Source organism: Salmo salar, chromosome 01 (genome assembly GCF_965601325.2).
Source record: "Salmo salar chromosome 01, fSalSal1, whole genome shotgun sequence".
NCBI lineage: Eukaryota > Metazoa > Chordata > Actinopteri > Salmoniformes > Salmonidae > Salmo > Salmo salar.
The window spans coordinates 70497674-70555207 of record NC_138291.1 but is presented as its reverse complement, the minus strand read 5'-3'; the positions used below and the strand labels follow the sequence as shown (position 1 = coordinate 70555207).

The 57534-nt window shown below is 42.1% G+C and overlaps 3 protein-coding genes across 3 annotated transcripts; 1 reads left to right on the top strand and 2 right to left on the bottom strand.

Moving 5' to 3' along the window:
• Window positions 1–10282: 10282 nt before the first annotated feature.
• Window positions 10283–29218, bottom strand: LOC106607864 (kinesin-like protein KIF11). Its single transcript, XM_014205315.3, has 23 exons — window positions 29027–29218; window positions 28680–28790; window positions 26736–26868; window positions 26524–26621; window positions 23092–23170; window positions 22822–23007; window positions 22543–22667; window positions 22356–22446; window positions 21968–22210; window positions 21768–21863; window positions 21569–21657; window positions 21356–21443; window positions 21056–21244; window positions 20690–20897; window positions 20425–20597; window positions 20160–20285; window positions 19904–20062; window positions 19498–19637; window positions 17951–18224; window positions 12482–12704; window positions 12220–12377; window positions 10695–10805; window positions 10283–10595 (listed from the first exon to the last, which is right to left on the bottom strand). The coding sequence occupies exons 2-23, from the start codon at window positions 28754–28756 to the stop codon at window positions 10482–10484; spliced, it is 3180 nt and encodes a 1059-aa protein (XP_014060790.2). The 5' UTR covers window positions 28757–28790; window positions 29027–29218; the 3' UTR covers window positions 10283–10481.
• Window positions 28127–44227, top strand: LOC106607870 (early growth response protein 2b). Its single transcript, XM_014205328.3, has 2 exons — window positions 28127–28443; window positions 41876–44227. The coding sequence occupies exon 2, from the start codon at window positions 42100–42102 to the stop codon at window positions 42823–42825; it is 726 nt and encodes a 241-aa protein (XP_014060803.1). The 5' UTR covers window positions 28127–28443; window positions 41876–42099; the 3' UTR covers window positions 42826–44227.
• On the bottom strand, window positions 43898–47787 carry LOC106607859 (2-aminoethanethiol dioxygenase). The gene has a single exon (XM_014205301.3). It carries the CDS (start codon window positions 47491–47493, stop codon window positions 46735–46737), a length of 759 nt encoding a protein of 252 aa, XP_014060776.3. The 5' UTR covers window positions 47494–47787; the 3' UTR covers window positions 43898–46734.
• Window positions 47788–57534: the final 9747 nt, after the last annotated feature.

Below are 57534 nucleotides of genomic sequence, written 5' to 3'. Positions count from 1 at the left end.
TAATGCTCCCTGGTGAAGTATTTTGAATGATTTTATTTATACAGGAGTAATTATAGCCTATACTTTTGGCGAAATATCAATTCACTTTAGGGGACTCCAGCTACTAACAGTGCACTGTGCACCTGCCAATTTTCCTTTTCAATTCGCAAGAGGCTGAAACCAGAGATCTGTATATAATGACGAAATGCTCATATATCCACAATGAGAGTCTTTGTTCCAAAGGCGGGAAGGCAGGCGACAAGCTTAGGTTTGCATATTATGCACATGGAAATGCATTGGGCTTATTCTGGACACATTTTGGCGAGTGAGCTCTCTCGTTTCGCTTCTTCCTCTCTGCTGAAATGACACTACATTACCAAAAAATATGTGGACACCTGCTCGTCGAACAACTCATTCCAAAATCAACGGCATTAATATGGAGTTGGTCCCTCCTTTGCTGCTATAACAGCCTCCATTCTTCTGGGAAGGCTTTCCACTAGATGTTGTAACATTGCTGCGGGGACTTGCTTCCATTCAGCCACAAGATAATTAGTGAGGTCGGGCACTGATGTTGGGCGATTAGGCCTGGCTTGCTGTCAGCGTTCCAATTCATCCCAAAGGTGTTTGATGGGGTTGAGGTCAGGGCTCGTGCAGGTCAGTCAAATTCTTCCACACCGATCTCTACAAACCATTTCTGTATGGACCTCGCTTTGTGCACGGGGGCATAACATTTCCAAGATGGCATAGCAGTCAGACGTCCTTTGTCCTCGTCTTGTCGTGTCCCATGTATATATATATATGTATATATATTTATTTTCTTCACATATCTTTTTATATATTTTTTTTGTAAAAACTCAACCTCAAAACACTCTCCTGCAACCCGCCACACCAATTTAAAAAAAGTATTATTTACCTCAAATCTGAAATCCACAACAGAAGCTAGCCAGAGGTTAGCCAGTTCACTGGTTAACGTTGGAGTTCAGCTAGCCACGGTTGGCGGTCATCAGCTATCCCTTAGCTTGAAAAGCTATCGCCAGTTTTGTACAGCGCGACTCAGACCAGAGCACACCGGACCTATTTTCTCTCCATATCCCCGGATTTCTACCGCAGGCTCTGGACATTTACACCTGGATCTTGCAGCTAGCTGATACCCGAGTGACTATTGGCTAACGTCGGTCCCGGAGCTAACAACAATTATTCCGGAGCTAGCCAGCTGAAGAGTTCCATCAGCCACTCCTGGGCTACAATCACCTATCCGGACTCGTTTTACTGCCGATGCGGAGCCCCGTCGGGCCTTCACAACTGGACTACCGACGTTATCTGCCCGAGGGAGTTATCCAACTGGCCCCTACGTCGCGATGTAACCTGAACGCCCATCTGCGGCCCGCTAATTGTTAGCTGTCTTATCGGCTGCTATCTGAATAGGTCTATCGGACAATTTTCTTGGGCCACTATAACTATAACTATTTTGCCAATTGGACTGGTCCCCCTACCACACGGAACCCCACTAATCTACAGACGGAAACGCACGAGGTGGCTAAAAACAGACCTCCCTCCATCTTCTGCCAGCTTGCTACCTATGGCCCGGCTAGCTGTCTGAATCTCACTGGACCCTTATGATCACTCGGCTAAGCATGCCTCTCATTAATGTCAATATGCCTTGTCCATTGCTGTTCTGGTTAGTGTTTATTGGCTTATTTCACTGTAGAGCCTCTAGCCCTGCTCATTATACCTTATCCAACCTTTCAGGTCCACCACCCACACATGCTATAACATCTTCTGGTTTCAATGATGTTTCTAGAGACAATATCTCTCATCATCATCACTCAATCCCTAGGTTTACCTCCACTGTATTCACATCCTACCATACCTTTGTCTGTACATTATACCTTGAAGCTATTTTATCGCCCCCAGAAACCTGCACCTTTTACTCTCTATTCCGGACAAAATAGACGACCAATTCTCATAGCTTTTAGCCGTACCCTTATCCTACTCCTCCTCTGCTCCTCTGGTGATGTAGAGGTGAAAGCAGGCCCTGCAGTGCCTAGCTCCACTCCTATTCCCCAGGCGCTCTCTTTTGATGACTTCTGTAACCTTAATAGCCTTGGTTTCATGCATGTTAACATTAGAAGCCTCCTCCCTAAGTTTTTTTTATTCACTGCTTTAGCACACTCTGCCAACCCGGATGTCCTAGCTGTGTCTGAATCCTGGCTTAGGAAGGCCACCAAAAACTCTGAAATCTTCATCCCTAACTACAACATTTTCAGACAAGATAGAACGGCCAAAGGGGGCGGTGTTGCAATCTACTGCAGAGATAGCCTGCAGAGTTCTGTCCTACTATCCAGGTCTGTACCCAAACAATTTGAACTTCTACTTTTAAAAATCCATCTCTCTAAAAACAAGTCTCTCACCATTGCCGCCTGCTATAGAGCACCCTCTGCCCCCAGTTGTGCTCTGGATACCATATGTGAACTGATTGCCCCCCATCTATCTTCAGAGCTTGTGCTGCTAGGTGACCTAAACTGGGACATGCTTAACACCCCAGCCATCCTACAATCTAAGCTTGATGCCCTCAATCTCACACAAATTATCAATGAACCTACCAGGTACCACCCCAAAGCCGTAAACACGGGCACCCTCATAGATATCATCCTAACCAACTTGCCCTCTAAATACACCTCTACTGTTTTCAACCAAGATCTCAGCGATCACTGCCTGCATCCGTAATGGGTCAGCGGTCAAACGACCTCCACAGAAATTTGCTTCCTGCAACACAAACCTCAAAAAGTTCTGGGACACTGTAAAGTCTATGGAGAATAAGAACACCTCCTCCCAGCTGCCCACTGCACTGAGGATAGGAAACTCTGTCACCTTCGATAAATCCACTACAATTGAGAATTTCAAGAAGCATTTTTCTACGGCTGGCCATGCTTTCCACCTGGCTACCCCTACCGCGGTCAACAGCACTGCACCCCTCACAGCTACTCGCCCAAGCCATCCCCATTTCTCATTCTCCCAAATCCAGTCAGCTGATGTTCTGAAAGAGCTGCAAAATCTGGACCCCTACAAATCAGCCGGGCTAGACAATCTGGACTCTTTCTTTCTAAAATTATCTGCCGAAATTGTTGCAACCCCTATTACTAGCCTGTTCAACCTCTCTTTCGTGTCGTCTGAGATTCCAAAAGATTGGAAAGCAGCTGCTGTCATCCCCCTCTTCAAAGGAGGGGACACTCTTGACCCAAACTGCTACAGACCTATATCTATCCTACCCTGCCTTTCTAAGGTCTTCGAAAGCCAAGTCAACAAACTGATTACCGACCATTTCGAATCCCACCGCACCTTCTCCGCTATGCAATCTGGTTTCAGTGCTGGTCATGGGTGCACCTTAGCCATGCTCAAGGTGCTAAACGATATCGTAACAGCCATCGATAACAAAAAATACTGTGCTGCCGTATTCATTGACAGAGTCGAAAGCCTTGGCCAGGTCAATCACCACATCCTCATCGGCAGACTCAATAGCCTTGGTTTCTTAAATGATTGCCTCGCCTGGTTCACCAACTACTTCTCTGATAGAGTTCAATGTGTCAAATCGGATGGCCTGTTGTCCGGGCCTCTGGTAGTCTCTATGGGGGTGCCACAGGGTTCAATTCTTGGGCCAACTCTTTTCTCTGTATACATCAATGATGTCGCACATGCTGCTGTGAGTCTCTGATCCACCTCTACGCAGACGACCCCATTCTGTATACTGTATACTTCTGGCCCTTCTTTGGACACTGTGTTAACAACCTTCCAGACGAGCTTCAATGCCATACAACTCTCCTTCCGTGGTCTCCAACTGCTCTTAAATACAAGTAAAACTAAATGCATGCTCTTCAACAGATCACTGCCTGCACCTGCCCGACCGTCCAGCATCACTACTCTGGACGGTTCTGACTTAGAATATGTGGACAACTACAAATACCTAGGTGTCTGGTTAGACTGTAAGCTCTCCTTCCAGACTCACATCAAACATCTCCAATCCAAAGTTAAATCTAGAATTGGTTTCCTATTTTGCAACAAAGCATCCTTCACTCGTGCTGCCAAACATACCCTCGTAAAACTGACCATCCTACCGATCCTCGACTTCGGCGATGTAATTTACAAAATAGCCTCCAATACCCTACTCAATAAACTGGATGCAGTCTATCACAGTGCCATCCGTTTTGTCACCAAAGCCCCATATACAACCCACCACTGTGACCTGTACGCTCTCGTTGGCTGGCCCTCGCTTCCTACTCGTCGCCAAACCTACTGGCTCCAGGTCATCTACAAGACCCTGCTAGGTAAAGTTCCCCCTTATCTCCGCTCACTGGTCACGATAGCAGCACCCACCTGTAGCATGCGCTCCAGCAGGTATATCTCTCTGGTCACCCTCAAAGCCAATTCCTCCTTTGGCCATCTCTCCTTCCAGTTATCTGCTGCCAATGACTGGAACGAACTACAAAAATCTCTGAAACTGGAAACACTAATCTCCCTCACTAGCTTTAAGCACCAGCTGTCAGAGCAGCTCACAGATCACTGCACCTGTACATAGCCCATCTATAATTTAGCCCATACAACTACCTCTTCCCCTACTGTATTTAATTTATTTATTTTGCTCCTTTGCACCCCATTATTTATATTTCTACTTTGCACTTTCTTCCACTACAAATCTACCATTCCAGTGTTTTACTTGCTATATTGTATTTACTTTGCCACCATGGCCTTTTTTGCCTTTACCTCCCATATCTCACCTCATTTGCTCACATTGTATATAGACTTATTTTTCTACTGTATTATTGACTGTATGTTTGTTTTACTCCATGTGTAACACTGTGTTGTTGTATGTGTCGAACTGCTTTGCTTTATCTTGGCCAGGTCGCAATTGTAAATGAGAACTTGTTCTCAACTTGCCTACCTGGTTAAATAAAGGTGAAATAAATAATAAATAAAAAAATTGTCATGCTGAAACAGGAAAGGACCCACACCATTATACAGTTGAAGTCGGAAGTTACATACACCTTAGCCAAATACATTTAAACTCAGTTTTTCCACAATTCCTGACATTTAATACTAGTAAAAATTCCTTGTCTTAGGTAAGTTAGGATCACCACTATTTTAAGAATGTGAAATGTCACAATAATAGCAGAGAGAATTATTTATTTCAGCTTTTATTCATCACATTCCCAGTGGGTCAGAAGTTTACATACACTCAATTAGTATTTGGTAGCATTGCCTTTAAATTGTTTAACTTAAATTGTCAAACGTGTCGGGTAGCCTTCCAGAAGCTTCCCACAATAAGTTGGGTGATTTTGGCCCATTTCTCCTGACAGAGCTGGTGTAACTGAGTCAGGCTTGTAGGCTTCCTTCCGCACACACACTTTTTCAGTTCTGCCCACAAATGTTCTATGGGATTGAGGTCTGGGCTTTGTGATGGCCACTCCAATACCTTGACTTTGTTGTCCTTAAGCCATTTTGCCACAAGTTTGGAAGTATGCTTGGGGTCATCGTCCATTTTGAAGACCCATTTGCGACCAAGCTTTAACTTCGTGACTGATGTCTTGAGATATTGCTTCAATATAGCCACATTATTTTCGTCCCTCATGATGCCATCTATTTTGTGACGTGCACCAGTCCCTCTTGCAGCAAAGCACCCACACAACATGATGCTGCCTCCCCCGTCCTTCACGGTTGGGATGGTATTCTTTGGCTTGCAAGCCTCCCCCTTTTTCCTCCAAACATAACGATGGTCATTATGGCCAAACAGTTCTATTTTTGTTTCATCAGACCAGAGGACATTTCTCCAAAAAGTACGATCTTTGTCCCCATGTTCAGTTGCAAACTGTAGTCTGGCGGTTTTATGGCAGTTTTGGAGCAGTGGCTTCTTCCTTTCTGAGCGGCCTTTCAGGTTATGTCGATATAGGACTCGTTTTACTGTGGATATAGATACTTTTGTACCCATTTCCTCCAGCATCTTCACAATGTCCTTTGCTGTTCTTCTGGGACTGATTTGCACTTTTCGCACCAAAGAACATTCATCTCTAGGAGACAGAACGCGTCTCCTTCCTGAGCGGTATGACGGCTGTGTGGTCCCATGGTGTTTCTTCTTGCGTACTATTGTTTGTACAGATGAACGTGGTACCTACCTGAGCCAGACTTGTGGAGGTCTACCATTTTTTTTTTCTTCCCCCCATGATGTCAAGCAAAGAGGCACTGAGTTTGAAGGTAGGCCTTGAAATACATCCACAGGTCCACCTTCAATTGACTCAAATGATGTCAATTAGCCTATCAGAAGCTTCTAAAGCCATGACATAATTTTCTGGAATTTTCCAAGCTGTTTAAAGGCACAATCAACTTATTGTATGTCAACTTAATAATTATAAGTGAAATAATCTGTTTGTAAACATTTACATTTACATTTAACAGACGCTCTTATCCAGAATAAACAATTGTTGGAAAAAAATACTTGTGCCATGCACACAGTAGATGTCCTAATCAACTTGCCCAAAATATAGTTTGTTAACATGAAATTTGTGGAGTGGTTGAAAAATGAGTTTTAATGACTCCAACCTAAGTGTATATAAACTTCCGACTTCAACTGTACCTTCTCCACCAAACTTTACAGTTGGCCCTATGCATTCGGGCAGGTAGCGTTCTCCTGGCATCCGCCAAACACAGATTCGTCCATCAGACAGCCAGATGGTGAAGCGTGACTCATCACTCCAAAGAGCGCTCCTGAGTCCAATGGTGGCGAGCTTTACACCACTTCAGCACACGCTTGGCATTGCGCATGGTGATCTTAGGCTTGTGTGAGGCTGTTCAGCCATGGAAACCATTTCATGAAGCTCCTGATAATCCCAATTCCAGCGGTAGTTTGGAACTCGGTATTGTCACATCCGAGGACAGGCAATATTTATGCACTACGTGCTTCAGCACTTGGCGGTCTCGCTCTGTGAGCTTGTGTGGCCTACCACTTCACGGCTGAGCCATTGCTGCTCCTAGACGTTTCCACTTCACAATAACAGTACTTACAGTTGGGGCAGCTCTAGCAGGGCAGGAAACTGACTTGTTGGAAAGGTGCCATCCTATGACAGTGCCACATTGTAAGTCACTTAGCTCTTCAGTAAGGCCATTCTACTGCCAATGTTTGTCTATGGAGATCACATGGCTGTGTGCTCGATTTAATACACCTGTCACTAACGGGTGTGGCTGAAATAGTCTAATCCACTAATTGGAAGGGGTGTCCAAATTATTTTGTATATGCAGTGCATTCGGAAATTATTCAGACTGATTGCCTTTTCCACATTTTGTTACATTACAGCCTTACTCTAAAATTGATGAAATTGTTTTCCTCAGCAATCTATACACAATAGCCCATAATGACGAAAGTTAAAAACTGTTGGCGAATTTATTAAAAATGAAAAACATAAATACTTTTTTTACACAAATTTAGCTAAGGTGCATCCTGTTTCCATTGATTTTCCTTGATATGTTTCTATAACGTGATAAGAATCCACCTGTGGTAAATTCAATTGATTGAGCATGATTTGGAAAGGCACATACCTGTCTGTCGATGTAAGGTCCCACAGTTGACAGTGCATGTCAGAGTAAAAACCAAGCTATGAGGTTGAAGGAATAATCCGTAGAGCTCCGAGACAGGATTGTGTCGAGGCACAGATCTGGGGAAGGGTACCAAAATATTTCTGCAGCGTTGAAGGTCCCTAAGAACACAGTGGCCTCCATCATTCTTAAATGGAAGAATTTTGGAACCACCAAGACTCCTCCTAGAACTGGCCAACCGGCCAAACATAGCAATCAGGGGAGAACGGCCTTGGTCAGGGAGGTGACCAAGAACCCGATGGTCACTCTGACAGAGCTCCAGAGTTCCTCTGTGGAGATGGTTGAATCTTCCAGAAGGACAACCATCTCTGCAGCACTCCACCAATCAGCCCTTTATAGTAGATTGGCCAGATAGAAGCCACTTCTCAGTAAAAGGCACATGACAGACAGCCCGCTTGGAGTTTGCCAAAAGGCACCTGAAAGATTCTCAGACCATGAGAAACAAGATTAAACTGTCTGGAGGAAACCTGGCACCATCCCTACGGTGAAAAATGGTGGTGGCAACATAATCATGCTGTGGGGATGTTTTTAGTGGCAGGGACTGGGAGACTAGTCAGGATCGAGGGAAAGATGAATGGAGCAAAGTACAGAGATCCTTGATGAAAACCTGCTCCAGAGCGTTCAGGACCTCAGACTGAGGCAAAGGTTCACCTTCCAACAGGACAACGACCCTAAGCACACAGCCAAGACAAGGCAGGAGTGGCTTTGGGACAAGTCTCTGAATGTCCTTGAGTGGCACAGCCAGAGACCGGACTTGAACCCGATCGTACATCTCTGGAGAGACCTGAAAAACAGGAAACAGCAGAGAGAACACGCCTATCTACATCGACGGGACCGCATTTGAGAAGGTGAAAAGCTTTTAAGTTCCTTGGCGTACACGTCACCGACAATCTGAAATGGTCCACCCACAGACAGTGTGGTGAAAAAGGGGCAACAGCGTCTCTTCAACCTCAGGAGGCTCACAAACTTTTACAGACGCACAATTGAGAGCATCCTGTCGGGCTGTATCACCGCCTGGTACGGCAACTGCACCGCCCGCAACCGCAGAGCTCTCCAGAGGGTGGTGCGGTCTACCCAACACATCACCGTAGGCACACTGCCTGCACTCCAGGACACCTACAGCACCAGATGTCACAGGCAGGCAAAAAAGATCAAGGACATCGACCACCCAAGCCACGGCCTGTTCACCCCGCTTCCATCCAGAAGGCATGGTCAGTACAGGTACATTCAAAGCTGGGGCTGAGAGACTAAAAAAACTGCTTTTCTCTCAAAGCCTGTTAAATACTAGCCGACTATCACCCGGTTACTCAACCCTGCACCTTTGAGGCTGCTGCCCTATATACATTGATATGGAATTACTGGTCACTTTAATAATGGAACACTAGTCACTTTAATGTTTACATACTGCTTTACTCATTTCATATGCATCTACTGTATTTTGGTCAATGCCTCTGACATTGCTTGTCCTAATACTCATTTCTTAACTCCATTCTTTTACTTTAGATTTGTGTATTGTTAGATATTACTGCACTGTTGGAGCTAGGAACACAGGCATTTCACTACATCTGCTAAATATGTAATATTTTGCAAAAATGTCTAGAAAACATTTTTTTGCTTTGTCATTATGGGGTCTTGTGTGTAGACTATTGGGGGGGGGAGAGAACGATTTAACCAACGTAACAAAATGTGGACAAAGTGGTCAGAATACTTTCCCAACGCACTGTAGTGTGTCACCCAAGAAAGCATCCGAGTGAATGAAACAGAGCCCCACTATAGCCCATCTGATGCTGTCTGGCCAGAAATATACTGAACAAAAATATAAAACACAAGTAAAGTTCTGGTCCCATGTTTCTTGAGCGGAATTTTTTTTTTAAATCCCAGAAATGTTAAATACGCACAATTGTATTTAGTAGTCAATAATATACTGTAGATATTGCCTCCTAATATTGTACAATCAGTGTGTCACTTCATTGGCCTGGGATATTATTTGAATTCAAGACCAGATTGATCTCAATTTGTCAGTGTCAAAGTAGCCAGTCAGATTTGTGTGTTTGAAAAAGATTCAGCTAATGTCTATCATGTCAATGATGTAGAAACAAAATATGCCTACAAAGAAATGCTAGTTTGTTAACACCACCTGCTTTAAGTCGCAAGCGTAACAGTTACTCAATAAGATTTAATTGCATATTCCTATTCAAATTATTGGCATGCAGTTTGACATTTCAACGGTAAAACGTGAAGAATTATCGAGACAAGGTGTGGGCATACAGGTAGATGTTGCAGTTGGACGTTGCATTTTAAGCACTTAGTCTAGAATTAAGCAAGGCACAAGGGGTTGTGGTATATGGCTAATAGACCACAGCTAAGGGCTGTTCTAAAGGCACAACCCAACGCGGTGTGCCAGTTTATAATAGCAATAAGGCACCTCCGATGTTTGTGGTATAATGCCAATATACCAAGGCTAAGGGGTGTGTCAAGGCACTCCACGCTGCGTCGTACATATGAACAGTCCTTAGCCGTGGTATATTAGCCATATACCACACCTCCTCGGGCCTTATTGCTTAAATATAGAAATGTTACATTTATTCTTCCAATTATGGGCTTGTGGTGCAGTCCACTAAGTGAAAGTAAGAAAGTGTTGTATATTTCAATCAGAGGACGCTGACATCTTTAAAAATATGTTTAATACAGACAAAAGAAGATTACAGTTTTTAAAAAAAATTCTAGCTCATTCATGTCAGTCAATCCTTTTAAGACCGCATAATAGGAAGAAAAAAAGCATTACCAACATAGAACAGTAAAAACAGACTCAAACAGGTAAAATATTAAATAGTTAAGAATTGTAAAAGGAAAGTCACATTCTACTAGTTCTGAGACCTGAGTGGTAATTTGGACCCGAGTGGTATATCGTGAGTTTCATTTTCTGCCATCTTGGAACGATTGAGGGGTTTGTTTTCCTTCTTGCCTGCCTTCTTTTGCTGAAAGGAGAAAACGTTACAATCAAACAAAGCTATAGCTGGGGCTAGGAGCGAGAGATGAAACAGTACATTAACAAAGAAACACTGGGGTAATCTTACCTTGAAGAACGGCACTCTTCCATTCTCGTAGCACATGAGGTTTTCGTCGATGTAAGATGGCTCAGTGACATAGCTGTCGTTGTAGCCGCTCAACTCGTCCTCCAGAGAGTCCTATGGCAACAGATGTCATAACATCTATTCTGTACACTGAACTTCACCCTTTCCAATGTCATTATTGCCTGTTACATGCTGAATAGTCAAGATCAGTCAGCATTCATAGTCAGTGTATACAGTAGAGGTTGACCGATTAATTAGGGCCGATTTCAAGTTTTCATAGCAATCGGTAATCGGCATTTTTGGACAGCGATTATATTGCAATCCACGAGGAGACTGCGTGGCAGGCTGACCACCTGTTACGTGAGTGCAGGCAGCAAGGAGCCATGGTAAGTTGCTAGCTAGCAAACTTTTTTTTTTTTTTAAAGAGGCTTAACATAATCACTAGTTAACTACACATGGTTGATGATATTACCAGTTTAAATAACTTGTCCTGCGTTGCATATAATCAATGTGGTGCCTGAAATTGTGTCACTTCTCTTGCGTTCAGTGAAAGCAAAGTCAGGGTATATGCATCAGTTTGGGGTCGCCTGGCTCGTTGCGAACTGTGTGAAGAACATTTCTTCCTAACAAAGACCATAATTAATTTGCCAGACTTTTACATAACTATGACATAACATTGAAGGTTGTGCAATGTCACAGCAATATTTAGACTTAGGGTTGCCACCCGTTCGATAAAATACGGAACGGTTCCGTATTTCACTGAAAGAATAAACGTTTTGTTTTTGAAATGATAGTTTCGGGATTTTACCATATTAATGACATAAGGCTCGTATTTGTGTGTTTATTATAATTAAGTCTATGATTTGATATAGCAGTCTGACTGAGTGGTGGTAGGCAGCAGCAAGCTTGTAAAGCATTCATTCAAACAGCACTTTCCTGCATTTGCCAGCAGCTCTTCGCCATACTTGAAGCACAGCACTGTTTATGACTTCAAGCCCATCAACTCCCGAGATTAGGCTAGCAATACTATAGTGCCTATAAGAACATCCAATAGTCAAAGGTGTATGAAATACAAATGGTAGAGAGAAATAGTCCTATAATAACTACAACCTAAAACTTCTTAACTGGGAATATTGACGACTCATGTTAAGGAACCACCAGCTTTCATATGTTCTGAGCAAGGAACTTAAAGGTTACCTGTTTTACATGGCACATAGTTTCTTTACATATTGCAATTTAAGTTTATTTATTTGAGACTAAATAGATGTTATTTATGTATTATATTAAGTTAAAATAAAAAAAGTGTTCCTTGTTTATTCAGTATGGTTGCAATTGTCATTATTACAAATATATCTAAAAATAGGCATCGACTTTTTTTGGTACTCTAATAAAAATTGGTATTGGTGTTGAAAATAAAAAAAATAAAAGAATCAGTCAACCTCTAGTACACAGTTCCCTTAATGTAATCATGACACTAATCTGCCCCAAATACTGCCCCAAACAGGTAAAATTGGGATCTAATGTGTACCTGATCGACCTGCTTCTCCTCCTCTACTGTGTCACACTGGAACAGGGCTGCCTGCAGCTCCTCCTGCTGGTGGCGGAAGCTGTCCAGCAGTTCAGCTCTGCTCTTCGACTTGGCCAGGAGACATGGGTACACAAACTCTCTCCTCTGAGGAGTTGTACCTGCCAGAACAAAACAAAAAAGGTCAGTGACTCAGACTATACATGTAGAAGAAAAATAAGCCAATTTAACATTTTAGATGGCATTACATCCCTGTCAGGCTCACCAGTTGGGACATCCTGTTTGAGCTGCTCGCTGAGGAAGCTGTGGACACTGACCACGCCATCGTCCATGTGGGCCTTGAGTTCTATGTGGTGGTTTTCCAGAGTGTTCTGGTCCAGTGACGTCTGCTCCTTCAAGGCCCCCAGACCCTCCTCCACCAGCCCTTGCTGCTGCTTCAGTTGACCACTCACCTCCTGGACCCGCTCCTCACAGCTCTGCTCCACCCTCTGATTCACACCACAGAAACACCGGTCAGTTATGATGAATACCGACATATGAGCTGCTCAGGGATTTCAAAGCTAACCATTTTTGTAAAACTGAACAGACTACTAATATTTTCCAGCACTGAGCAAATTTCAGTTCTGCTGAGCGCAAACTTGAACCTTGTGAAATTTCTGTGCAACTTCCGGCACGTGTTTACTGTGAACAGAGGCTGACCCCACTAATTTACTGTTTCAGTGGCCAAATAGCCTACTGTGACTATTTGATCATAAATGTACAACTACCAGAGTGGCTTTTCCCCCCCCCCTCTTTTTTAAAAAGAAAAATGCATAATGTCAAATTTTAACATGGAAATTGGTTATATCATTCAGCCTACAGTAGCAGCCAATGTCTGGTGTTTAATGTAGGCCTACATTCCATGAGACTTTTCCTTCAGGCAAGGTGGTGACTGAACATTGTTGTGTTTGATACAAGAAACCAAAAAGGCATAATTATTCCCATATCATTATTAAAGAGAATCAGACAAGTTATGCTACTCTGTGCCTATTGGCTACTAAGCTTATTCAGACTCGTCTCAAAATACAACACTGCCCCTTAAGACAAAGAAAAGCTCTTTACCTGGCACGCTTTTCAAAGATGGTCAGAGAGGTGACCAAGAACCCAATGGTCACTGACAGAGCTCTATAGGTCCTCTGTGGAAATGGGAGACACTTCCAGAAGGACAACCACCTCTGCAGCACTCTACCAATCAGGCCTTTATGGTAGAGTGACCAGACAGAAGCCACTCCTCAGTAAAAGGCACACGACAGCCCGCTTGGAATTTGCCAAAAGTCAAACATTCAGACCATAAAAACAAGATTCTCTGGTCTGATGAGCCCAAGATCGAATGCCAAGCTTCATATCTGGAGGAAACCTGGCACTATCTACACAGTGAAGCATGGTGGCAGCATCATCCTGTGGGGATGCGTTTCAGCGGCAGGGTCTGAGACATTAGTCAGAACCGAGGCAAAGATGAACGGAGCAAAGTACAGAGAGATCGTTGATGAAAACCTGCTCCAGAGTTCTCAGGACCTCAGACTGGGGCAAAGGTTCACCTTCCAACAGGACAACGACCCTAGGCACATAGCCAAGAAGGCAGGAGTGGCTTCGGGACAAGTCTCTGAATGTCCTTGAGTGGCCCAGCTTGAGACATTTCAGTTTTTTTTTTTTTTGGCTTTGTCATTATGGAGTATTGTGTGTAGATTGATTTAAATTGTTTTAGTACTCAATTTTAGAATAAGGCTGTTACGTAACAAAATATGGAAAAAGTCAAGGGGTCTGAATACTTTCCGAATGCACTGTATGCATGTATACACACACAGTACAGGTCAAAAGTAGACACCTACTTATTCCAGGGTTTCTTTTTTCCTATATTGTAGAATAGTGAAGACATTAAATCTAAGAAACATACGGAATCATGTAGTAACCAAAAGTATTAAATCAAATAACAGTTACACGAGGTAGTCACCTGGAATGCATTTCAATTAACAGGTGTGCCTTGTTAAGAAATTCCACAAATTAACTTTTAACATCTTAATGTGTTTGAGCCAATCAGTTGTGTTGTGACAAGGTAGAGGTGTTATACAGAAGATAGCCATATTTGGTAAAAGACCAAGTCCATATTATGGGAAGAACAGCTCAAATAAGCAAAGAGAAACGACAGTCCATCATTACTTTAAGACATGATGGTTTTTGCGACTGCATTGACTGCCCTTCAAGCGCTATGATGAAACTGGCTCCCATGAGGACCGCCACAGGAAAGGAAGACCCAGAGTTACCTCTGCTGCAGAGGATCAGTTCATTAGAGTTAACTGCACCTCAGATTGCAGCCCAAATAAATGCTTCAGAGTTGAAGTAACAGACAACATTTCAGAGGAGACGGCATGAATGAGGCCTTCATGGTCAAATTGCTGCAAAGAAACCACTATTAAAAAAGGACACAAATAATAAAGAGACTTGCTTGGGCCAAGAAACACGAACAATGGACATTAGACCGTTGGAAATTTGTCCTTTTGTCTGACGAGTCAATTTTTGGTTCCTACTCTGCGTTTTTGTGAGACGCAGAGTAGGTGAGCAGATGATCTCTGCATGTATGGTTCCCACCGTGAAGCATGGAGGAAGAGGTGTAATGGTGCTTTGCTGGTGACACGGTCAGTGATTTATTTAGAATTCAAGGCACACTTGAGCAGGATAGCTAACAGCATTCTGCAGCGATACGCCATCCCATCTGGTTTGCGCTTAGTGGCACTATCATTTGTTTTTCAACAGGACAATGACCCAACACACCTCCAGGCTGTGTAAGGGCTATTTGACCAAGAAAGAGTGATGAGTGCTGCTTCAGATGACCTGGCCTCCACAAATCAAGCTCAACCCAATTGAGATGATTTTGGATGAGTTGGACTGCAGAGTGAAAGAAAAGCAGCCAACAAGCTCTCAGCATATGTGGGAACTCCTTAAAGACTGTTGGAAAAACATTCCAGGTGGAGCTGGTTGAGAGAATGCCAAGAGTGCGCAAAGCTGTCAAGGCAAAGGGTGGCTACTTTGAAGAATCTAAAATATATTTAGATTTGTTTAACACTTATTACATGATTCCATTAGTTATTTCATAGTTGATGTCTTCACTATTATTCTACAATGTAGAAAATAGTAAAAATAAAGAAAAGCCCTTTTAATGAGTAGGTGTCAACTTTTGAATGGTACTAATAAATAAACATTGGGCTCCAAAATTACTGGCACCCCTGACTGGCAATGCACAAACAATACTTAAAAAAATATAAACAATATAATTATAGAGATAAACTCAAAATACCAACACGTGAGAAATACTGTACTTTATTAATGTTTCAATGGAACCCACCAAAATCATACAATTATTTAATACAAAATACATTTCACCAAAATCAAGGTTTCATAATTATTGGCACTCCTCATTTAGTACTTAGTGCAACCATCTCTGGCAAGGATAACAGCATGGAGTCTTTTCCTGTAATGTTTGACAAGGTTAAGGAACACATTTGGAGGGTTTTGGACCATTCCTCTATGCAGATCCTTTCAAGATTCCTCACATTCTTGGGTTTGCACTTATCAACTGTCCTCTTCAACTCAGCCCACAGGTTTTCGATTGGATTGAGGTCCGGCGACTGAGATGGCCATGGCAGAACATTGATTGTGTTGTAACAGAACCATTTCTGTGTGGATCTTGAGGTATGTTTTGGGTCATTGTCTTGTTGGAAAGTCCACATACGGCCAAGTCCCAGCCTTCTGGCAGAGGCAACCAGATTGTCAGCCAAAATTGGCTGGTACTTGGTGGAATTCATTATGCCAATCAATCTTAACCAGTGCCTCTGGACCTCTGGAATTAAAACAGCCCCAAAACATCACTGACCAACCACCATATTTCACCGTGAGTATGAGGTGCCTCTCCTTGTATGCATCTCTGTTTTGACGCCAAACATGCCGATGCTGTATCTGACCAAAACGTAAAATTTTGGTCTCATCTGACCAGAGCACCTTCTTCCAGTCATAATCGAAATGACGTTTGGCAAACTCCAAGCGCTTGTGTCTGTGTCTTGGGGTCATTAAGGGCTTTCTTCTGGAAACCCTTCCAAAGAGCCTGTGGTTGTGGCGTCTGATGGTGCTTTTTTAAACCTGGTGACCAAGACGCCATCAAGGCCTGCAATTCTTTCACAGTGATTCTGGGGGTTTTGTTGCTTCTCTCACGATCCTCCTCCCTATCCTGGGGGGCAAAATGCATTTGCGTCCACTACCCGTGAGGTTTTCAACTGTTCCATATCTTTTGAATTTTTTTTATAATTGCCCTGACAGTGCTCAGTGGTATATTCAATTGTTTGTGGATCTTCTTGAAGCCATTACCAGATTTATGAAGGTCTACGACCATCTGTCTCTTTTGAACTGCTAGTTCTTTTGTTTTCTTCATGGTGTTGGATGACAAAAGGATATTGCATGTGTGTTACTTCATTTTTATACCCTAGTGAAAAAGGAAGTGATATAATGGCTCAAAATAGTTCCTTAACACTTAGATAAACTTAAGTGGAATTGAATTCCTTGTTTAATTTTGGTAGATGTTATTTACAATAATATTTAAGGGTGCCATTAATTGTGAAACCTTGATTTGGAAGACACTGATTTTTAATTAAATCAATAAATTATTGTTGGGTTCCATTGAAACATTAATAAAGTACAGTATTTTTCAAATGTTGGTATTTTGAGTTTGTCTCTATAATTATATTGTTTATATTTGTTTAAGTATTGTTTGTGCATTGCCAGTCAGGGGTGCCAGTAATTTTGGAGCCCACTGTATGTATAAAATTCAATCTCCTACATTTTCTTAGACAATTAAAAGGCAAGAACTGTTTCCTCACTCCGCTGCTGCCTCCGCCACATTGTTCTCAACACCAATACGCTGGTTAACTTTGCTATTATGTATATAGCAACATAGGGTAAGGCGCCAATTCAACAGCACACTGAAGATTGTCCGCAGTTCTGAAACAGCGACCGCTATCCAACACGGGAGAATGCACGTTACATTTTTTTATTTATTAGTGGTACATAATTATCGTCACATAATATAACCATATACAATTTCAGGTATCACATGTTTTTGAGTGACGACTGTGCCATCCGTGGCCTACGCAATGGTTTTGTCTACCGAAACGGGTGAATCAGACAGCTCGTGCACCATGAAAAAACATTTGCGATTGCTCAACGAAAGAAAACTTGATCGACCAGTCAACTAAATGGGGTCAGCCCTAATGAGGTCTGATAAAACGGTCTGATCATGTTGGTATACAACATGCCATCAGACTGCTGAACACTTGAACTGGACTGCAGACTCTACAAACCTTAGAGCACACATACAGTACATTCATGACACACACATATTACTAATGAATGCTAAATACTGTACAATATAAAACACTCCCACCCCCCCAATACCTGCCTTCCCCAAAACACATGAAAATATTGGACTATAAATTGTGCCTTCCTGTATTATACTAAAACGTTTATTATATTCTAGTAAGCTATTTACTTTGTATTCTTATCTTTTATAATTTCTAACAACTGAAACTTCCAGGCCAAGAAAAATTGTAAAAATGGCAAAAATACATTTTAGTACTCCATTTCATAAAGTACCACCAAGTACCTGTTTGAAGTAAAACTGCACAATATTCTGTCTGAGTGTATAGTTTACCTGTAGCAGGGTCTGAGCAGAGGCAGCGTTCTCTCTCATCAGGGTGAGCTGAGCCTGGGAGTCAGTGCTGTCCTTGGTGGAGACACACCATTGCAGACTCTTCTCACACAGTTGGGTCAGAGAGCTGTGCAGGTGGCTGCAGTAGACGGAGCACTCCTCCACCGTATGCTGGGCCTTCTGGGCAGTCTGCTGGACCTCAGAGATAAGGCTGGCGGTGGTGGACTCTAGACACTCCTTTTGGGTTGCGGTCTGGTTCTCAGCTGCACTGCATCTCCTGGAAGACGGAATCAAATGAATTAGAAGCTATGCACTGGCAAACATCAAGTGAAAAGAGTAATATGCAGATTCAATGGACAAAGTCAACGACATGGTAGGGCTGACTCCAATTAGTCAACCGGTCGATTGTTTGGTCGTTAGGCTGTTGGTCGACCGAGATTGTGTGTTACTGCTTGACTAAAACACACGCCCAACTCCGTGAACTAATCCATTGGAGGCCAAGACTAAAAGCCAATTTATGTTTGATCCGAAAATGTGGTTTGAGGCGCCATATGGAGAGATTAACGCAATTGCGGAGCCTCCAGAGGCATAGAGGCCAAATCAAGCTCTGCATCGCCATGCGCCTCCCAAATGTTGTAACAATGAGGGGGGGGGGGGGGGTCTGTACAGCTCCGCATTGACATGATTGGTTGACGGTAGGTGGGGGCGGTACATCCTGTATAAACACAAACTCACTTCGAGAACAGCTGTGCATTGCGCCGTTAAGCGCAAGAAGTATGAATGCCCTGACATCTGATGAGACCACATCACTGTAAATGGTGCATGGCCAATGCAGAGTCAGATTGAGCACGCACAATAGACTTCTCTCCAGATTGCGCGCTCTACCGCAGATTGGTGCACATTCATAACTTCATTGTTTGCTAGTATATATCAATACCCCATTACATATATCACCAGTAGTATATTTAAGCAATAATTCCCGAGGAGGTGTGGTATATGGCCAATATACCACGGCTAAGAGCTGTTCGTATGCGCAACGCGGAGTGCCTGGACACAGCCCTTAGCCATTGTATATTGGCCATAGATCACGGACACATTATTTGCTGAGTGCACAACCTATGCTACAGTATTGGTTTATTTCATTCCATTTTACGACTTGTCAATTTTGTAGTCTTTTGTTTGGAGCTCTGCAGTCGATGTTGATTAAGGACATGCACGCATAGAAGTAGGCCTATAAGCTACCGTGAAAATGTAGGCACAAAAAAAATGGTTTATTTGGGGATATGATAGTATTTCTGATTGGCTTAACGCACCATCACTAATGACCTGTGGAGCTTCTCAAAGTAATGTTTTCACCTCAAACAGCAAGCAAACGGCAGCTGTTTTGATTTTTTTTTTTTTTTTAACATCCATAGAGAATTACAATAGTTAGACGACTTTCGGTCAACCACAAAAAAAGAATTTCGAGTTGGGACAGCCCTACACCATGGACAGATATATCACGTCACATTAGGCCAATGGCTCAGTTAAGACAACCCAGTTGCACTTACGTTTGCAGGGTCTGCTGAAGGGACTGGACAGGAACCTGCAGGGCGTCGGAGGCACTCATCAGGCCGGCGTAGTTATTCTGGGTCTCCATGGCAAGGAGGTTGAGTTGGTTCTGCAGACACTGGATCACTTGGGTCATGCCCTGTAGGGGAGGTGATGTCAAAAGGTCAGATCAAAAAGCACACTTCTTGACCAAACAGCCTCAATAGTGAAGAGTTATTTTTTGTCAACATCCATATGTTGAACAGGGACTGGACCAATGGAATAAAAGCAGAGTAGACCTTGCAAGAGCAACCCTATTGTGCATCTCAAGGTGTATTACTTTGACATCTTGTTTTTTCAGATCATTGCAGAGTGTGATAAGAGAAGACACTTTATAGACCACTCCAAGTCGATCCCGGACCGTACCGTCTGATGCTCCTTGTCTGCTCTGCTGATCTGTTCCTTCAGGTTGTCGTGCTCAGTCTTTAGGGAGCCGAGACCTGCTGTGGCAGTCTCCCTCAGGGCAGCCAGGTCCTGGGCATGGCCACTGAAGAACGATGTCATCTCCACCTTCATGGACGCCATCTGGGAAAAAGGAAAGCATTCATTAAATTGTCTAACACATGCATAGGCAAAGTATTTAGAGTATATTCAATGCATTATTTCAGCCAGCTTCCCTTACCTTAGCTGCCAGGGCATGGTGGCTCCCCAGTGTCTTCTTCAGGCTGTCATTCATGGCCATGATGGCGCTGAAACCAGGCAACATCTGGGCCACCAGGACCTCCTCAAGCTCCAGCTTATGCTCCTCCTGTTAAAACAGGATCATATTTATCAAGAAATATCTCACATCTCTTTATACAGATGTGTACAAAAATGGAAGAGACAGCAGAAAAGAGAGAAAAAAACCAAACAAAAAAAACCAGACATGGCTTAATTTCTACCCTTACCAAAACCTGGTGCAGTGTGTTTTTGGCCTCCACACACAGAGTCTCCTGCTCCATCAACTTAGCCTGACACTTGGTCATGCCATCAGTAAACAGGTTATTGATGCCGCAGAAGGACGCGGCTACAGTAGCCATGGCACCTTTGAACGCTTTGTCGTTGACTGTAAGAAGACCCTCTGAGGGAGCAAAAGACACTCCATCAGACATTAATTCCTATGATGCGCTCATATCACTCTTGTAAACTACCGGTCCATTTCAAGCTGCTCACCAACTGAGGTTTTGTAGGAGTCCAGCATGCTCTGGTGCTTGTTGCGCTGGTCTTCCACAGAGTTCTGCATCTGGCTGAACATAGCATCCATGTGGTCGGTAAAACTAATCTGGATTTCAGAGTTGTGCTCCTCAACTTTCTTCTTCCTCTCTAGCTTAGCATGCAGGTCAGATACGTCTTTGGTGCTCACATCAACAGTTGTCAGCAACTGGAAGAAAAAAAAAAGGTTAATCATAAAAACAGAGTCATTTTTATATACAGTACATTCTCAAATGACATTTTAGTCATTTAGACTAAACTGTTAACCAGAGCGAATTACAGCAGTTACGGCCATTTTCATACTGGCCGTAACTTCGTCACTCTAACCTTGTCTGCAGCGGTGTACAGTTTCTCCTCAGTGGTGGCCAGCTCAGACACTATAAACGCCTCCTCAGTGAGCTTCTGCTTGGTCTCCTGCAGGTCCTTGTGAGTCTCCTCCAGCTTATGGTTCTTCTCCTCCAGATCATTGATGCACTGGTCCAGCTTATCCTTGCTATCCTCAAACAGCTCAAAGACCTGGGAAGGAGGGACGGTTACAATATTTTTGGATTAGTCGTGTGGAGCCGGTAGCCATTGTTCAGCCCATCCAAAAACAGGAAATAAAATGACATTTTTAAATCTGCTTACTCTCTTCAGCTCCTCCTCCACTAATGCAATCTTCTCAGTGTATTCTGTTATATGCTCCTCTTGGGAAGATATCACGCCTGCCATGCTCCTGTGGGGTGACAAATTAAAAACTCCTATACTTTCTCCTTTTGAAGTGATTACATTCCAATACAGATTTTAGTAAAAATGTTTGGTTCATGAACACAATGTGTGTGTTGTACAATGGGCAATTACTCATAGTCCTCAGACGACAAATACACTCCATTCTTGTCACGAGTGGCAGCCAAATCCCGTTTTAGACGCTCAATTTCCTCTGTGTATTCCTGATAAAATACAATATTTTAGTCCAGACATTTTACCAAATAAGATATTCTTAAAAACATACATAAAGTAAACAGAATTCTCAATTTAGAGTTTCAGTTCTTATATTTACCTTGATAAGAATTCTCTTTGTCAACTTCTGGTTCACCTCAGGCTTGTTCATGATGTTCTTGGCCCTGTTGGCATATTCCAGTGTGCTCAGAGTTTCCTGGGGATTTCATGAAATGAAAAGTTAGAGTATTGAGGTATTGATAAAAACTAGGCATCAATCTAGACACACGTGCCAAGAGACAATAAGACAGCCAGACAGACCTCCAGGTTGATAGAGGCTGGGGAAACGGTGGCGATGATGGAGGTCTTGGTGCGGCCTCCGAGTGAGTCCTGGAGGATACGGGTGAGTTTGGACTCCCTGTAGGGCACGTGGGGCCTCTTCTCCACCAGTGCAGTGATCACCCTGCCCAGTGTCAGCAGAGACTGGTTGATGTTGCCAGCCTCGCGTGCCCGCTTGTCCACAGCCCCCGATCGGCCGATGTTCTCACTGCCAGCAAGGTCCACCTACAAGGTGAGGTCACGTTAGCGAGAATTCCTGATCAGCATCACAAGCAGGTGCACATACAGGACAAATGTGTGATTTTCTTTGTCAGTCACTGGTAGAGGATACATGACAATGATATTTGTAGGTAATACCAGTTAACCGTACCAAATTCAGTTTTCCAATCTTGACCAGTTCCTCTCCTTCAATGGTGATCTCCTTCATATGAATCGTGACAGAGAACACAGAGTGAGAGCGGCTGAAAAAAAAAAAAAGGGGCAGATCAATATTAAACTATTCAAACACTATAACGCCTTGCTATGAGAAGTTTAGCTGGTTAGACATGCAGGTTTACCTGGAGTAGGCATTCATAAGAGTGGAGGCAGTTTTTCTCTTGGCAGATCCACGCTCCAGAATCTGGTAAACCTCATTTTTGTTGTGTACCGTGATTTCCTCCAGGCCCTTGATGATGACACCCCTCTGATGGACAGAAAGTACATTTAAACCTCATAACTAGCTTAAGAACATCACCCCATTGGTGGAATAGCAGGTTGTCTATGGAAACAGCAGTGACGTGTTGACACTTGTGGAATTCAACTAATTAGGAAGGTACATAAATGTGAGTGAGTACTACCTTATTACGTGGATCATCAAACAATTGAAGGCGTTCAGTGACATCGGGACAAGGACTCAGCAGGTCAAACAGCTCTTCATTGTAAATCTCCAGCAAGGAAACCTTGACAGAAAACTCTGTCCCATTCTCAGACAGCTTCTCAAATATCTGATGAAGTGTCCGGGGAATGATACCAGCAAGAGGGTCCTGAAAGAGTAGATTCAAATCACACATTAGTACACATACAGAGGACAATAACAAAAACAGTCAACTGACAGAATTATGTTTTACCTCTTCCCATGTAAATTCTTCATTTGGAGATCTTTCTCCTTCCATTGTGAAGGTCTTTCCTGTTCCAGTTTGGCCATATCTACATGACAAAAACCATTTAATCAAAAATCTTTTATAAAAACAGACAGACAAGTCTTCAGTGGCCAATGTCAGCTTCTTTTTTTGGCGGGGGGGGGGGGGCACTCAGTGAGGCAGCCACAGTGTTTGGTCCCTGCTCATGTTTTTGTTAATTTGTGGATTGCGCTGTACTCTGCCACTAAATGTTGTCTATTGCTTGCTAGTGATGGGAATATATATAATTTAGAATAAGGCTGTAACATAACAAAATGTGTGGAGTCGAGGTGTCTGTATACTTTCCGAATGCACTGCAACTGCCTTAATGTTGCTGGACTCTGCGAAGAGCCTTAAAAAAATATAAACATATTGCTCCCCATATGTCTGCTACAGAGGGACAAGAGCCATGAGAAAACAAGTTTAGATGAGTCATGGGAAAAAAAGTATAATTAGTTAACTATATCGCACTGTTTGGACACTGACGAAATGTTATTCTTACACTAGTTCTCAGTACTTTTATTTCCATGACTCATCAAAACTTGTTTTCTCATGGCTCTTGTCCCTCTGCAGACATATGGTGAGCAATATGTTTATTAAAGTATACAGAGACCTCAACTCCCCACATTTTGTTACGTTACAGCCATATTCTAAAATGGATTCAATATTATTTTTTCCTCAATCTACAAACAATACCCCAGAATGACAAAGCAAAATCCGGTTTAGACATTTTTGCAAATGTATTAAAAATAAAACTGAAAAACCTTATTTACATACAGTTGAAGTGGGAAGTTTACATACACTTAGGTTGGAGTCATTAAAACTCGATTTTCAACCACTGCACAAATTTCTCGTTAACAAACTATAGTTTTGGCAAGTCGGTTAGGACATCTACTTTGTGCATGACACAAGTCCTTTTTCCAACAACTGTTTAAAGTAAGATTATTTCACTGTATCACAATTCCAATGGGTCAGAAGTTATACAGTAAATTGACTGTGCTTTAAACAGCGTGGAATATTCCATAAAATTATGTCATGGCTTTAGAAGCTTCTGTTAGGCAAATCGACATCATTTGAGTCAATTGGAGAGGTACCTGTGGATGTATTTCAAGGCCTACCATGAAACTCAGTGCCTCTGCTTGACATCAGAGGGGGGGGGGGGGGGGGGAATCAAAAGAAATCCACCAAGACCTCAGAAGAAATGTTGTAGAACTCCACAAGTCTGGTTCATCCTTGGGAGCAATTTCCAAACGCCCGAAGGTACCACGTTCATCTGTACAAACAATAGTACGCAAGTAGAAACACCATGGGACCATGCAGCCGTCATAGCACTCAGGAAGGAGACATGTTCTGTCTCCTAGAGATGAACGGAAAAGTGCAAATCAATCCCAGAAGAACAGCAAAGGACTTTGTGAAGATGCTGGAGGAAACAGGTACAAAAGTATCTATATCCAGAGTAAAATGAGTCCTATATCGACATAACCTGAAAGGCCACTCAGCAAGGAAGAAGCTACTGCTCCAAAACCACCATAAAAACCGCCAGACTACGGTTTGCAACTGCACATGGGGACGAAGATCGTAGTTCTTGGAGAAATGTCGTCTGGTCTGATGAAACAAGAATAGAACTGTTTGGCCATAATGACCATCGTTATGTTTGGAGGGAAAAGGGGGACGCTTGCAAGCCGAAGAACACCATCCCAACTGTGAAGCGCGGGGGTGGCAGCATCATGTTGTGGGGGTGCTTTGCTGCAGGAGGGAACTGGTGCACGTCACAAAATAGATGGCATCATGAGGGAGGAAATTTATGTGGATATATTGAAGCAACATCGCAAGAAGTCAGTCAGGAAGTGAAAGCTTGGTCGCAAATGGGTCTTCCAAATGGACAATGACCCCAAGCATTCTTCCAAAGTTGTGGCAAAATGGCTTACAGACAACAAAGTCAAGGTATTGGAGTGGCCATCATAAAGCCCTAACCTCAATCCTATAGAAAATGTGTGGGCAGAACTGAAAAACCATGTGCGAGCAAGGAGGCCTACAAACCTGACTCAGTTACACCAGCTCTGTCAGGAGGAATGTGCCAAAATTCCCAACTTATTGTGGGAAGCTTGTGGAAGACTACCCGACACGTTTGACCCAAGTTAAACAATTTAAAGGCAATGCAACCAAATACTAATTGAGTATGTAAACTTCTGACCCACTGGGAATGTGGTGAAATAAATAAAAGCTTAAATAAATCTCTACTATTATTGTGACATTTCACATTCTTAAAATAAAGTGGTGATCCTAACTGACCTGAGTCAGGGAATTTTTACTAGGATTAAATGTCAGGAATTGTGAAAAACTGAGTTTAATGGTATTCGGCTAAGGTGTATGTAAACTTCTGACTTCAACTAAGTATTCAGACCCTGTTTCCAATGATCATCCTTGAGATGTTTTTACAACTTGGGAGTCCACCTGTGGTAAATTCAATTGGACATGATTTGTAAAGGCACACACCTGTCTATATAAAGGTCCCACAGTTGACAGTGCATGTCAGAGCAAAAACCAAGCCATGAGGTCGAAGGAATTGTCCGTAGAGCTCAGAGACAGGATTGTGTCAAGGCACAGATCTGGGGAAGGGTTCCATGTAGCCATGGCTCTGTAGTACTGTCTTGTTCCGAGCCAATTGTAATTTGTGGCACCTGACCACACGACTGGACAGTAGTCCAGGTGCGACAAAACTAGGGCCTGTAGGACCTGCCTTGATAGTGTTGAGGCAGAGCAGCGCTTTACAGACTTCTCTCCATCTTAGCTACTGTTGCATCAACATGTTTTGGCCATGACAGTTCACAATCCAGGTTTACTCCAAGCAGTTTAGTCATCTCAAATTGCTCAATTTCCATATTCTTTACAAGATTTGCTTGAGGTTTAGTGAATGATTTGTAACTAACACAATGCTTTTGGTTTGAAAGATTAACTTATTTCCAACCATTCTGAAACAGACTGCAGCTCTGATAAGTGTTGAAGTAATTTCACTTGCTGTAGTAGTTAACGTGCACAGTTTTGAGCCATCCGCATACATACACACATTGGCTTTACTGAAAGCCAGTGGCATGTCATTAGTAAAGAAAGAAAAAAGTAAAAAGGCCTAGACAGCTGCCCTGGGGAATTCCTGATTCTACCTGGATTACGTTGGAGAGGCTTCCATTAAAGAACACCCTCTGCGATAGTGTGGATAAAGAGTTACTTGTTGTTAGACAACTTCACATAGTATCATGAGGTCCCTGGCAATTCCCAGCCCTATGGCTTGCAGCACCATATCAGCAACTAAAATTCAGAGTATGAGTAAATGTACTTGGCAAATAAAGGTGATTTTGATGTCACTTATTACCTAGTACTTACGCAAAAACTGTACAGTTGTATCCACTTATCACTTCATCCAAAATGGGACAGACAACACTCTTGTAGACGTCGATTTGCTTTGCAGCTGGACCGAAAACCTGAAGGTTTGATAACATGTAACTTAAATGTGCAACCTTAAGAATAGATGGCCTTCCAACCCAAGTAGATATTGGTGTCAGTCCATTTTAGACAACATTAGCTACATTAGTTACCATATCAAAAGTGTACATTTTCCTAGCTGCCTTGTCGCCAATCCCTCCTGTTCGCACATTGATCTCTTTTCTGTTTTCAACCGTATCAATGACTCCATGGGAGGCAGACTTGCGTTCCACGTTGTTGAAGGGTCTGAAAAGGCAAAGGCAGAGAAGTTAGCGAGACATTAGTCAAGCCTAGATACAGTGCATTCGTAAAGTACTCAGACCCCTTGACTTTTCCCACATTTTAATATGTTACAGGCTTCCCCCTCTCTCAAACACCCCATAATGACAAAGCAAAAAAAGTTCAGACATTTTGCAAATGTTTATATATTTTTTACTGAAATATCACACTTACATAAGTATTCAGACCCTTTACTCAGTACGTTGAAGGACCTTTGGCAGCGATTACAGCCTCGAGTCTTCTTGGGTATGACGCTTACAAGCTTGGCACATCTGTATATAGCCTTCCCCGTAGCTCAGTTGGTAGAGCATGGTGTTTGCAACGCCAGGGTTGTGGGTTCGATTCCCACGGGGGGCCAAGTACGAAGAAGAAAAAAAAATGTATGAAATGAAAAATGAAATGTATGCATTCACTACTGTAAGTCACTCTGGATAAGAGCGTCTGCTAAATGACTAAAATGTAAAAAATGTATTTGGGTAGTTTCTCCCATTCTTCTCTGCAGATCCTCTCTAGCTCTGTCAGGTTGAATGGGGAGCGTCGCTGCACAGCTATTTTCAGGTCTCTCCAGAGATGTTCGATCGGCTTCAAGTCCGGCTCTGGCTGGGCAACTCAAGGACATTGAGACTTGTCCTGAAGCCAATCCTGAGTTGTCTTGGCTGTGTGCTTAGGGTCGTTGTCCTGTTGGAAGGTGAACCTTAAACCCAGTCCGAGGTCCGGAGCGCACTGGAGCAAGTTTTCATCAACGATCTCTGTACTTTGCTCCATTCATCTTTCCCTCAATCCTGACTACTCTCCCTGCCACTGAAAAACATCCCCACAAAATGATGCTGCCACCACCATATTTCACTGTAGGGATGGTGCCAGGTTTCTTCCAGATATGACGCTTGGCATTCTGGCCAAAGAGTTGAATCTTGGTTTCATCAGACCAGAGAATATGGTTTCTCATGGTCTAAGAGTCCTTTAGGTTCCTTTTGGCAAACTTCAAGTGGGCTGTCATGTGCCTTTTACTGAGGAGTGGTTTCCATCTGGCCACTCTACCATAAAGGCCTGATTGGTGGAGTGCTGCTGAGATTGTTGTCCTTCTGGAAGGTTCTTCCATCTCCACAGATGAACTCAGTCAGAGAGGTGACCAAAACCTGATAGTCACGCTGACAAAGGCTGTTCTCCCCCGATTGCTCAGTTTAGCCGTGCAGCCAGGTCTAGGATGAGTTCTTGGTGGTTCTTCGAATTAAGAATCATGGATGCCACGTCTTGGGGACCTTCAATGCTGCAGACATTGAAAGTGCCTGGACACAATCCTGTCTCGGAGCTCTACGGACAATTTCTTTGACCTTATGGCTTGGTTTTTCCTCTGACATGCACTGTCAACTGTGGCACCTTATATAGACTGGTGTGTGCCTTTCCCAATCACGTACAATCAATTTACCACAGGTGGACTCAAATCCAGTTGTAGAAAAATCTCAAGGATGATCAATGGAAACTGGATGCACCTGAGTTCAATTTCGAGTCTCAACAAAGGGTCTGAATTCTTCCGTAAATAAGGTATCGGTTTTTTATTTTTAATACATTTGCAACAATGTCTAAAACCATGTTTTTGCTTTGTCATTATGGGGTATTGTGTGTAGAATTATGTTTATATTTAAGCAATTTTAGAATAACACGCAAGGGGTGTGAATACTCTCCAAATGCACTGCATCTGGCAAGTGTTGCTGTGACACCATGTCCCAATGTTTGTATTTAAGTCACAACTGGTTTCATACAAGTCACGTTTAGCTTACCTGCATCTCACAACGACTTGAATATTTCTCCCCTTCTCATCCTTTTTGGCAACATTGAACAAGTTGTTCGAAGCCATGTTTGCAGAACACTCAAAATCCTGCAAACGTCAACTGTAACAAATAACGTTACCGTTTTTCAATTGAAAAACGCACATGTTGTATTAGTTAGAATAACAGTAACGTTATGTTAGCTAACTAGGCAGCTAGTTACCGTTAATTAACTACCTATCTACTGTTGTTAACTAGCGATTACCACTTCAATATATTTTCTAACGTTAGCTAGCTAATAACATAACAACCGTTAGTTAGCTATGTTACATAGGCAACCAATCCAAATGTGTCATTACCAATTCTTTGCTCTCGGATTTCTCTCGAACAATTATCTTGTAGATTGCTAGCTAATTTTAACAAAAACAATTTGACTGGTGGCGCTCTTTCGTGCAGACTGTGTAGTATTTAAAACTTTAAATATTTTCATCCGAATTCAGCCAATCGCTAAATCGGAATGTCTCAAACGCGATTTTATTGGCAGTCTGTGGTCACATGAAAAATGGAGGCGTGATGCATCACGGGAACTAAGCTATAAATTGGGACACATACTAAAATACACTGCATGACCAAAAGTATGTGGACGTCTACGAACATCTAATTCCAAAATCATGGGCATTAATATGGCGTTGGTCCCCCTTTGCTGCTTTACAACCCTCCAATATTCTGGGAAGGCGTTCTAATAGATGTTGGAACATTGCTTCGGGGACTTGCTTCCATTCAGCCACAAGCATTAGTGAAGTCGGGCTCTGTTGGGCGATTAGGCTTTCTCGCAGTCGGTGTTCAAAATCATCCCAAAGGTGTTCGATGGGGTAGAGACCACTCTGTGCAGGCCACTCTCATGCCATATTCCTATTGCGAACGTTAGTTATTGCTATTCCATTACTTCAGTTCCATTTCTATAGTTTCTGTAGTCTGGTGGCCAGTTAGTATATGAAGAGAAAGATTTCCATTCTTATCATGGACTGGTAGAGTTGGGACACCAGGAGGGTGCAATAATGATCAAGTAGAACAGAAAAACGACAGTTCTCAGAATCTCCATACATGGACCTCTTGCTGCTGTCCTCTAAGTTTCACGAGAACAAAATTACTAACTGATAACACAATTCATGTTTGTATTTACATCATAATGTAGTGCTTAGAAGTATATTGTTAAATTGTAACTAGGTTTTCCCCAATGGTTCCTCTAGCAAGTGATTGTGGAAATCAAGTCGTCTGCTGTAAAACTCGTTGCTGTGTAAAACGCAAAATATCGTTGTAGTGAATGGGAATATGACGTACCATACAAAATCTGTATCCCTTCAAGCCATGCCATTTTTTTGTTGGGAGGAATTATCCTATTTTGGTTGGCATTGTGACTCGAGCACAAAGTTTCTAAACTCAGAGATGCAACATCGCGAAATTTACGGGAACGCATGCTGAACAGAGCATGCAGACCAGGCTGGGATTTGGGGTTTACAAAATCAGGGAGAAAAAAAACTTTCTTTAGTTAATTTTCTCGAAATCTGAAGGCACAACGTAGATTCGAGCCAATGTCATAAGTATTTGAACACGTTATTACTCCAACCTCGTGAAAGTGACAAACTGACATGTTTTAATTGTCGTCAAAAACAACTTTATAGCGAAGGAGTGCCATTGATTTGACAGCCGGAATATGCGCAGTTTGGTTTGAGACTATCATAGACCCGATGATGTATTTCTATGCATGAGTTTAGCTAGCCAACTTCGCCATGACATTGCCTACAAGTGTGATCAGGGATTTATTTTGGAGAAGCAGTTTCTGCCTATCTTTATACTGTACTGTCTTTGATTCAAGGCAAATAACATTTACATGACAAACATTGCAGGGTAAGTCAGTCTTTTTTTTTTCTCCCCATATTTTGTACAATTTGCCAATCACAACGTAAGTCGCCTATTTCTTTAAAAAAAACTGTCGTTTGAAACAAACTGTGGTCAATACAGATCCATCAGTTGTCAATTCAACCATAGTGTCAATTATTGATCAAAAACAATGTAGGTGGAAGTTGCAATGTGTTGTAAATTGACCAAAGGTATGGACTTTATCATACAAAGTGAGAGACACACTTTAAAATAACTGATAGATATTACCCGTTCAATGAAAGTATTTGTTAATACACTATATATACCGCCATAGGATATCACCGTTCCAACAAGTCAGTTTGTCAAATTTCTGTCCTGCTAGAGCTGCAATCAGTCAACTGTAAGTGCTGTTATTGTGAAGTGGAAACATCTAGGAGCAACAACGGCTCAGCCACATAGTGGTAAGCCACACAAGTTCACAGTTCGGAACCACAGAGTGCTGAAGCTGTCCTCGGTTGCAACATTCACTACCGAGTTCCAAACTGCCTCTGGAAGCAACATCAGCACAATAACTGTTCGTCCGTAGTTTCATGAAATGGGTTTCCATGGCACACAAGCCAAAGATCACCATGCACAATGCCAAGCATAGGCTGGAGTGGTGTAAAGCTCACTGCCATTGGACTCTGGAGCAGTGGAAGCACATTTTCTGGAGTGGTGAATGTTTCACCACCTGGCAGTCCATAGGGAAATCTGTGTTTGGTGGATGCCAGGAGAACGCTACCTACGTAAATTCATATTACCAACTGTATGGGGTGCATACAGAATTGGTTTGTCGAGATCAGTGTGGAAGAACTTGAGTGGCCTGCACAGAGCCCTCACCTCAACCCCATCGAACACCTTTGGGATGAATTGGAATGCTGACTGCGAGCCAGGCCTAATCACCCAACATCAGTGCCGACCTCACCAATGTAATTGTGGCTGAATGGAAGCAAGTCCCCGCAGCAATGATCCAACATCTAGTGGAACGCCTTCCCAGAAGGGTGGATGCTGGTATAACAGCAAACTCCATTTTAATGCCCATGATTTTGGAATGAGATGTTATACGAACAGTTGTCCGCATACTTTTGGCCATGTAGTCTATATTCGAAATGTTCATGAGAAATTTACATTTTGTTGATCTGTATATGTGACTATGTTCTGGGTGGATTTTCGGCTAGACTTGGGTAAAAAAAATATTTGGTAGGGACATCGATCTGCAAGCTTGATGTTCGTTTTGTTTTTGATAGTCCAAGATTCTGCACTAAGGAAAAGTATGTGAGTAATTTGATCATAATTCTTGCTAAATTTTACATCCATAAAATGATTTTAAAAATTAAAAAAGAATTCTATTCAGGTAAATTTAAATAATTACTTTGCCACATACTATGCGCTATAAGAATAAGAAGGTAATGAAATCCATACTCTTAACCTTTTCACATTTCTTTGAATGTAAAAACCCTGTAGGCGTTTCTGTTTTTCTGTTTGTTTGATGTTTACATTATCTATTCATCAGTTACAGTGGGGCAAAAAAAGTATTTAGTCAGCCACCAATTGGGCAAGTTCTCCCACTTAAAAAGATGAGAGGCCTGTAATTTTCATCATAGGTACACTTCAACTATGACAGACAAAATGAGAAAAAAATATCCAGAAAATCACATTGTAGGATTTTTTATGAATTTATTTGCAAATTATGGTGGAAAATAAGTATTTGGTCAATAACAAAAGTTTCTCAATACTTTGTTATATACCCTTTGTTGGCAATGACACAGGTCAAACGTTTTCTGTAAGTCTTCACAAGGTTTTCACACACTGTTGCTGGTATTTTGGCCCATTCCTCCATGCAGATCTCCTCTAGAGCAGTTATGTTTTGGGGCTGTCGCTGGGCAACACGGACTTTCAACGCCCTCCAAAGATTTTCTATGGGGTTGAGATCTGGAGACTGGCTAGGCCACTCCAGGACCTTGAAATGCTTCTTACGAAGCCACTCCTTTGTTGCCCGGGCGGTGTGTTTGGGATCATTGTCATGCTGAAAGACCCAGCCACGTTTCATCTTCAATGCCCTTGCTGATAGGTTTTCACTCAAAATCTTACGATACATGGCCCCATTCATTCTTTCCTTTACACGGATCAGTCGTCCTGGTCCCTTTGCAGAAAAACAGCCCCAAAGCATGATGTTTCCAACCCCATGCTTCACAGTAGGTATGGTGTTCTTTGGATGAAACTCAGCATTCTTTGTCCTCCAAACACGACGAGTTGAGTTTTTACCAAAAAGTTCTATTTTGGTTTCATCTGACCATATGACATTCTCCCAATCCTCTTCTGGATCATCCAAATGCTCTCTAGCAAACTTCAGACGGGCCTGGACATGTACTGGCTTAAGCAGGGGGACACGTCTCACTGCAGGATTTGAGTCCCTGGCGGCGTAGTATGTTACTGATGGTAGGCGTTGTTACTTTGGTCCCAGCTCTCTGCAGGTCATTCACTAGGTCCCCCCGTGTGCTTCTGGGATTTTTGCTCACCGTTCTTGTGATCATTTTGACCCCACGGGGTGAGATCTTGCGTGGAGCCCCAGATCGAGGGAGATTATCAGTGGTCTTGTATGTCTTCCATTTCCTAATAATTGCTCCCACAGTTGATTTCTTCAAACCAAGCTGCTTACCTATTGCAGATTCAGTCTTCCCAGCCTGGTGCAGGTCTACAATTTTGTTTCTGGTGTCCTTTGACAGCTCTTTGGTCTTGGCCATAGTGGAGTTTGGAGTGTGACTGTTTGAGGTTGTGGACAGGTGTCTTTTATACTGATAACAAGTTCAAACAGGTGCCATTAATACAGGTAACGAGTGGATGACAGAGGAGCCTCTTAAAGAAGTTGTTACAGGTCTGTGAGAGCCAGAAATCTTGCTTGTTTGTAGGTGACCAAATACTTATTTTCCACCATAATTTGCAAATAAATTCATTAAAAATCCTACAATGTGATTTTCTGGATATTTTTTTCTCATTTTGTCTGTCATAGTTGAAGTGTACCTATGATGAAAATTACAGGCCTCTCTCATCTTTTTAAGTGGGAGAACTTGCACAATTGGTGGCTGACTAAATACTTTTTTGCCCCACTGTATGTCACCCTACAGACTTGAAGCTGACCAAATAGCTCAGAACATAATTTCTGTTATCTCAGTGGCCACTAGGCTACTTGACTGACTGGTGGAGGGAATCTGTGGAAAACTATCATGCCATTTTGACACTCAACTCATTATCACATTCTTTATTTGCCCTTATAAACCAGGTTTCATTACAGGCCTGATGGAAACAGAACATTTTGGGGTCAACCTTCCAAGGTGGATCTTTTTGTGTCGGTTAAATTAATTATGCGAGAAATGGCGGTGCACAAATATCGATTTAGTAACCATCATATTAAAGTAAAACTTGTAGTCACACTGATATGGTGTGTGGTCCCACTGCGATTATGGAAACCATGCAGTTTATTTGGCTACAAATGAAATAGCTGGCTGTTGGGCTGCAACCTGGTCTCAGAGCATTTCATATTATTCTGCTCCTAGATATGACACACTCCATTTAGTATGATATGGTATTACGTATGGTATGTATTAATGTGTGGATGTCATTCACCCATTTCGTAAGATATGTTCTGAATTACAATTGGTATTAAATGTTACGAATTTACAAAACATGATATGTTACGAATTCTAGTAAGCCAGCTAACGTTAGGCACCTAACGTTAGCTAGGCTCAGGGTTAAGTTAAAGGGTTATGGCTAGCTAAAATGTTTAGGGGAAGGCTTAGCTAATATGCTAAGGAGCTAAAAATGTGTAAGTAGTTGCTAATTAGCTACAATACTAAAGTTGTTTGTGATGAGATTCGAACTCACATCCAGCCACCCTACTTTCGTTTTTGCCTTAACTAACAATCTTTCTAATGTAAACATACCATACTAACTTGGCAGTCACTAATGTACGTTTACTATGTTACGTCTAGTGTATGAGACCAGGCTGCAACAATTTATGATGTACTTCACAGGGTGGTGAAAGTGCACTGTGATCTTGATGCTCCTTTCCAATAAATATCTAGGGTCTGATTGTGGTGACATAAGGATCAATGCTTGACTGCCGTTTGACAAATATTCTGGCTCTTAGCCATAATCTCATCATGTAGACTAGCCTACACGCACTATCTGCGAGCTGTTGAGTAGAGCGCATGTGCCAAGACCATTTGGAATTCACTATTTAACCCAACAGTTTTTGTGACAAAACTATTGGTAGAGTTGAAAAATGCAATAGAAACACATTCTTTCATTATTTCATGTACCAAATAAATATCTAAAGTGATAAAGTACATTTTGTGTGCACTATGTCATCACGCACTGTTTTTTTCTATCTGCAACAAGTAGGTTTGGTGGAAAAATGTGCATATTTTATTTATGCAGATTTTAGAATATTCGCATGGAAATTTGTCCCCAATTTGATGGAAACCTAGCTATAGAAACACAATATGAGCCATTGGAGGAGCACACTTCCTTCCAGTGCCAATATCCTTGCATAGACATTTAGTAGGTCGTCATACAGCTATCATATTGAGGTAGATGAACAAGTGTTTGAGATTAAATCTGTATTAGGCAAGCGCCTACGTTTTTTTCTTGTTTGCTATGTCTGACTGTTGAAATACAACATGATTATGAATAATAGAGAAAATAGATTGGATATTCCAAATTAGAGAACAAGGGACAAGATGTATAGAACAATGTTTGATGTAATTGTTTTCAATAATTAATTGTTCTATTATTTGATCATGTTTCCCAACAATAAGTTAAAGTAACTAGCTGTGAGTCAAATCAGTTCTTCCCTACACCTCTATCAACAGATTTAAAAAATTTACTTGCCAAGTGAAACCTCCTCTCCCTGTAATCTTTGTCTCATATTTTATGACATAACACCACCCATTAACCTTGAAGAGCAGTCATCCATCTCCTGGGGGGCATCCACCCACTCATCCTAGTGTGGGGGGGGGGGGGGGGTTATTCCCTAATTTGCTTCTCTCTCTCTCACTCTCACACACACACACACACACACACACACAATTTTCCTACCCCAGTGTGATTATTCAGCAATTAAGCATTTTCTTAAATAATCTGAGCCTGTGTTTTTAAACGGTGGTAGAAAAGGGAAACTAATCTCAGTCCTCAATGGTCACACAGTCCACTGATTTACTCACTTTTAGTACAATAATAAACACATTATCTAGGTAATCAAAAGGGGGAAACTAATACAAGCACATTGCATGCATCTTCTGTTTTTCCTATCCAAAATCACATGGGCAGCTGGTGAAGGATATGAAGAGAATGAGGGTGTATCAGTACTGCATAGATGGTCGCTGGGTCTCTGAGATGAGCCTCTCCTGGAGTTTCATCGTCATGATAGCAGCTGTCCCCCAGGCCACGCCCCAGGCATGGGGTTTGAGTGACCCAAACACCTCCGGTTCCTCCGATCAAAGAGACCTTTTCTTTTACAATCTGCTGGGTCTAACAAATCCACTTCATTATCATAACAATTTTAACTGCGAGGGTGGAAGCAAAGTGAAGTGGGAACAATCCTTTTGTTTCTTTTTCCATCAGTCAGAGGAGTAAGAATCTAGTCGGTAACTTTGGTTGATCAGACGTTAGGGGACTGCCACAGCAGAAGCATCTCTCTCTCCATCTATCTGAGGCCCTGCTATCACTGTCTCGGGGGCTATTACAGGTAAGCAATTGAGGGGCTGTTTCAGCTGGTTTTTTTTGTCTCCTGTTTTCTTAAACATGCAGAAATCTTAGGGCCAGTTTCCCCAGACATAGATGAAATGTAGTCCTGGACTAAAATGCTATGGAGATTCTCAATCTGTGTCCAGGAAACTGGCCCATAGTAACAGTATCGTTGTTTTAAGCTTGTAAAAAAAATGTAGAATAAATAACTTTTAAAATACACATGTAATCAACACCTTTACAATATATACTCTATATGTAAACTGTTAGGTATGAAATGAAGGTAGTATCATCACGATCTATTACAAATACAACTCACTCTTGACGAAGCACAGTATGTCACTGTACACATACTACTTATCAGGAGTGCCACTATGTATTGGTAGGCTGTATGGTAATAGACTATCATTTGGATGTTGTAGTTTATTGATGCTCAGAATACTTGACAAACAATCAGGCCTCAATTTCACAATAGAGGGTTCTGAAAGTAAGTGTAAATGGAAGTGATGTACAATAACAATACTGTACTATAAAAGATTCAAGACATGGGTGATTCAAACACATCAAGACATACATTCATCCCATTTGCAATACATGCATTTATGAATGGATATTCTCTGGTCTGTTTTTAATATATAAGAAAGCTTACTGCAAACCTCAAACATATCTTCAAATCAAATTCGTCACGCATGTATTACCTATTTTACAAAAGAAAAACACAATAACAAAGCAAAGCCTCCTATATCAGCCTAGTGTTATAAAACAAAGATTCATAATAACAAAACCACACATGACATTTGATTAATCGTCATGCAGGGGTCTCCAGACCCCTAGGTGACACAGGCATAGGCAACCCAAAACGCCCCCCTCTAAATCCCACTCAATGTGGCGGGGCGTGGGCGTGGGGTGCAGGGAGGGCGCAATTCCCCACGGAGGCACGCTGTGCAGCCTAACGGCCGGACACTGGACCTGGAAAAACTCCCATCTGCCTGAGGGAAGAGGCATTCACACAATACACTAACATTTTTGTAACTGTGGGCGTTAAAAAGGGAACTTAAAAATGGATTCATTTCCCCCGCTGCAAGGGGAAAGGGGAGTTAGGCAGGGAAGACCGTTCCTAAACTACTCACTAGTCATTGGGATGTCTTATTTAAGTAGGTCTATCATTTTTAGGTGGACAAGTGTTCAAGTTGTTGCCTGTGTTATAGGCAATATGAAAAAGCCTATGGACAATTGTTTTTGTGTTTCCTACATAGTCATATGTGCTATAACAAATTACATACACTAGCCTATTGTGGCGTATGTTGAAGGCTTCACAAATAGGAATACACCTAGAGAGTATGATGTCATTAGGAACATGTCAGACACATTTTGCATAAGAAAGACTAAAGATCATCACCATTACCAGAAGACGGTGTCCCCTGTGACAGAATAGCAAATCAAATCAAATTTTATTGGTCACATACACATTTAGCAGATGTTATTGCGGGTGTAGCGAAATTATTGTGTTCCTAGCTCCATCAGTGCAGTAGTATCTAACAATTCACAACAATACACACAAATCGAAAAGTAAAAGAATGGAATTAAGAAATAAATATTAGATCGTGCAATGTCAGAGTGGCATTGACTAAAATACCGTAGAATAGAATACAGTATATACATATGAGATGAGTAAAGCAGTATTTAAACATTATTACAGTGGCCAGTGATTCCAAGTCTATGTATATAGGGCAGCAGCCTCTAAGGTGCAGGGTTGCGTAACCAGGTGGAAACCGGCTAGTGATGGCTATTTAGCAGTCTGATTGTCTTGAGATAGAAGCTGGTTTTCAGTCTCTCGGTCCCAGCTTGATGCACCTGTACTGACCTCGCCTTCTGGATGATAGCGGGGTGAACAGGCCGTGGCTCGGGTGGTTGATGTCCTTGATGGCATTTTTGGCCTTCCTGTGACATCTGGTACTGTAGGTGTCCTGGAGGGCAGGTAGTTTGCCCCCAGTGATGCGTTGGGTAGACCGTACCACCCTCTGGAGAGCTCTGCGGTTGCGGGTGGTGGAGTTGCAGTAACAGGTGGTGATACAGCCTGACAGGATGCTCTCAATTGTGCATCTGTAAAGGTTTTAGGGTTTTAGGGGCCAAGGCAAATTTCTTCAGCCTCCTGAGGTTGAAAAGACGCTGTTGCGCCTTCTTCACCACACTATCTGTGTAAGTGGACCATTTCAGATCGGCAGTGATGTATACCGAGGAACTTGAAGCTTTCCACCTTCTCCACTTCAGTCCCGTCAATGTGGATAGGGGCGTGCTCCTTTGTTTTGTTGACGTTGAGTGAGAGGATATTTTCCTGGCACCACTCTCCCAGGGTCCTCAACTCCTCCTTGTAGGTTGTCTCGTCATTGTTGGTAATCAGGCCTACTACTGTTGTGTCGTCTGCAAACTTGATGATTGAGTTGGAGGCGTGCGTGGCCACGTAGTCATGGGTGAACAGGGAGTACAGGAGGGGGCTGAGCACGCACACTTGTGCGGCCGTGTTGATGATCAGCGAAGTGGAGGTGTTGTTTCCTACTTCACCACCTGGGGGCAGCCCATCAGGAAGTCCAGGACCCAGTTGCACAGGGTAGGGTTGAGACCCAGGGCCCCGATGAGCTTGGAGGGTACTATGTTGTTGAATGCTGAGCTATAGTGAATGAACAGCATTCTTACCTAGGTATTCCTCTTGTCCAGATGGGATAGGGCAGTGTGCAGTGTGATGACGATTGCATCGTCTGTGGATCTATTGGGGCGATAAAGCAAATTGAAGTGGGTCTAGGATGTCAGGTAAGGTAGTGGTGATATGATCCTTAACTAGACTCTCAAAGCACTTCATGATGACAGAAGTGAGTGCTATGGGGCGATAGTCATTTAGTTCAGTTACCTTTGCTTTCTTGGGTACAGGAACGATGGACCTCTTGAAGCAAGAGGGGACAACAGACTGGGATAGGGAGAGATTGAATATGTCTGTAAACACTCCAGCCAGCTGGTCTGCACATGCTCTGAGGACGTGGCTATGGATGTCGTCTGGGCCAGCAGCCTTGCGAGGGTTAACACGCTTCAATGTCTTACGTCGGCCACGGAGGAGAGCCCACAGTCCTAGGTAGCGGGCCGCGTCGGTGGCACTGTGTTATCCTCAAAGCGGGCGAAGAAGGTGTTTAGCTTGTCAGGGAGCAAGACATCGCTGTCTGCGACGTAGTTGGTTTTCCCTTTGTAGTCCGTGATTGTCTGTAGACCCTACCACATATGTTTTGTGTCTGAGCCATTGAATTACGACTCCACTTTGTCTCTGTACTGACGTTTTTCCTGTTTGATTGCCTTACGGAGGGAGTAACTACATTGTTTTTATTCGGCCATGTTCCCAGTCACCTTGCCATGGTTAAATTTGGTGGTTCGCGCTTTCAGTTTTGCGAGGATGCTGCCATCTATCCACGGTTTCAGGTTTGGGTAGGTTTTAATAGTCAGAGTGGGTACAACATCTCCTATACACTTCCTGATGAACTCAGTCACCGTATCCGTGTATTCGTCAATGTTATTCTCAGAGGCTACCCGGAACATATCCCAGTCCGCGTGATCAAAACAATCTTGAAGCATGGATTCCGATTGGTCAGGCCAGTGTTGAATAGACTTTAGCACGGGTACTTCCTGTTTAGGTTTCTGCCTATAGAAAGGAGAAGAAAAATGGAGTCATGATCAGATTTGCCGAAGGGAGGGCGGGGAAAGGCCTTGTAGGCATTTCGAAGTTGAGTAGCAGTGGTCCAATGTTTTTCCAGCACAAGTACTACAGTCAATATGTTGGTAGAACTTCGGTAGCATTTTCCTCAAATTTGCTTTGTTAAAATCCACAGCTACAATAAATGCGGCCTCAGGATTATCTCTCCTTGTGTAAGGAGAAGTCTCATTACCTGTGTGTCATAGTGGACGTGCAGGCATTGAGACAGTGTTTAAAGGGCCTCCCCTTGCTTTATTACTAACTGCCACAGCCCTTGGATCAACAACCTTGTCCCATGCACAGTATGCCTACAGACATCAGCCATATGTCATTTACACTGAATGAGGGCAGCTTGATGAGAAGAGAGGAAGGAATTACTGTGACACAGAGTCCCAAGATGATCCCTTCAATAGTGTGGGATGTAGAGCAGGTGCAGATATGTCATACATACTTTCAGTCCATACAGGTTGGCAACCCATAACTCAAGAAGGATTAATAGTCTATCTAATTACCATCCTGTCACTGGGTACAAATGTTACAACTTTATGGGGTGATATGAAGCATATGCCTTATAAAGTATTCTAAAGCATATACCTTCATACATTTTTTGTTTATCCTACACTGATTTTCCCCCAAAAAATTTTAGGTAGCTATAGAACTTCGACCAATTCAAGTTTCAATTGTTGCACATGAAATCGCTCTTCTCATATGCCTCTGTGTGTGCTTCTTCCTTCCCACGACTCAATATTTAATGTATGCAATTTACCGGATGTATTCGATATCAGTAGAAAGTGGGTGTCATCTATTACACCAGTTGAATCCATGTTTGGTGAAGTGTTACCAGAGTTCCTGTAAGCTTTTGTCAGCATGCCGATTATTATATAGACAGTAAAATGGGAAATAAACTTTACATGGTAATATTTACTCAACTGAACCAGGCTAACAAACACCATGGAAAAAGAAAAGTAATTTGTCATGTGTTTTTTTAATTAATTGACAAGTGTTCTTTGATGTCGTAATCAAGCTTGAGGCCTAATCCTAGTCCGGCCTTCTCCCCGTTTTAACCACCAAGTCCTTGTATGGCCAGTGACGTTAAGGGACATTAAGAGACTCCCTTCAAATTCACACTACAACATTGAATCCCCATAATACAACGATATGATATTATATTTCCCATGCGTAGGGGTCACTATAGGCTATGGCAGAGAATACATCATTGGATTTGAAGGTTATATATTGAGTGCGTAAAGGCACATAAAGGCTTGAAGCGCATACTCTTGGTAAAATAAATTACAGCTAAAACTATGGCTAAAGTTTGGGTACCATTCGGTGTTTTTTTACACGACATTCACGAGGGAATCTACTCAAAGGAAGAGGAAATATCCACATCGTTGCCAGAGATGGAACTGGGTTAAAAGTTGAGTCACTTTGGAAACAGCACAGCCAATTAGATAAAGCTTATTTAGAAAATATTAATTTATATTTCGCTGCTATAGCCAATAGAAAGGAAGCCAGGTGTTCTCACCAACCTTACTGAAATGCCAGTATTCAAATGCATTATTAGTCATTTGAGATGATCGTAAATTGCGGAGAATAATCCAAATTATTGCTCAATATTAATCCAATGGATTATTTGTCTGCTATAGTAAGACAATGTATTTTTTAGAAAGCGCTAAGTGACATGAAACCTAATTCGTACCAATTACGAAACCACAAATGGGTGCTCAACCGCACGCAAAACCCGTGCGTAAAAGTCAAAATAAACGTATTTTGGCCACATATCTAACCGTACTTTTTCTTTGCTCCGCAGGTGATCGTTTGAGTGAAGAAAGGGACAATTTCGAGTTGTCTTTCCAGGGCAACTTTACGCAGCCCCCGTGCACTCAGCCCCGCGTACTCAGCCTGTTGCATACAAGGACACCGGAATCCCTGGGGCTTCATTAAGTAGTTAGTGATTTAACGACAGCAGCTTCCTCCCCGGTGTCTGCCTCGCCTGAACCACAGAACCTTTACGCATGAACCGTGAGCTGCACCATGGCGCAGAGTCAACACGATATAAACCACATGTATGCTCCATCATCTTACTCTTGTAGCAGGGAAATGTACCAGGACCAATCAACCTACCTGGCAACCTCGACCTGCCCCATGTCCTACTCACAGCCGTCCCACTCCTACACGTCACCAAAGTCGACAGTGGACAGTGCGCTCTTAACCATCATGCCTGACTACAGCGGGTTCTACCAGCCAAATTGCCAACGAGACATCCAGGCTTTTCCTGACAGGAAAGGGTTACCATATTCACTGGACTCGCTGAGGCTTCCACCACCTCTGACACCTCTGAACACAATAAGGAATTTTACACTTGTGGGACCTGCGACAGAGGGCCCTTGTCCACCCACTCCCTACAACACTCCGAATTTACCCCTGAGGCCAATACAGAGGCCGAGAAAGTATCCAAACCGCTCGAGCAAAACGCCTGTCCATGAGCGACCATACCCTTGCCCGGCAGAGAGCTGCGACAGGAGGTTCTCTCGGTCAGACGAGCTGAGCAGACACGTCAGAATCCACACAGGGCACAAACCCTTCCCATGTCGGATCTGCATGCGCAGTTTCAGTCGCAGCGACCACCTCACTACGCACATCCGAACACACACTGGAGAAAAACCATTTTCTTGTGACCACTGTGGAAGAAAGTTCGCCAGGAGTGATGAAAGAAGGAGACACACGAAAATCCACTTAAGACAGAAAGAGAAAAAGTAATCATAATGACCCTGGTAGAATTGTTTTGAACATTCAGCCACAATGTTTCCATGCAGTCCAAAAATAATTTTATAACATCCAAATCACATTCACACTGAATTTAGCAGACATGGTTAACTAGGGCGACTACTGAATGTGGATATAAGGTGCTGAATGAATAACATCATAAATGGACAGGGCTATCACGTGTATATTATTGAAGTTAGGCATAGAGCCAGTTAGTCATAACTTAACTGTAAATGTGCACAAACACTAGTGCTCAGGATAGAAAGTGTTTCAATAGAGCAGGTTAGGAAACAGTCACAGAGACCCTGAATAGCAGGCAAGGAGTAAGATTCAACACCAATACTAAATGGTATCAGCCAGCAAGTAGCTTCTCTTTTGCCAGTGTTTAAAGAGCAGCTGAAAAAAAGATGATACCACAATAGATGAGATGTGATGGGCATCCCTGCATTTTAGCTGGAAAAGCGCGCAATGACCAATATCAGAGCCTTGAGGTCTGTTCTGTTCTGCTGAATATCATCACCGTTCTGAGAGTGGGGGCTTGACTCCCATGTGTGCAAAAACTGGAAGCCTTGTACAGTGTCTGTCAAGAGAGACAATTAACTGAATTGATTAACCTGCTGTTTGATAACTTTTTTAAATCTCCTGTTACTTGTTGGATAAAGATGACAGAGTAACAAACAATGAATGCCACTTAGCCTCTCGGCTGTAAGATCATGACAGAACATAACAAAGGAGAAAAACGTTGATACTTTTATTTTACATATGTTTTTTACACACTGAGTATTGATATTTAACTGACTTGATGCTTCTTACAATAAATGTAGAATATTTTGACGTTGTTGGCATAAAGAAAACTGCTTGTTTGTTAGTGTGCTTGTGCATTGTTCTCCAAATGTATTCTTAATTAGCCTAGTCCAAATTAAATTACTGGGAAAAGGACAGGGTTGATTATTGTAAACAACGAAATTCACTTTGTGTTGTAGAATATGTATTTTTGTCTTATTTTGGTCCTTTGAAAGTAGACTATAGGCTATTGTATATAAACTCAGCAAAAAAAAAAGTCCTCTCAATGTCAAATGTGTTTATTTTCAGCAAACTTAACATGTGTAAATATTTGTATGAACATAAACAAGATTCAAAAACTGAGACATAAACTGAACAAGTTCCACAGACATGTGACTAACAGAAATAGAAAAATGTGTCCCTGAACAAAGGGGGGGGGTCAAAAGTAACAGTCAGTATCTGGTGTGGCCACCAGCTGCATTATGTACTGCAGTGCATCTCCTCCTCATGAACTACACCAGATTTGCCAGTTCTTGCTGTGAGATGTTACCCCGCTCTTCCACCAAGGCACCTGCAAGTTCCCAGACATTTCTGGGGGGAATGGCCCTAGCCCTCACCCTCCAATCCAACAGGTCCAAGACGTGCTCAATGGGATTGAGATCCGGGCTCTTCGCTGGCCACGGCAGAACACTGACATTCCTGTCTTGCAGGAAATCACGCACAGAATGAGCAGTATGGCTGGTGGCATTGTCATGCTGGAGGGTCATGTCAGGATGAGCCTGCAGGAAGGGTACCACATGAGGGAGGAGGATGTCTCCCTGTAACGCACAGCATTGAGATTGCCTGCAATGACAACAAGCTCAGTCTGATGATGCTGTGACACACCGCCCCAGACCATGACGGATCCTCCACCTCCAAATCGATCCCGCTCCAGACTGCAGGCTTTGGTGTAACGCTCATTCCTTCAACGATAAACGTGAATCTGACCATCAACCCTGGTGAGACAAAACCGCGACTCGTCAAATAGCACTTTTTGTCAGTCCTGTCTGGTCCAGCGACGGTGGGTTTGTGCCGATAGGCGACGTTGTTGCCGGTGATGTCTGGTGAGGACCTGCCTTACAACAGGCCTACAAGCCCTCAGTCCAGGCTCTCTCAGCCTGTCTGAGCACTGATGGAGGGATTGTGCGTTCCTGGTGTAACTCGGGCAGTTGTTGTTGCCATCCTGTACCTGTCCCGCAGGTGTGATGTTCAGATGTACCGATCCTGTGCAGGTGTTGTTACACGTGGTCTGCCACTGCGAGGACGATCAGCTGTCCGTCCTGTCTCCCTGTAGCGCTATCTTAGGCGTCTCACAGTACAGACATTGCAATTTATTGCCCTGGCCACATCTGCAGTCCTCATGCCTCCTTGCAGCATGCCTAAGGCACGTTCACGCAGATGAGCAGGGACCCTGGGCATCTTTCTTTTGGTGTTTTTCAGGCAGTAGAAAGGCCTCTTTAGTGTCCTAAGTTTTCATAACTGTGACCTTAATTGCCTACCGTCTGTAAGCTGTTAGTGTCTTAACGACCATTCCAGAGGTGCATGTTCATTAATTGTTTATGGTTCATTGAACAAGCATGGGAAACAGTGTTTAAACCCTTTACAATGAAGATCTGTGAAGTTATTTGGATTTTTACAAATTATCTTTGAAAGACAGGGTCCTAAAATAGGAACGTTTCTTTTTTTGTCAAGTTTAGGTCAAGGGAAGCCTATGCTCTATACAGTATTCTACTAGTCACATTGTCCTTCTCAGGTAATACTCAGTATGTCCACAAGAGGCCCCTAAGCTGCAAGCAATGAACTCAATAGCGCTCTGCCAAATATGAGCTAAATTCCCAAATTGATGAAGCAAGCAAAGTTATTATGGGGATTAAGTTTAATTGGTGAAGCTCGATTAACTAAGCAATGTTTAAGATAATTATTCAGTAACCCATGTCCCAATCTCAAAGAATGTAGTTTGATCCAATCAAAACATACCTATAGTAAATTATGACTTGTCATTTGATTAATCAGATTAATCAGGCTGTAATACACAATTACAGCCCCACCCTGAAAGTAATGCCTTCAAAATCATGTAAATGTTCCATACAAGCCAGAATGTTTAATAAAATTACATTTAAACTTACTCTACCGCTTGTCTGTTAGGTTTGTCCTTCAGTTGCTTAACCAATCTTTTTAGATTGATATATGGTTCAGGTTCGGCATAGAGGTCAAGTTAGGCAATGACAATTGTATATTATGGATCAGGGGAGGATGGAGGACATTGCACACTATATTTTTGTTGAAGGCTTGAAATCTGAATATAAATAAATAAAAATCTCACAAAGGTGTGGATTGCTCTCCATCTTCCCGATTCAGAATATAATTTTCATTGTCATGGCATGCTTGGTTCAACAGCTATTGACTAAATAAAATGGAAAATCCAATGTAAACTATTTTTATCTCAGTGCCCGGAACTGAACAATATACCTTCCAGCTCTTTAACAAGTTGGGTAAACAACATTTCCTTTGGATATTGTCTCAAATTTAGAGCAGCCGAAGAATAAACCTCACAGACAACTGGTTGAGTAATTTTAAATGTTATTTGATTCAACATTCTGGCTTGTAAGGAACACTTACACAATTCTTCAGGCATTAGTTTCAGGCTGTATATACCAATTAGTTGTGTATTACAGCCTAGCCCATTTAGTGAATTCTTGAATCCCTCATGATTTTCTTCTTAGAAATGTTGTTTTATGTATGATTTCAGTTCATTTCAAGACATGATAAGCTTGGTGTCATTTAAAATACATTAGAGATGATGTACAAAGATCACAATTTATCAACTGAGTAACTACTTTCATTACAGGCTAAATGCATAGTGGCTGGCCAACCCCCAAACTGAAGAGACGATTGTGAGCATTTGTCCAACTTTAGTAGAAGTGCTTTTAGTTCACACATGTTCTCCCAATACACACCCCAGTGAGTGATATCCATTCCATAATAATCCATCATTGTAGGAATTATGACCATCATACATTTACACCATGTTGTGACACAGCCCTGAGAATAAATGGTTCAATTCAGAGTTCATAGTGCGCTTCAGATGTTGACTTCAGGGCCGGGGTAAGGTTCACCACCACACCAAAAATCAGAAGGTTGCGGTACTTCCATGAGCCAAACTTCTTTTTGCCCCTGAGCCACAGCCTTTTTGTCCTCCGAGTCCGAGGCAGACTCTAGAACTTTGTAATAATGACAGTCTCTACCGTCATCTGGATCATATGGTGGTGCCAGAATATCGAGGAAAGCAGTGGGTCCCTCGACTGCGTCGATTTGATGAAGGTTGTCTCGGTCAGGGGTCAAAATACACGGGCCACTCTCTTCTGTAAACTCCCCGACCGACCGGAGTATTGACGTCCTCAGCGCATCTCTTTGGAAAGGTAGCAGGGGAGGTTTGAATTGCGTGTCACTGGCCACGTTAGTTGATTTGTCCAACCTGTCAAAACAGGTGATCCTGACCTTGCCATAAATAACTTTTAACATGCCGTGCATTCCCGGGTGGTCGTGCAAGGGGATGGAAGCACCGCTCTTCAGCAGAAACACCCCCATGCTGAATTGGTCTGTCTCGCATATGTGCATGTATGTGACCGGGGGATTGTGTGGCAGAGGTGTAGTCGCGCAGTCAACTTTCCTTGGAGCAATCTTCAGATCCGCAGCTCTGATTTCGGTCATGAGGCTTTGGAGTTTACCTTGATTATCCAAAAACGCTTTATCACCTACCAAAGATGGGTTTCTAAAAGTTACAAGCGCCTGTCTACCAATTTTCTGAACGAGGGAGGTCATGTTGTCGCGAGGCATCATAAAGCCCGTGAAGTACTGTCCTGTAATTCCACACTAGTCTCGCGCTTGCTAGCTAGCGTTTAGCAGGCTGGGCTCCAAGCACAGCTGCCGTTGATCCTGTCTGTCCCTCTCTCGGTGAGAATGATTGATTACACCTGGTGAAATATATGTTCTAACTTCACATAAAAATAACAAAAATAGAAAGTCGAATACAATTTTAAGTGAGGGGTACTCTGTATGCACAACCGCACATTTCTCTCCAACTCCCCATTTACGGATATCTTTCACACACGTCCGCAAAGGAAAACGCTTCAGTTCGTGACGCGCGGCATTGTGGGAAATGTGGTTTAATCATGTAATATTGGTATTTATCTTCACCCAAACACATCGTTATTATATAAAAATATAACTCATATGAAATGTGTATGATATTTGTTATGATACTATGTTCCATCACAAGTCTTACATTTCATATCATTGTGAGAGATTATAAAAGTATTTACTTATGTACTACAATAACCAAAATACCATTCCTCACCTCCTTAAAGGGGAACAGCAGTGAGGTTGTTGACCTTTTCATACTTGAGTCTACTGACTCAGGACAATACAGAGCCTTATAAGACTAACTCGTTTATTATTCTATCAATTGAAAAAGCAGAGCAGCATTAGGTTTGAAATAATGGCAGGACTTTGAAAGAATGGTAGAATTTTCAATCTCACCCAGCAGCAAGCCCAATGCATATTTTAATTTGAGTCGTTTAGCAGACACTCTTATCCAGAGCAACAAGAGTTAAGTGCCTTGCTCAAGGGCACAACTACAGATTTTTCACTGAGTCAGCTCGATGATTCGAACCAGCAACCTTTCGGTTACGCTCTAAACACTCTTAACCACTAGGCTACCTGCCATCTCAATGTATGTTAAGCCAGCCTAATTTCCTTTAACAATTTGGCCACCAAAAAATAATTCATGAATCACGTGTGACCTGTCATGGAAACTATTTTGCATGTTCTCTAAAAAGAGTGACAGATGGTTCCACATTTGGTAATCGTCCCTCATCAGGTTGTTTTTCTGTTCTTTTTCCCCCACAATTCTCCATCATCACACACACACACACACACACACACACACACACACACACACACACACACCACACACACACACACACACACACACACACACACACACACACACACACACACACACACACACACCCACACACACACACACACACACACACACACACACAAAGGATACACTCGTGCAGGAAATGACACTAACTCCCCAGTCCATTCCTTTGTTCCTCTTATTCTTGGCTCCCGGTAAAGTGTATTTCTGTTACAGATCATTTGAGGCATAGCCTAACCACATTTATAAATGTGTTTTGCAAACTTGATTAATTAGGTGGCTTCCTGTGAGATACAACTGGATGGAAGCAGGTGGAAACTCTGGAGCTAAATTGAAAGTAAAGCTTAGCAAGAAGCATAGCTAAAGCAAGAGGACTCTGTCCTGCCTCCTTAATTCTATTGTAGTGCTTCTGTCGAAACAAAACAAACAAGATTTTTATCTGCAAGAAGCTGTTTATTTGTGGCCTTGGTTCACCAGCAAACCCCACAAACCACTTGTATATTTATCACTGTGTCTTAGAAATTCCTCGAGAGCAGCAGTAGTATCTTTCAAAACATCATTGAGTTTGCATGCTGCTGGGCCTGCAATGAGCTGTAGAGCACTCCTCCATTACTCAGGGATTCAGCTTGATTTCTTGTGAAACAGCAGTATGGTAATAAGGCATTGTTGCAGTTAAATTACATAGAGATATTTTGGGTTTGATCTTAAATGGATATCCACTGTGCTTTGGAGCTAGGCAAGACAAGCCTATTTCTTCCCCCAAATTCTTCACATTGAATGCTACGCATGGCCAATAAACAGGATTTATGTTTTCCAGAATCACTCTCAAGGTCATGATGGATATAATGTGCTTAGAGTTGTCGGGTCTCTCAACCCAGAGTCATTGTGTGCTCTCCCGACACTCCGCTGGGTATTTGCAGGAAGCCAGGCTGTTGTACAGTCCCCCCACATGCTATCTTATCCCTAGGGATCCATAAGGAGTGGCTAACGGCTAGCTAACAGTCTTTTTATTTTTAAACTTCTGCTTATAGCCACAATCTTTATTACTAAACAGTTGGTCCTCCCAACTAGAGTAACATCGGCTTTCTGTCTCCTGTCACCACACTTTATATGGAGCGTATCAATTGTAGATATACCAAATTAAAAACAACTAATTGATAACAAAATATTCTAGGGTAAAGGGTGCCAAAATGTTGCATGCATATCATTCTGTCAACAAAGAAACATTAAAAAAAGTCATATTTGGCATCACTGATGTCGTTTCAAGTTTAAGAATCTAGCCCACTGGTTTCATAAAGCCACTTAATGTATTATCACAGCTTCCAATGAAAACAAAGGTTCTGGCTGGAGCCTTTGATTCAAGCTGGCCTTTCAGGGATAAAAAGAGGAAGAGGGATAGAGAGAGGGTGGCGGGGAGAAGAGTGAGCTTAGGCATTGGCTTGCAAGTGCAGGGCCTCATGGCCCCCATCCACTAACAGCCCATCCTCTCTGCTTGTTTCCTATCGACATAGGGTCCCTGCACTGTGAACAGGGGACTCAGAGGACTTGGAGTCTGTTGATAATGGGCCGTTTCTCCTTTGAGAAGTTTATTATCTCTGGCAGAGGAATCTTCAAACATTCTCTCTGGCCAGGCCTGGGCCCACTGACTTCATATGCTAGATTTCATATTGTCAGTTTGAGTTTGTGTTGCTGGGTGAAAAGTTATGATTTAACAGATATTTAATATCTTAACCAAGGTGGCTTTATGAATGCTATATTCAAGAAGCCATACAGTATAGATAAAATGATCAATGCAGAGCCAAAGAGATACTGATTTAAATAGTTATGTGGCTGGGCACCCAAATTCAGGTCAACCTTTTGAGATTTGTTTATCTTCTCAAGGAAAGATAAAAACATGCTACATGCAGTATTATTACATTGTAATGCAGCTTTTTAAATCATAATGTATGATGAGGTGTTGTCTATATCAAAGATGAGGATTGTAAAGCAGAATGGAGGATGTTTGGATTATCACTTCCAAATGGACTACAAGAGTCGCAGGGGAGACGGGACATGTACACAATTCAAGTCCCTGTAGAATGTATAAAGCAGAGTAGAGTTGATGTCAACAGCAGGCATATGGTATACAAGACTGTAAAGGTCCAGTGATAAATGGTCATACATTATGGCACCACACAATCAACTTACTTTTGTCAAGCAATGTGCAGAAACATAACCTATTTATATCTTATTCCTGTCAATCAACATTATTTATCATTGGGAATGTTATTATTAGTTACAGTTAGCCAATATGTTGGTACATCATTTGTGTGTGTGGTGTGTGTGTGGGGACATTATACAAAAATATGCGTTGTGGCATCACTGGTGTTTGGTAAGAAAACAGCCACCCGATGCATAGGGAAATATTGACATCAGCCAAGAAGCAACTGCATCCATGATGCAACAATTAACAAATGTCCACATCCTTTTAATGATGACAACACAAAGTGTCATTATTGCTCGTCTCTACGAGATCAGTGTTGTGTATTGTGTTGAGAACAAACCTGTTTTGAGATGTCATTTTCAAAACAGTAGATTTCAATGAGAAATCCAGTGTGGAAGTCTAGGATGATAATATCATTCATTTATTCTACAGCAAGCCTACAGCAATCCACACAGATTTGAAAGATCTCACTCTAAATTTCCTGCCTGGACAATTGCAAACTTTCTTTATCTTTACCATGATCCATCCTAGGGCTGACCCTATTTAGTCGACTGGTCAATTGTTTGGTCAATAGGCTGTTGGTCGACCAATCATTTTTTAATTGAGCAGTTGCAAAAAAATATTTTTTTATGGCACATCTTGATTGATGCCTGTCTCAGTGGACTAATCCAATTGCGGAGGCCACGGGGATGGCACACCAGTATCACCAGTAGTATATTTACTGTTAATTCACATAATTTCTCATCTACAATGTTTGTTTGGCTGCCGTAATTTCTGTTATTAATGAATTCAATATGTTATTATTACAGTGTTTTCCAGTTGTTATTGTCGGAGTGGACACGTTATTTGCAGAGCTCACAACCTAGGCTACACTTATGCGAAACAAGTTTGGGTTTATTTCATTCCATTAATGATTTGTCAATTTATTCATTGTGCTTTGTTTGGAGCGCTCCTGTCAATGTTGAGTAAGGAGGCACACCTGATTATGCATAGATGTAGGCTTATAAATGTGCCCATTTGGGGATCTGATAGTATTTCTGATTGTCTTAACTCAACAACACTAATGAGCTGTGGAGCTTCTCAAAGTCATTTTTACCTTCACCTCAAACAAATCAAATCAAACAGCAAGTAAACAAAGTCTGTTTTTACATCCATTGAGAATGACAATAGTTCCTCAATGTAGCCTATTTGAAAAATCTTTCCAGCTCTCTCCCTTTGATAACCACTTGGCATGAAAGGAAATAAAATGTAATGCTCTGATTCAGTGGAAACATCATAAAATAGGCCTACCTTATTACTTCTTATCCCTTGTGCAAATACAGCTGTGTCTGTCTGGAGCTCACTGGCCAGAATATTTTATACAATGTTGTAAATTTGTTAGCACAAGCTTTAGGCTGCACCAAGTTGATAGTTGATACAATGTTTCAAGTTTCTTGCAGACAGGCCATGAGTAACCAATGTGATTCATTTTTATCTGGATATTTTCTACCTGCGGGCTCCAATGTTTTTATTTGTTGGCTTTATGTAGGCTATATTGACTAGTTGGCGATGGCAATAGAAGTTACTTTTAGATTTGTATCGTTTTCATTTAGATTTAGATAGAATTTTTATTAATCACATGACAATGATTTTGAGATATGAAGACTTGATTATAAAATAAAAATGTGCATATGAAAATCAGAACTGGCACACAGATCGGTAGAAATTGTAAGATAAATTGGCACTCCAAATGTAAAAGGTTTGCCGACCCCTGATGTAGCCTATTACCGGCAACTTCGGGAGAGTAATGGCAGAATCTGTGAAGGCCAGCTGCAGTGGGTAGCGAGAGGAGGGACAGGAACAGGTTTTTGTCTTCCAGTTAGGCTATCTTGATCTCTGGCTCCCTCTTGAGTCATTTGTGTGTTTTAATGATTGAATCACAGTGTGCTTAAAGCATCAGACAAGCTCAGTAGCCTACGTATAGTTGATTTTATTAAAATACATAGGGTGTTTCTATATATGGAAAAATACATGTTTTAAAATCGAATTGGCCGGACTCTTGGTCGACCAAGATTTTATTTAGTCAGAGACAGCCCTAATCCATCCACAACACTTTAATTCATTATGAGATGTTTGAACTTGGCAACCTTTTCATAGGAACTGAGAGAAAGGAGAGGGGACTGTCTCACCCATTGCTACCCAGAGGTACAAGGCAGCCCATCATATGAGTCTCATTCAAAATACAGTTTTGTGAATGGATCAACAATTATACGGAATTCAAGGGTACATTTGGAGACAGTGTCGACAGAGATGAATCAAATAGCAAAAGTCTACAAAGGACTTGTCTACCATGCATCCTGTCTGATTATGTTCTGGTAATGTTGGCAGTATTGCGATTACAGTGTAACAACTACAGTGCATGTTGTATTATTTTATGGGGGATGGATATATATTTTCCATATATAATTATTATTTATTTTTTTACAGTCGGTAACACTTTATTTGGATAGTCCATCTGTAGATGCTCTACAGACTATCGGTAACATTTCAACTACACTGAACAAAAATATAAATGCAACATGTAAAGTGTTGGTCCCATGTTTCATGAGCTGAAATAAAAGATCTCAGAAATGTTCCTATACGCACCAAAAGCTTATTTCTGTTTACATCCCTGTTCGTGAGCATTTCTCCTTTGCCAAGATAATTAATCCACCTGACAGGTGTGGCATATCAAGAAGCTGATTAAACAGCATGATCATTACACAGGTGCACCTTGTGCTGGGGACAATTAAAGGCCCATCTAAAATGTACAGTTTTGTCACACAACACAATGCCACAGATATCTAAAGTTTTTAGGGAGCGTGCAATTGGCATGCTGACTGCAGGAATGTCCACCAGAGCTGTTGCCAGAGAATTTAATGTTAATTTGGCAGTACGCCCAACCGGCCTCACAACCGCAGACCGTGTGTAACCACACCATCCCAGGACCAACACATCCAGCTTCTTCACCTGCGTGATCGTCTGAGACAGGACAGCTGATGAAACTGTGGGTTTACACAACCAAAGAATTTCTACACAAACGGTCAGTAACTATCTCAGGGAAGCTTATCTGCGTGCTCGTCATCCTCATCAGGGTCTTGACCTGACTGCAGTTCGGCGTCGTAACTGACTTCAGTGGGCAAATGCTCACCTTCAATGGCCACTGGCAAGCTGGAGAAGTGTGCTCTTCACAGATGAATCCCGGTTTCAATTATACCTGGCAGATGATGGTATGATTTGATTCATTAGGATCCCCATTAGACGACGCCAATGGCGATAGCTAGTCTTACTGGGGTCTGACGCATAACGAAAAAGACATTACAGTCAAAAGGCAATTTACATACATTTAAAAACATTAACATGTAGTGTGTGTGTGCATCTATCAGTTACACATACATGTCAGTACATAGACACAACAAATAGGTGTATGGTGTCATGTGGCGAGCGGTTTGCTGATGTCAACGTTATGAACAGAGTGCCCCATGGTGGTGGTGGGGTTATGGTATGAGCAGGCATAAACTACAGACAATGAACACAATTGCATTTTATTGATAGCAGTTGTAATGCACATAGATACGGTAACGAGATCTTGAGGCCCATTGTCATGCCATTCATCCACTGCTATCACCTCATGTTTCAGCATGATAATGCACAGCCCCATGTCTTAAGGATCTGTACACAATTCCTGGAAGCTGAACATTTCCCAGTTCTTCCATGGCCTGCTTACTCACCAGACATGCTACCCATTGAGCACGTTTGGGATGCTCTGGATCGACGTGTACAACAGCGTGTTCCAGTTCCCGACAATATCCAGCAACTTCGCACAGCCATTGAAAAGGAGTGGGACAACATTCCATAGGCCACAATCAACAGCCTGATTAACTCTATAGCGAAAGAGATGTGGCGCGCTGGTGGTCACACCAGATAAAGACTGGTTTTCTGATCCACACCCATACCTTTAAAAATAAATTTAAAAAATGTGACCAACAGATGCATATGTGTACTCCCAGTCATGTAAAATCCATAGAGTAAGGCCTAATGAAATAATTTCAATAGACTGATTTCCTTACATGAACTGTAACTCAGTCAAATCTTTGAAATTGTTGCATGTTGTTTATATTTTTTGTTCAGTGTAACTATAACTAACCCTAACCTTTATCCTAACCCTAAACCCTTACCCTAACTATTATTATAAACCTACTCCTAGCAAGCAGTTGCTTATCAACAGACGGTCATACTATCAACAAACTATATCGAGCATCTACAGATGGAAAATCCGGTCTATCCAAATAGTGACACATTATTATAACTGTAGCAGGGGAGACACTGAGTGGCCATCAGTGAGTATTGCACTTTTTTGTGGCACGTGTGTGTTATAGGCTACAGTACTATATATTCCCAAATAAGTTCTGATAAATTGACATCAAGGTCTAATACATTCATTTCATGTTTTTAATTAATTATTAAATAAGTTAGTGACCGCTCACTACCTTTGGTCAAGTAGTGGTTGACCAAAAGCTCCAGCCACTACTCACCGGATATGAAAGGGCACTAGATAAAGGGCTGACATCAAATGAACAGAACTGTGACGCACTGTTAAAGTGAGATGAGAGTAACCCATTCATTCTCAAAAAGACAAGCCTGTCCTCTCCCTTGTCAACCCTACTCACAAATATGCATGACAGACTAAGGATTTCAATGTCCACTATACACGTCTGTGAATAATCAAACTTTAAGATAAGTACTTCACTGATGTAGAGTAATATGGTGTTTGAAGTACAGTAGAAGTAGCTTAATATATGACCATCAATAATGCTCGAGTCTCTAAATACCACAAAAGATGACTGAAAAGACAGCAATAAATACACACTACAAAAACAACAAAATATTGTTGTTCTCTCCATGCACATATGCACACAGGTTATTATTTTCACATCTGGAATATCAATAATAAAACAAAAAATGAGATTTTTTTGTATTTTGTTCTTTACTCTTCATGTCACACAGACCAGCAAGTTTAAACAAAAGTAGTATAATTGTTCACAGTATTGCATTTTGCACAGTGTTATACAGACTACAGTGTTTCAAGTGAAGGCACAAAACAAGAGGTTATTCTCGCAAATAAACCCCACCTACAAACATAAACCAGGGAGACTAAACTTGTAGATATAAGAGTAACACATATTTAAACTAACTTTATCTCTGGTCACATCAACACCTTAATCCTCCTCTCTCTTTCTGATTGTCCAGTGTTAACAATGTCCTGATGAAACCCATAAGCCCCAAAGTGCTCTTTTGCTCAATTATGCAACTCTCTCATACCATTAAAATAAACCTCTCTCCGCTACAAAACTACAAGTTACATCATTTTAACACGTTGTATTTGCTATATAAAAGGAGCATGCTCTCACAAAAGCTATGCACCTCATGCATCTAAGTCCAATTACTTTCACAATGCAAAGACCGACAAAGGTAGTGAACTGAATACCCGTGACAAAAATGTACTTGAAGCACACATATAAAATCATTAAAATCACAAAATCTGTATAAGCATTCCGTTAACCACTTTTGGTAACAGGGCCCTCTATGCATTGTACAGTCGTGGCCAAAAGTTTTGAGAATGAGACAAATATTAATTTCAGATGTTACTATGGAATACTGAAGTATAATTACAAGCATTTCATAAGTGTCAAAGGGTTTTAGTGACAATTACATGTAGTTGATGCAAAGAGTGAATATTTGCAGTGTTGACCCTTCTTTTTCAAGACCTCTGCAATCCGCCCTGGCATGCTGTCAATTAACTTCTGGGCCACATCCTGACTGATGGCAGCCCATTCTTGCATAATCAATGCTTGAAGTTTGTCAGAATTTGTGGGTTTTTGTTTGTCCACCCGCCTCTTGAGGATTGACCAAAATTCTCAATGGGATTAAGGTCTGTGGAGTTTCCTGGCCATGGACCCAAAATATCGATGTTTTGTTCCCCGAGCCACTTAGTTATCTCTGTTGCCTTATGGCAAGGTGCTCCATCATGCTGGAAAAGGCATTGTTCGTCACCAAACTGTTCCTGGATGGTTGGGAGAAGTTGCTCTCAGAGGATGTGTTGGTACCATTCTTTAATCACGGCTGTGTTCTTAGGCAAAATTGTGAGTGAGCCCATTCCATTGGCTGAGAACATGAATGGTCTCAGGATGCTTTACTGTTGGCATGACACAGGACTGATGGTAGCGCTCACCTTGTCTTCTCCGGACAAGCTTTTTTCCGGGTGCCCCAAACAATCGGAAAGGTGATTCATCAGAGAAAATGACTTTACCCCAGTCCTCAGCAGTCCAATCCCTGTACCTTTTGCAGAATATCAGTCTGTCCCTGATGTTTTTCCTGGAGAGAAGTGGCTTCTTTTGCTGCCCTTCTTGACACCAGGCCATCCTCCAAAAGTCTTCGCCTCACTGTGCGTGCAGATGCACTCAGACCTGCCTGCTGCCATTCTTGAGCAAGCTCTGTACTGGTGGTTCCCCGATCCCGCAGCTGAATCAACTTTAGGAGACGGTCCTGGCGCTTGCTGGACTTTCTTGGGCGCCCTGAAGCCTTCTTCACAACAATTGAACTGCTCTCCTTGAAGTTCTTGATGATCCGATAAATGGTTGATTTAGGTGCAATCTTACTGGCAGCAATATCCTTGCCTGTGAAGCCCTTTTTGTGCAAAGCAATGATGACGGCT

Excerpts from the sequence above, each read along its gene's own strand:
- LOC106607864 (XM_014205315.3), bottom strand. The coding sequence starts at position 28,756 with ATGGCTTCGAACAACTTGTTCAATGTTGCCAAAAAGGATGAGAAGGGG. Across the intron at positions 19,638-19,903 it reads CAGACAAGGAGCATCAGACG|GGCATGACCCAAGTGATCCA; the intron begins GTACGGTCCGGG and ends CCTCCCCTACAG. Across the intron at positions 12,705-17,950 it reads CTGCTCAGACCCTGCTACAG|AGGGTGGAGCAGAGCTGTGA; the intron begins GTAAACTATACA and ends GGTGTGAATCAG.
- LOC106607870 (XM_014205328.3), top strand. The coding sequence starts at position 42,100 with ATGGCGCAGAGTCAACACGATATAAACCACATGTATGCTCCATCATCT.
- LOC106607859 (XM_014205301.3), bottom strand. The coding sequence starts at position 47,493 with ATGATGCCTCGCGACAACATGACCTCCCTCGTTCAGAAAATTGGTAGA.